The sequence below is a fragment of the Argiope bruennichi genome, chromosome 9 (genome assembly GCF_947563725.1).
Source record: "Argiope bruennichi chromosome 9, qqArgBrue1.1, whole genome shotgun sequence".
Taxonomy (NCBI): Eukaryota; Metazoa; Arthropoda; class Arachnida; order Araneae; family Araneidae; genus Argiope; species Argiope bruennichi.
Genome location: NC_079159.1, coordinates 82,880,994 through 82,953,082, shown reverse-complemented (window position 1 = coordinate 82,953,082; position 72,089 = coordinate 82,880,994). Strand labels below are relative to the sequence as shown.

The 72,089-nt window shown below is 28.7% G+C and overlaps 1 protein-coding gene across 2 annotated transcripts; it reads right to left on the bottom strand.

Annotated features, from left to right (window-relative positions):
- Nucleotides 1–38,291: 38,291 nt before the first annotated feature.
- Nucleotides 38,292–70,710, bottom strand: LOC129984043 (ATP-dependent RNA helicase DHX33-like). 2 transcript variants are annotated; one of them, XM_056093806.1, is made up of 22 exons: nt 70,459–70,710; nt 68,042–68,092; nt 66,531–66,602; nt 65,535–65,588; nt 65,328–65,383; nt 64,577–64,694; nt 62,132–62,230; nt 60,667–60,752; nt 60,139–60,224; nt 59,619–59,701; nt 59,276–59,373; nt 56,766–56,864; nt 56,219–56,293; nt 54,102–54,192; nt 50,200–50,268; nt 49,292–49,380; nt 47,647–47,713; nt 44,574–44,678; nt 43,807–43,937; nt 43,580–43,646; nt 41,795–41,907; nt 38,293–38,619 (listed from the first exon to the last, which is right to left on the bottom strand). In XM_056093806.1, the coding sequence occupies exons 1-22, from the start codon at nt 70,594–70,596 to the stop codon at nt 38,505–38,507; spliced, it is 1,962 nt and encodes a 653-aa protein (XP_055949781.1). In that variant the 5' UTR covers nt 70,597–70,710; the 3' UTR covers nt 38,293–38,504. The 2 variants fall into 2 exon arrangements, with proteins under 2 accessions (XP_055949782.1, XP_055949781.1); XM_056093807.1 differs by lacking the exons at nt 68,042–68,092; nt 70,459–70,710 and having other exon boundaries at nt 38,292–38,619; nt 65,328–65,373; nt 66,531–66,606.
- Between the last annotated feature and the right edge of the window lie 1,379 nt (nt 70,711–72,089).

Sequence of the window (72,089 nt, the reverse complement as noted above, 5' to 3'; positions counted from 1 at the left end):
CATTTAAGAGAAAACGATCTTTAACCTGTATATAAACCTATGAAATAAGTGTGAATGACGTTCACCATCCCAAAAAGAATTAAATATTGATCTGAAATAGAACCTACAGACAAGAAAAGATAGTATCAATTAGCTTGCTATCTTAAATGGATAAATGATAGATTTTATATTAGTCTTTTCATATAAACTATCCCTTTTAAATGACCAGCTGTTTTATAGACTTAATTTAGTAATATCAGTCAACTTTGATGAACTGCTTCTTAGCACAACAAAAGCAGGTAATGTTTTAAAATTAAACTTACTCAATAAATGCAGAACATTCTGCTTGTGTAGCTATACTTACAAAGTGGCAAGATTAATTGGTGAATAAATTAATTGTCAAAGATTTATTTTATAATATCCTCCTGCCGCGGTGGTCTTTTGGTAAGGTCTTGGCGGCGGAACCAGAGGGCTTCAGGTTCGAGACCCAAATGCAACGAAGAAGCGTCGTGTGAGCGGGTTTGGTGCACTTTAAATCCAGCTGAGTCAACGTACCCGAGCTGGTGTGACGTGGAAGATGTGAGAGGGCTGTGCCAGCTCAGATGTCATCCTCGTTGTCTGACCACGGTTCAAAATTACAAGGTCCGTCCCAAGATAGTCCTAATGTTGCTTTAAGATGAAACGTCAATATAACTAAATTTCTCGAAAAAACATGGTATTGGGAAATATTGATGGGTGAAGATATATTTAGGAAACAAAACTTTGTGAAAAAAATTGGCGAAATGGGTGAAGTATTTGCGTTATGGAACGCTGTCGAAGCTTTTCTCCGTCGAAAAGATTCAGTGAAGGGACGTTTTTGAGATTTCTCTAGAAAATAGAAGGTAGAGTCATGTTAATTTAATTGTTGATGATTTAACAAGGTTTGAAAAATGAATGATTAAATGTTGATTTTCAAGAATGATTGATTGAATAAACATTGATTTGATTGATTGATTGAACATTGATTTGATTGATTGATTGAACATTGATTTGATTGATTGATTGAACGTTGATTTGATTGATGGATTGAACGTTGATTTGATTGATTGATTGAACATTGATTTGATTGATTGATTGATTGAACATTGATTTGATTGATTGATTGAACATTGATTTGATTGATTGAATGAATTGACAAGAAATTGATGATGATTTAACGATGTTTCATGAAGTTTTATGTGAAGTAGAAATTAGCAAAATCGATATGATAGGGATTGGGTCATTTTCCACTATAAAAAACATTCAATAAGGTAATGTTTTGGGGAATTTTGTTGAAAAGAGGAAATTAGTGGGGATGGATCGACTACTGATGACGTAACTAAAAATCATAAAGTTTCATATGAAATCAATGTCAAACTCAATATTTTTTTATATTTCTCCTTTCAAAAAACTCTCTCCTAAATGTATTTTTAAAATCTTGTTTCGGACAATTTGAGAAAAAGTAATTGAAATGGGCCATACCTCAAAAAGTTTATAAATACATCAAATCATTCATATGAAATTAAAATTATATGAATCGAAGCAGTGGTGGGTCTCAGGAATTTATATTTTAATTTATCATATACATAGTATATAGAAAGTATTTTAATCGTCAAAAAAACTTGAACTTAAGATTTTGACGAATCTCCACGTTTTAGAAGCCTCTGAGTTCAAAAAAACACATTTCTGAAAAATATCTGAATGTCTGTCTATCCGCGATAAAAATAACAGAAAAATGGTTTGAGCTAGATGATTGAAATTTGGTATGCAGTCTTTACAACAAATCTGTATATTTCTATCAAATTTTGATTAAAATCTGCTAAAAGGAAATCCGTCTGTTGGAATATAAGTTAACACGATAATGATAAAACAAAGAAAGCTAGATATATAAGATTCAATACTCAGATTTAATATATATTGTAGACATATGTCAAAGTTCCAAATCGAACTGCAGATTGACTGTCTGTCGGTCTGTATTTTCAGAAACATGTAAATGCGATAATTCAAAAACCGAGTAACAAATATATTAATTTTTTAATGGAATTTTATGACTACAAGTGTAATTTTTTGTCAATTTTTTGTTTCCATCGGTAAAGAAAAACGTGTTCTAAAACATAAATTCGATTCCAGGGGTTAATCGCCAAGAATGACACAAATGACCGGTAGATTCAGTAAAAAGACTAAACTCACTCCGTAATTATTATACACCAGTATCAGGCGTTCTCTGGCGTGACAAGTTTATTAGAGAGTATGCGAGAAAGTTTTAAGGAGACACTCCCACTGATTTAAATATGGATATAGGATCATAAATTATAAAAGCAGTGCTCAACTGCATATAGTTTTTATAATCTTATATAATTTTCACCACGAGTTTTAATCAATGCTACCTTGCTCATTACGGTAATATAAACAAAGAAGCAATTTTTGAAAGGCTGAAATAATGAAAGATCGGAACGATTATAAAAGAAAATAAAGAATTCGTCTCAAATATGTGACAGAACATGCTTTAACCTATTCCAACCATTTTAGAAGTTCCCACGTAATATTTATTCTAAACTTTTAAATATTTCAAAATTGCTAACATTGCAGTAAATATAATAGAAAAGAATTTGTACATCTTTCACGAGAATGAATAGATTGCATTTTCCTTAATTCAACGTACAGCATTATAGCAAACCCAACTTTAATCTGATTAAAACACTGCAGCTTTAACCAACCAATGCGAATTCCTGCGATTATAATAAAATACAGCTCGCCCGAACGGTATCCGTAACCTTTCGATTAAACTCACTAATTAAATTATCTACTTTTAAATTTGAGAAAACGTCGTCTTCAGCATCAAAATCCTCTCTTCGCCAGCGGGAAAATATTAATTACCCGCAAAAGAGTGTTCAGTGTTAGCACGAATTTTAAACTATGTAAAGGGAGAGGAGGGTAGTTGTTAGGGAATGTTTGGGGAGGGCAGATAATCGTTTTGCAGGGGTGGAAAACGATTCAATTAAGCGATCACCAGCATTAGAATCGGAGACCGATCCGAAATTAATGGAGAAAAATCAGAACTTATCAAGCGCGGATTTGTAAGTGCAGAATCGTAATTATCCTGTGCTAATTACTCTGCAGAAAGAAGTGTGATGTCTTGTCCGATAACACGGCCCGTGTAACGATGCGGTTACGGGTTTGGGATGTTTTGACCCAGATTTGTGGTTGGAAAGGGGTATTTTTTTCCCTCTCTCTGAGGCTATGCCGTTCGAATTTCGTGGCTTGTCGGTTTTAAGGGAGATCGTTTGATGCGATAGAATGTCGCTTAACTGAAATTTAGATGTCATTTGTTTGGGGGTAATGTTATTTAAGGAGAGAAGGGAATGGATGATTTAGATGGGGTGATAGTCCAACAGTGAATAATGATATCTATGGCTATTAAACCAAAAAAAAAGTTATTTTTTTATTTTATTCTTTCATTTTTTAGCATAGTAAGCATGTTTAACACTCGGTCGTGATTATTTTTTAGACATTTAGACAATGTAATAACATATAAAAAAAGATTTAGGAAAAATTCATTTGGTTTCAGTAAAATTGCATCGTATAAAATTAATGTAAATGTTTCCTCTTACATTTCTAGTATACGCAGGCAACGTGCCTATTGTACTTTCTCATATACGTGGTACACAGAAAGTCAAGTAATCGTCAAAAAATTCGAATACGGGACTTTGACGAATCTCCACATTTTAGAAGTCTCTAAGTTTAAAAAAGCATTTTTGGAAAATGTCCGTCTGTCTGTCTTTCTGTGACAAAGATAACTCAAAAACGCTTTCAGCTAGATGATTAAAATTTGGTTACTATTTTTATGCCAAATTTCAATCAAATTTTGAGTTAAATGTGTTCAGAGGAAATCTGTCTGTCCGGCTGTTCGAATATAAGTTAACACGATAATTACAAAAAGTTACATTTTATTTAAAAGTTACAGTTAATTACAGTAAGTTACACGATAATTACACGACCAGTCAAAGTTTGTGCCAAATCCAACTACGGGTTGACTGTCTGTCTGTCTGTACTTTCAGAAACATGTAAATGTGATAATTCAAAAACGCAATGAATTAAATATATTAAATTTGACTACAAGTGCAGTTTTGTGTCAAATTTTTATTGCAATTCGATTGAGAAAAACATGTCTGTAACACAAATTGTATTTTTGGACACTATTAACCGCATGCTAGGGATTAATCACCAAATAACTCGCCAAGAATGATACGACAGATCCAATAAAAAGGCTAAACCCACGCCAAAGAAGAATATTTTTTTAACTATTGCACGCCGATGCATAAAATAGTTCCGAAAGCATAAGGCGTTATATTGGTGTTACGAGCGCCTTTGGCTAAAAAACTAATTTTAACTTTAATCATACTAGAGTTATAACTTGCTTTTACAACTCTAAAATCAGAATTAACTGCGCGCGAAACCAATGTATGTTTTTGTATATGGCAACTAAATATATATATAGCATGTAAATAGAATTGTATTTAGATAGATAATAAAATGGAGTCGGATTAATAACGAGTGGATTATTTCACATTACGATCCCACATCTTTGAATCTTATTAGCGGAGAAACGACTGAATGAAATGAAATTCAGGTAGAGTCTCAACATTGTGGTGAACCCGGACGTGATTGCTAAAAATACGGTACGTCTGTTTTTATTTGCAATAAGAATTAAGTAGTGAAATAAAAATGGAGATGTCCGTTAAGAAGCGAATACCTATTAGATCTAACTTTACGAAAACGTATAATGTTTTAATTGAAAGATTAAAGGTCGATGAACCTAAGGAAAAAGAAATTAAATCACTTTTCGGCAATTTGGAACGAATTTATTCGGATTTGGCCAAATTAGATAATGAAATATGTAGTTTTCTTCTGGAAAATTCTGATACCGAAAAGTATGAAGATGAGTATATGAAAATCGAAGAATACAGCACAAAAATGATTGAAGCGAAAGTAAATGTGGACATATATTTGACTAAACTTTCTTACGCTGAAAAGGAAAGCGTTGGTTCTGTTTCTCCTAGAATTAAACGAAAACTTAAGTTACCTAAAATAGAACTCGTTAAATTTAACGGTGAAATTAAGAATTGGCTGGCTTTCTGGAGTCAATTTAAGCGTATTCATGATGATGATAAATTAGAAAATGAAGACAAATTTCAATATTTGATCCAATGTGTAAGTGAAGGAACTAGAGCTCGGGAAATTATAGACAGTTATCCTCCAACAAATGCGAATTATTGCAAGGCAATAGAAAGTTTAAAATCGCGTTTCGGAAAGGATGAGTTGCTTATTGAATACTACGTTCGTGAGCTACTAAAATTAGTTATAATAAATGCTTCAGAAGCTAAAAGGAAATTAAGCACGTCGCAAATTTATGATAAATTAGAAACTTACTTAAGAGCTCTAGAATCAATTGGTTTAACATCAGACAAGTATTCAGCAATGCTTTTCCCCCTGGTGGAATCCTGCATACCTGAAGATATATTCAGGGTATGGCTGCGTAATCCAATTATAATAGCAAATCATGACCCGGAAAGCAATGCTTATTCAGAAAAACTGAAAAACTTATTACTCTTTCTGAAAACAGAAATAGAAGGTGAGGAAAGAATTCGCTTAGCGAAATCAGGATTTGCACCTAAGGTGTATAATAAGAGGAATTCTGATTCTGTGGCTACTGCTACAGATTTGTTCTCAGGAGGTACAGAAAAAAGAAAACATAATACCATATGCGTTTTTTGTGAAAACCCTCACGAAAGCAAAGAATGTTACAATGCCAAAAAATTTGATTTTGAAAAGAAACAAAAGATTTTGAAAAATAAAAAATGCTGCTTCACTTGTTTAAAGCCTGGCCATAGGTCAAGAATTTGCAAGTCAAATGTACAGTGCCTGCTTTGTAATAAGAGGCATTGGACTTTGATGTGTCCAGATCTGCCAACAAACAAACCAAAAGTCAAAACACCTGAGGTGGAAGAGAATCTAAATGTCAATTTATCCAATCAGTGTGCTGCTGAAGAAGTTCTCCTTCAAACATTGCAAGTTAATATTAAAGCAGAAGGAAAAACACGCAGAGTACGAGCTCTTATTGACAGTGGTTCGCAGCGATCATACTTATTAGAGAAAACAATTAAAGAAATGAATCTGAGGCCCATTGAAGTTAAAAATATCATACATTCGGTATTTGGTGGAACTACGTTAGAAAAACAAGATCATGGACTATATGAAATAACCCTTCAGAATTTGAATACGGGATTCACTTACGATATGCAAGTCCTCGATCAACCAATTATATGCGGAAAAATACCTCGGATCCACAAAGGAAATTGGCAAAAGGAGTTGAAGAAAAAGAATATAATACTCTCTGATCAAGGCAAAGATTGTCCGGACATTGAATTGCTGATAGGAGCTGACTTTTGCGGACAGTTATTCTCAGGAAATATATATGCTCTGAAATGTGGATTAGTAGCATATGAAACAAAATTAGGCTGGCTGATCATGGGTAAAGTTTTTGGAGGAAAAGAGGAAAATACTTCCGCTCAACTGGTGACTTCAATGCTAATACAAAATAGCTCTATCTCTGATCTTTGGAAATTAGAAACTTTAGGTATTATGGATCCAGTTGAAACTAAATCTAAAGAAGAAATGAAAAGAAACGCAATGGATCATTTTATGAAAGCAGTGGATAGAGATGAAAATGGCAGATACATAGTTAAGCTACCTTGGATAGAAGCAAAAGAAATTCTACAAGACAATAGATCCACAGCTGAACAACGTTGTATCCGTACTTCACAAAAGTTAAAAGATGAAAAGAAATATGCAGAATATGAGGCTGTTTTTGAAGAATGGCTTGAGGAAAATATAATAGAGAGAGTGCCCAAAATAGAGGAAGGAAATTCAAGTTATTATTTGCCGCACCGAGGTGTTTTTAAGGAAAACTCATCAACCAAAGTACGTCCAGTGTTTGACGCTTCTTGTCGAGTTAAGAAAGTTCCGTCCTTAAATGACTGTCTGGAAAAGGGACCAAATTTAATAGAGCAAATTCCACCCATTTTAAGAAAATTCAGACAAAATAACATTGGGGTAATTTCTGATATTAAAAAAGCCTTTCTTCAAATCTCAATTGCAAAAGAGGATCAAGATGTTTTGCGATTTCTTTGGTGGAAAGATTACGAAACAAGAAAATTTGAGATACTTCGTCACCGCCGTCTTGTTTTTGGCCTCACTTGTAGTCCTTTCCTCTTGGCAGCGGTTTTGATGAATCATCTAGAGGAAAGTAAAGAGTGCTTTCCTGAAACCTCCGAAATATTGAAGAATTCCTTTTATGTAGATAACTGTGTGACATCCGTGCGCAATGAAGATGATCTTACCCGATTCATTCAAGAAGCAAAGCTGTTGCTTTCCAAGGCTTGTTTTGATCTTCGAGGTTGGGAATATACAAGGGACCTAAGTCGGGACGAGCCAACTGTTCCAACCTCAGTACTTGGACTGTTATGGAATACAAATGAAGATTTCTTTTTCTGTGATTTACAAAATACAGAATTTAATTTTGATGTTTGCAGTAAAAGAAATATTCTGTCAACGTCTCAAAAGATATTTGATCCACTTGGATTTTTATGTCCTGTGACAATATGTTTAAAACTCTTAGTGCAAAATATTTGGAAAAGAAACTTAGGGTGGGATGAAATTCTACCAGATGACATTCAGAAAAAATTCAAAACTTTGATTGTTGATTTGAAATTGCTGTCTGAAGTTAAGATCCCTAGGTGTGTAAAGATCAATGGCTGCACAGAAGGACTAAGTCTTCATTCCTTTTGTGATGCCAGCAAAGTTGCATACAGTACTGTCGTATTTTTGAGAAATACCTTGGGAGAGGAAGTCAAAATATATTTTATAGAGGCAAAAAGTAGAGTAGCACCTTTAAAGGTTATTACAATACCTCGTCTAGAATTACTAGCATGCTGCATTGGAGCTAGGTTAACTTCAGATATTAAAAATTCTATGTCTTTGAGAGACGTACCTACTTTTTATTGGACAGATTCTTCTGTTGCTCTTCATTGGATTCAAAAAGAAGATCATTGGGGTACGTTCGTGAATAACAGAGTAGAAGAAATAAGAAGTCTTTCTTCAAAGGATGCTTGGAAGCATCTCCCAGGCACTTGCAATCCTGCTGATCTCCCTTCCCGTGGTTGTTCAATCCAAGGATTTTTGAAATCGAGATGGTGGGAGGGCCCACAGTGGTTGAAACTTCCAGAAGAAGAATGGCCAGCGACAGACTCTGAATACAATTTTGAAGAGGTTTTCCGGGAAAGGAAAAAGAGGGTCGTAACTTTAGTCAACTCTACAGATCTGAATAAATCCTGGTATTTGTACAAGTTCTCAAGATATTCCAAAATTGTGCGAATGATAGCATGGATGCTACGATTTGTACAAAATTGCCGAAATCCAATTAACAAGATGAAAGATCTTTTAACTGTTGCAGAACTAGATGCCGCCGAAAGAAAGGTGATACAAATCGTGCAACAAGAAACCTTTAATAACGAAGATGCAAGATCAAAACTTAAATCACTCTGTGTGTTTAATGATTCTGATGGACTAATTAGATTGAAAACTAAAATTACTAGACGAGATGATGAAGAAAATTTTAGATACCCTCTAGTATTGCCTTGTAAGCACCCATTAGTGGAGAGATTGATTTTCGAACATCATTTGATCTCTTCCCATGCTGGAGTTCAAGTTGTCCTAACAGATATCCGTCAAAAATTTTGGATTCTGCAGGGCCGAAAAACTGTCCAGAAAGTGCTCTCAAGGTGTATAAGATGCAAAAGATATACGAGCAAGAAAATTGAATCAATTCCTGCGCCACTACCGGAAGATCGTGTACGGGAAGCCTTGATATTCGAAGTCACTGGAGTGGATTTAGCAGGGCCGCTTCATTTAAAGGATGGGAAAAAGGCCTGGATCTTGCTTTTTACTTGCGCTGTATATAGGGCCATTCATTTGGAATTAATACAGAGTCTTTCAACTAATGGATTCCTTCTAGGTTTTAGAAGATTCGTCGCAAGACGAGGGCGACCTAGGACTATATACAGCGATAACGGAACAAATTTTACTGGAACAAATAATTTGATGGGTTCTCTTGATTGGGACAAGATTGTCAATGACGCCTCCGTCTTAAGAATTCAGTGGAAATTTAACCCCCCAACAGCTGCTTGGTGGGGCGGATTTTTTGAGAGCATGATTAAGATGGTGAAGAAGCTTTTAAGAAGAGTTTTAGGAAAGGCATCGCTTCATTACGAAGAAATGTTCACTATTCTTTGTGACGTAGAAGCCAACATCAATTCTAGACCTTTGAATTATCTATCGGAAGATCCGAATGATTTAATTCCACTGACTCCCTCAATGTTCATTCAAGAGACTACAAAGGTAGGAGTTCCCGATTTGGATACTTTGGATAAAGTAAATATCTCCAAACGATATCAGTATCAACAAAAATTACGAGAGGACTTGAGGAAAAGATTTCGAAAAGAATATCTAAGCTTGTTAATCCAGAAGAAGCCAAAAGGAAAGGAATCTAGACAAGTGCAAGTGGGAGATATTGTTATAATTGAAAGTGATATCAAAAAGCGACTAGACTGGCCTTTGGGATTGGTAATCGAAGTGTTTCCTGGGAAAGATGGCTGCATCCGAGTAGTGAAGCTAAAAACAGCGAGTGGGGAACTTGTGCGTCCAGTGCAACGTTTATACCCCTTGGAATTAGACCATGACGATCCTGTGGGTGCGAGAAAAAACGAACCGGTTGCTTCGTATGAAGAAATCGAAATCCCGAGCTCGGAAAATAACGACTATGAAACAAAAACTAGAAGTGGAAGAAGAGTGGTTAAACCTTCACGTTTTAACTAACTTTTAAACTTTATTATGTACTTTTCAAATATGTGCATTTCATGTTTTGATTTCTAAATATTTTGAATGCAATATTTTGTTAATTTTGATTTTGTAACCTCCTAATTTAAAAATCAAAAGGTGGGAGGATGTTACGAGCGCCTTTGGCTAAAAAACTAATTTTAACTTTAATCATACTAGAGTTATAACTTGCTTTTACAACTCTAAAATCAGAATTAACTGCGCGCGAAACCAATGTATGTTTTTGTATATGGCAACTAAATATATATATAGCATGTAAATAGAATTGTATTTAGATAGATAATAAAATGGAGTCGGATTAATAACGAGTGGATTATTTCACATTACGATCCCACATCTTTGAATCTTATTAGCGGAGAAACGACTGAATGAAATGAAATTCAGGTAGAGTCTCAACAATTGGCATTAAAGGTTTATTTGAGAGTATACGATAAAGTTTTGTTGATTCCACTCCTGCTGGCTTGTATTTAGCTTCGAAGTATTATGAATATGATCGAATATGTATTTTGAATCTTTTCCTGCTCCCATATAGGATCTAAAACTAGATTCAGATCTTGGCACAGACTTCATTCTATATTTTATACAATTAGCTTATCGGGTGCTCGAGTTATTTACATACACGCGGTCAGACACTGCATTACATTATTGCGTTATGTGACTACATCCGCGTGTTTAGAACCTTCCAATTTGAATGGATGGAAGTGAATTTTATTTAATGAAAAGTCAAAAAAATTGGAAAAAACTTACATTATTGCGTTATGTGACTACATCCGCGTGTTTAGAACCTTCCAATTTGAATGGATGGAAGTGAATTTTATTTAATGAAAAGTCAAAAAAATCGGAAAAAACTTACATTATTGCATTATGTGACTACATCCGCGTGTTTAGAACCTTCCAATTTGAATGGATGGAAGTGAATTTTATTTAATGAAAAGTCAAAAAAAATTGGGAAAAACTTACATTATTGCGTTATGTGACTACATCCGCGTGTTTAGAACCTTCCAATTTGAATGGATGGAAGTGAATTTTATTTAATGAAAAGTCAAAAAAATCGGAAAAAACTTACATTATTGCATTATGTGACTACTTCCGCGTGTTTAGAACCTTCCAATTTGAATGGATGGAAGTGAATTTTATTTAATGAAAAGTCAAAAAAATCGGAAAAAACTTACATTATTGCATTATGTGACTACATCCGCGTGTTTAGAACCTTCCAATTTGAATGGATGGAAGTGAATTTTATTTAATGAAAAGTCAAAAAAATCGGAAAAAACTTACATTATTGCATTATGTGACTACTTCCGCGTGTTTAGAACCTTCCAATTTGAATGGATGGAAGTGAATTTTATTTAATGAAAAGTCAAAAAAATCGGAAAAAACTTACATTATTGCATTATGTGACTACTTCCGCGTGTTTAGAACCTTCCAATTTGAATGGATGGAAGTGAATTTTATTTAATGAAAAGTCAAAAAAATCGGGAAAAACTTACATTATTGCATTATGTGACTACTTCCGCGTGTTTAGAACCTTCCAATTTGAATGGATGGAAGTGAATTTTATTTAATGAAAAGTCAAAAAAATCGGAAAAAACTTACATTATTGCATTATGTGACTACTTCCGCGTGTTTAGAACCTTCCAATTTGAATGGATGGAAGTGAATTTTATTTAATGAAAAGTCAAAAAAATCGGAAAAAACTTACATTATTGCATTATGTGACTACATCCGCGTGTTTAGAACCTTCCAATTTGAATGGATGGAAGTGAATTTTATTTAATGAAAAGTCAAAAAAATTGGGAAAAACTTACATTATTGCATTATGTGACTACATCCGCGTGTTTAGAACCTTCCAATTTGAATGGATGGAAGTGAATTTTATTTAATGAAAAGTCAAAAAAATTGGGAAAAACTTACATTATTGCATTATGTGACTACTTCCGCGTGTTTAGAACCTTCCAATTTGAATGGATGGAAGTGAATTTTATTTAATGAAAAGTCAAAAAAATCGGAAAAAACTTACATTATTGCATTATGTGACTACTTCCGCGTGTTTAGAACCTTCCAATTTGAATGGATGGAAGTGAATTTTATTTAATGAAAAGTCAAAAAAATCGGAAAAAACTTACATTATTGCATTATGTGACTACTTCCGCGTGTTTAGAACCTTCCAATTTGAATGGATGGAAGTGAATTTTATTTAATGAAAAGTCAAAAAAATTGGGAAAAACTTACATTATTGCATTATGTGACTACATCCGCGTGTTTAGAACCTTCCAATTTGAATGGATGGAAGTGAATTTTATTTAATGAAAAGTCAAAAAAATTGGGAAAAACTTACATTATTGCATTATGTGACTACTTCCGCGTGTTTAGAACCTTCCAATTTGAATGGATGGAAGTGAATTTTATTTAATGAAAAGTCAAAAAAATTGGGAAAAACTTACATTATTGCATTATGTGACTACATCCGCGTGTTTAGAACCTTCCAATTTGAATGGATGGAAGTGAATTTTATTTAATGAAAAGTCAAAAAAATCGGAAAAAACTTACATTATTGCATTATGTGACTACTTCCGCGTGTTTAGAACCTTCCAATTTGAATGGATGGAAGTGAATTTTATTTAATGAAAAGTCAAAAAAATTGGGAAAAACTTACATTATTGCATTATGTGACTACATCCGCGTGTTTAGAACCTTCCAATTTGAATGGATGGAAGTGAATTTTATTTAATGAAAAGTCAAAAAAATCGGAAAAAACTTACATTATTGCATTATGTGACTACTTCCGCGTGTTTAGAACCTTCCAATTTGAATGGATGGAAGTGAATTTTATTTAATGAAAAGTCAAAAAAATCGGAAAAAACTTACATTATTGCATTATGTGACTACATCCGCGTGTTTAGAACCTTCCAATTTGAATGGATGGAAGTGAATTTTATTTAATGAAAAGTCAAAAAAATCGGAAAAAACTTACATTATTGCATTATGTGACTACTTCCGCGTGTTTAGAACCTTCCAATTTGAATGGATGGAAGTGAATTTTATTTAATGAAAAGTCAAAAAAATTGGGAAAAACTTACATTATTGCGTTATGTGACTACATCCGCGTGTTTAGAACCTTCCAATTTGAATGGATGGAAGTGAATTTTATTTAATGAAAAGTCAAAAAAATTGGAAAAAACTTACGTTATTGCGTTATGTGACTACATCCGCGTGTTTAGAACCTTCCAATTTGAATGGATGGAAGTGAATTTTATTTAATGAAAAGTCAAAAAAATTGGAAAAAACTTACATTATTGCGTTATGTGACTACATCCGCGTGTTTAGAACCTTCCAATTTGAATGGATGGAAGTGAATTTTATTTAATGAAAAGTCAAAAAAATTGGAAAAAACTTACATTATTGCGTTATGTGACTACATCCGCGTGTTTAGAACCTTCCAATTTGAATGGATGGAAGTGAATTTTATTTAATGAAAAGTAAAAAAAAATTGGAAAAAACTTATCATACCATAGAATGCTTTGCATGGCACTGGCGTACAATAGTTACAAAATAATAACTTTTGGAGTGAATTTAGAAGTTTTACTGAATCTATCGTGTCATCCTTGGCGAGTTATTTGGCGATTAGTCTCTGGCACGCATTAACAATAGGTATCCAAAAATCGAATTTCTGCTTTTGACGCGTTTTTTCTCGATCAATTAAAACAAAAATTTGACATACAATTGCACTTGAAATACCATTTGAAATAAATTTAATAATACCATAAAAAATTTATAAATACCATATAAATTTAAGTCATTATGTGTGTTTTTTAATTATAGATTTACATATTTCTGAAAGCATAAACCGACAGGTAGTCAACTCGAAGTGGATTTGGTTCAGTATTTTTCAGGTGTCTATACTATAGATGTTAAATCTGTGTACCAAATTTTATCTATTTAGCTTTCTTCGTTTAATAATTATCGTACTAATTTATATTCGATCGGCCGGATAAACGAACTTCCTCTGAACAGATTTTACACAAAATTTGATAGAAATCTGTAGATTTCTATTGAAAATCGTATACCAAATTTCAACCGTCTAGCTCAAAGCGTTTTTGAATTAACTTTGTCATAAACAGACATGAACATGTCATGAACATTTTAAATAAATGTGTTATTCGAATTCAGGGAGATCTAAAATGTGGAGATTCCTCGAAATTTGGGGACAACATCTTCGACAATTACTATATCTTCATCTCTTAGTGTATCAATTACTATGCCTTCATCTATCATCAAAATTCATGAAGATTCTAGTATCATGCATTTTGTCGCCTAAGGCGCCAAATTCGTTGACAAACTCGAATCCAACCCGATATCCATTCAGCATCCAAAAACTAGCTGTGCGTAAAACTGTCTTTTATACGATGGAACTAACTGTGCAGAGAAGCAACATTACAGATTCGTAATAGTAAAACTTTTTCTAAAAAACATTATTGGTTTCTTCAAAATCAAATTTTGCGTCCTTGCATAAGACATTTTTACTAATAAATATTTTCTCATTTTTAAAATATTCAAAAAAAAATAATTCATACTTCCACTTTTGAACATCTAAAATGATCGGAAAAGAAAATAAAAGTTTTGAAGAAGAAGAAAAACGAAATTTGAAAACCTTATTGCTTTATCTACAACTAATAGTTGATGATGATGATGTGTCCGCGTTACCACGGAAAGGGGGTGCAGTAGCTTCTGGAGGTAAAGACCCCTGAGCACACGAGGGCAGAAGTCTGACTTCTAGCTCATATGAAGATGAAACTTACGCACTCGCTTGCATAACAACTTTTTACAGGGGGGCACATTCACACACCTCACAGATAGAACACAGATAAAGAACAACCATGTCTGAACCGGGATTCGAACCCGGGACGCCCATATCACGGGGAAGATCAACTAATAGTTAAAACAACTGATAAGGATAATAATAATTAATTGTTAAAACAGTAAGGAATAGTTCACTTAAGAAACATATAAGTTCTCTACTTGTAGCATTTAATTATCAAGCTTGAACTGTAGAGTCTTTGAAAATATCTATTTCATTAATAAATAATACATTTTCAAAGCTTAATTTGTCATAATGGCGAAGTGCTTAATAATGATTTTCCAAGGAAAAGGATATTTCTTAATATTTATATTACAGAAAACAAAGGAATGAAAAAGAAGATTTTTTTTTATCTAACTGTTTTCTTATCCATTCTTATACAAATATTGAGCACGAAGATAATCAAAAAGCAATAGGTAAAACAATAAATTGAAGCTTTTAGGTAAGAGCGGAAGAGATGCATAATTAATAGGAAAAATGGTAGTATCACAGTCGCAAATTAAGGATACATTTGAAATAGCGAGGCAACTAAATAAAATCCTAATGGTCCTAATTACTTTTATCAAAAAGACACGATATGTTGTGTGACAGTGCAATTAAAATTACCGATCTTAGTAAGCTCGGAAGAATGGAACAACATTGAATTAAGTCTGAAAATGAGAAAGAGTTGAACAAATAACTTTTTCGACCTCTCGCTGCTATGAGCGAGTACACGATATTGGCGTATTCGTCATTGGTTCTGTGGGTGCATCAATATGTTAGAAAAAAATTGTTTTTTAAAATATGATTTGATATTCTTTCGAATTTTTTATCGTTTCGAATGTTATTCTGTTACTAAGAGATTAAAAATTTATTAAATTCAATTTTTCTTTCATTTTTAAATTAGCATTACATTTATTTTTTTTAATCATAAAACGGGAGTGTTTCTCTTTATTTTCTCATATATTTTCTGATTGTGGCATATTTTGGGTTTAGCTTCGTCATTTGGTGAAAAGAATCGATACGTAATGAATAGTAGTTTTTCCATTTGGCAGATTTGATTAAAATTAGATCTGAAATATTGCCGTAACACATTGACAAAATCATATACCATATCTCATTTATTTAATTGACTGCGCTTTTTGAAACCGTGTTCACATGCATACGTACAGACAAGCATTCTTCTGATCATTGGATGTGATAATGATTAACAAATACGATGTTCCAAAATTTGTAACTCATTTACAAATTTGGTGTTTATATTTTACGTTAAATTTCACTCAACTGTCTCCTTCAGTTTTTGAATACTGAGGGTACAATTCCAAACGCCTTTTAGGTTCGGTAAGATCTGTAAACGAAGATTAAAATCTCTAGATTCAATTTTTCCAGGGATTCTTCTTGTACTAGCCGCCTTTGACAATCAATTAAGTTCGTCCAGATTATTGACTTTTTAGACTATTAAACGATTAATATGTCACAAAGAACTGCGACGTTAATTTAAATAAACAATAAGATTTATTAAGACGAAGCAACTCATAACAGCACGAGACTGAGAACTTACCCGTCACTGATGGCACTCAGCTTTTATGCACATATAAAATGTTCCCGAACAATCCAATTTGAATATTTAAGGATCTGGAATCTTCCATAGCTTAAATAAATAATAGCTAACATTTTATACAAAAGAAATCCAGTCTTTGGACAAAACATACTGATTGGGATTTGAACCATGAACTAACCAATCAGAAATGATATGCTCTTCCGATTGAGCTACGGCGACAGCTAGCTAAACTGATTTGTGCGGTAATATGGATTGCATTTTTTTTTTATCTTGCCATGCTATTCGATAAGGCAGTAAAAATGTCATACTCACTTTCACAACCCCTTTTTGAAGGGGTTTCTTTCACACGCCTCACAGATAGAACACAGGGGGCGGAACACCCATGCCAGGACTCGAACCCGGGACGCTCAGATCACGGGGAAGAAGCGCTACCTTTATTCCAAATCCTCGACATGAATTTAATTGAAACAATCTAATACAAATTATTGCACTTTCAAATTAAAAAGAATATATACAAAAAAATATTAATGAAAACGAAAAGTCTGCTTGTGTTGAGTTATTGTTCGGAGAAAACTATATTTCTTCTTAATTTTAACATTGGTAAAAGGATGCAATTGAATGTTTTGAATTTCATCTTAAATATAGTTACAGATTGTGTATCACATTAAATTTCAAAAAATTATTGTAAATGAAGGAAGAAAATGTACAGAAATGGAGCTGATATGAAAGGGAAAAGAAAGTTTTTATTTTGAGTTAGTTTTAAGATAATTCAAAAATTATTTTTAGGAGTTAATAGTTTTAAAAGATATGAGTATCAAATCAAAATGATTCTCCATTTGGCGACACTAGTGGCGTTTAATACCAAATTTAATACCAAAATTCACGACTGATATTCGAATCCTTTATCAATTAGAAAAACCTTTTTTATGATATCTTTTAACTAAATTAGACAAAGAATAATCTAGTTATACAGATGGTGCCATATAATTAGATAGAAAGTTTAAATCACAAAAGTAACGCGGTAGATAATGAGTTAAACTTATTTTCGTACTCGAGTAAAACAGCATTTTATATGCAGAGATATTTTATATAAAAAGAAATAGAGCAGTAATTTTAAAATTCAATCAATTTCCATGGGCAAATCAAACTGTTTACCCATCTGGCGACGATAGGCATGTTCAATACCACAATTCATAGCTGATGTCTAATAATTAGAAGAACACTTTTCGATATCTCCTAACTAAAGTTGAGAAGGAATCATCTAATTAGAGCCTTAATATTACTAAATCTAAACCAAAATCTCTAGCTAGTTGTGCATATACATCATTTCCAAAATAACATTGGCAAACTGAAATAATTTACACTTTTCCAATGCATTTCTATTCAGATCAATTATTTCAACAGAATTATTTTTGGACAAATTCCTCATTTCTCCCTTACTAAATTTATAAAATTTTTAATTGGAGTTTCTACGAATTTAATTTTAAAATTATTTTTAAACATACAAAATTATTTGGACAATTACAGAAAGAATAAAATTTATATTTATTTAAAACAATATGCTTTGTTCCATTGCATGGCGTTAATAAGATATTTTTTTTTATATAGTTTTCACTTCGAAATTTGAATCAAATTATTTTTTACTGACATGGTAAAGGACCTGAAAATTTCGAAACTTCAAATTCTTCAATGATATAGGATAAAAAAGATAAAATTAAATATTGAATTTTTGTATTAAATATCGTCTTTCCCACAGACATCTACTTATCTTTTTCTAAACTACACCCAAAACAACATCATGTTGCCATATGATAAAAAAATCATTATTATCATTCCTTAACAGAGTTATAACACACATTACTTAAACATCTTTGAACATTCCTTCACTGTACTTGATATACGCTGGAGAGCTCGTTCCATTTGAGCGAAAAGATGAATACATTGAAGAAAAGAAAAATAAAGTTCGTTCTTTGTTGAAAGTACCGCATAAAATGCGAAAAATAAGACAGCTCCGTGTTACTCGAATCCGGAGTAGGGTCAGCTATATTTCACTGTAAAATCGCTCTCCACACAATAGGAATCCATTTTCACGTAAAACGGAGTTTCCTTCGCTCTTTTCCCGTGGAATGTTTTGTTGCTCCGAAATGGGCGCTTTCATCGTCTCTTCGTCCTAACAAAAGATATCCTTTTTAATGCCCATGTGCTGAAGGAACTCCATATTTTCCCATTATTCATTCCTCCCGAAAATAACCGGTTTCCAATAGTTTTCTTTTTAGAAAAAGAAACTTAATTTTTAGAATAAATCATGCATATGGCAACAATAGGTGAGTCTGAATTAGCCGATGTGGATTTAAAAACAACTTGATTTAATTCGATCTGGATGGATGGAGTTGTTGAAAGTAAAGTGAAAGTATCGGAATAAAAAGAAAAATTTCAAATGCTAAATATCCATTTCTCTCTATCTGTATACAGAGAAAAAGAGAAATACATTTATATACAGAGAGAGAGAATTATGTAATAGATTTCTTAAACAAGTAGAGTTTATATTTTGTTACTTAAGACGAAAGATTTGAAAAATGATATTCTTATTTTTTTTTATATTATATTTACTTATTCTAGGACAGAGGAGTTATTTTTTTCTATAATGCATACTATTCGCCAATTTATCTTAAGGTATCTGTTTACTTTTAAAAGGCAGTTTTTGATCAAAATTCAAGAATTATTTTATTGTTTAATTTTAAAACCCATTTATTTGGGCTCCCAAATCTGTGTTTATTTTTATCCTACGATAAATAGAAACCGAGATATGTGACTTTTTATAAATCACTGTAGCTGAAAATAAAACTAGAAGTACCAACCGGAAGTTGAATATTTTCCAATATTTTATAAAATACACGCCTCTTAGAATTATAATTTTATTATTATTTTATAATATGTTCTATCAGCAAGATACGCATATTAAAAAACGTGTTGAGTAAGTTTTTATGCCGAATTGGCAATTACATCTGCTTTTGGACATTTGGAAAGCCTTTTAGTGCAAGACTAATGAAAACTTTAAATGAATCAACTTGAAATGAATCAAGTTTTTCAAACTTGGATTTCGTAAAAATGTTCATACACAAAACATGATATCTTAAAAATTTAATACATTACTTTGAAATTTTGCATACATGTTACCTTAAGCGTTCCAAAGACAATGAACTAGAGATATAATTTAGAACCGAATAGTTTTTGTTTTAGAGCTGCCTAATGTAATTTTCAACAGCTAATTTTGTGAAATTTTCAATACAGATATACTCGATTGATTATAACTTTTTTAAAAATGCACATATTTCTTAAATTCTTGTTCATTCCCTTCACCATAGCTGTAAATATGTTGTGTTTAAAAATAATTGGAATCTATGCAGTAGAATTTTTTATAGAATATTTGGTTATAGAATATATGGTTTTTGCTGCACATTTCACTATTTTTTACCCAAATTGGCACATTTTTACAGATTCTCAATTGGCACAGAATTTCCTGATCAATATATTTTTCATAATTTTCAATTACACTAATCCAGAAAATGAACTAAAATAGCTCATTACAGGGATTTTTTCAAAAATTTGTCTCCGAAGTTAGACAGACAACTTAAACTCACATGAATGAAAATGCTGCTATCTCCAGCTTGATAAAAGAATATTAAAATAAATTTAAAAAGTACTAAATAAATCTTTTGAAATGAAATTAATAAATAAATCATTTATTAAACAAAATGATGCTTTAGATATATTTAACAAACTTTCGCAATATAAATTCTTCAATAAATAGCCTATGATTGTCAAACATATTTATTTACTTTAGTAAAAAAATGATAAATCGTTTGTAATTAAATTATCAACTTGCATAAAATAAATGAACAAATAAAAATAATTGGAGAATATTAATTTACGATCCTAATACAGGATATTCAGATATTCTAATGAGAAATGCAGAAAAATTAAGAATAAAAATTACCCAAAATAAATTTTTTTTAAATGATATTCTTATTTTCTTATATTTTTACTCGCAAGAGTTAAGACAGATGAATGATTTTTTTTTCCATAATACATACTACTTACCAAATTATCTTACCTTTACATGAATGAAAATGCTACCATCTCTAAGGTCGTAAAATAGTATTAAAATAAATTTTATAAATACTAAATAAATCTTTTGAAATCAAATTAATAAATAAATAATTTACTAAACTAAATGATGCTCTTGTTATATTTAACAAACTTTCACAAGACAAATTCTTCGATAAATAGTCTATTATTGTAAAACACATTTATTTACTTCAGTAATGAAATAAATAAATCGTTTGCAATTAAATTATCAATTTGCATAAAATGAATGAACAAATAAAAATACTTGGAGGATACTAATTTAAGAGAATAATCTATACTTATAATAAAGCTCAATGTGTGTGTGTATGTGTGTGTGTGTGTGTGTGTGTGTGTGTGTGTGTGTGTGTGTGTGTGTGTGTGTGTGTGTGTGTGTGTGTGTGTTGGCGCTCTACAGGCCAGGTCATTTGACATACAGCTATCAAATTTGGTACATGTATACCTTAGAGGTCGGGAATGTGCACCTGGGGTCCCTTTTTTTTTGAAATTTTAATTAGAATTTTAATTATTAATTAAAAACTAACTTTCCTGCCAAAAAAATCTTCATTTTCCCCACCGCCAACTTTTCCGCCAAAAAAATATCTTCCATTTTCCCCTCCGCCAAATGAGTAAGGCTTCAGTTGTTTTTTTCTCCCAACAGTCATGAGGCTAGGGTTAACATTTTCCGACGGATTATTTCAAACGATTCTATTTATTTTCTTAATGTTTTATGCATTTAAAATTAAACATTGTTAATTAATCCATGTTTCAGATTCATTCTGAAGTACTTTTGAATTAAAATAACACAGAATAAAGGAAATAAAAAATGTCTAATCTGCATAGCGTTACCCCAACTGGCGTAGAAAAATTCACGCATTTGCGTTACCGTAAGTGGCGAAGAAAATTCACGCATGCGCTTTATGTTCTGATTGTAACCATGACAACCATTATCAACGGATGATTTAAATTATTTTTAGGTTAGTTGCATGCTTTTGTAAGTAAATTGTATTTATGTTAGTTATATATTTTTTGTATATGCTTATAGTTTTAAGTACATCGTTTTTAAGTAGTTTTTTTAAACCTGTTTTCGACTGATTATTTTAAACGATTCATTTTATTTTCTTAGTGTTTGATGCATTTAAAATTAAACATTGTTAATGAATCGATCTGTTCATGATGAATCTGAGCAAATTTTGTTGACAAATTCTTGAGATATTAGATAAATTAAGAAAGATATTCTTTAGTGCCCATAAAGTTTAAACGCTCAGTGACTCTATTATCAGTAATCATATTATTAAAAAAAAATGCTTTGTTTCAGTTTAAAATATTATTATATTAATTGCAGATTAATCATTTACACTTTAATTTAAAGCCTAAATTCTACGAGGGGTAACAGAAAATGAGAGAGATACATATCACGTTTGAAGTTTTAAAATATTTTGCTGAAGAATCTATTAAAGTTGGAATTGCATAAAATATTTAATGGTACGACCGGAGTTTAACCCCCTGCTAAGCCAAATTTTTAAAAATCGCCAACAACGGCCTTGCGAAATGTTCAAAAGCAAAGGAGCAGATGTTCAATTATAGTGCATAATAAAGATTGCCAGCTTTGGCGCGTTATCGCAACTTGGCGAAGAAGGGGGTTAAACTCCGATTCAACCTATTTAATTATTAAAATTTAAACGAACATTAAGATTGGCGAACCGGCTGGTCGCCAAAGGCGGCTAGTATAAAATATTCATAAAATATTCTAATGACAAATTCAGACAACTGATAGTAGATATTAAGTTGAGCAAAATTCGGGACAGAATATAATGCTACAGACGACATTTAATCGGTCAAAATTGAAAAAAAAATACATATACGGAGCATCTCAGAACTTTAAAAATAGGACAGGAAATTCTAAATTGTTTTTTATAATTATTAAAAAATGATTCGTAAAAATATTTAAAGCCATTCCCTTCGAAATCTATCTATTAGAGCCAAAATTAATACACAGTTGAAAATAAAAGTTTTTAAGCAGATGAAACCTGATTAGAGTGAAATGGTTTATTTTTTCATTTAAATCTGCAATTTTCATCCCAAGCTTTATTTTACAATATCTTTGAGAAATGGAATTCAAAAGACCAAACGGTCCTTGATGGCATATTGATGAGTCTTGAGGTTTCATATAAAATAAAAATTAGTAAAATCGGTACATTAAATAATGATTAACAAATCTGTGATTGACAAACTCTGTCAAGGATTTTCCAAATACAGAATGAGTAATGAAGTAATGTTTGTGAAATGTCTCCCGGTAATAGATAGTGGTTGAGAGAACAGTCTCATTGATTTGATAAGACCATTGATCATTTCTTTCATATGAACATTTATAGCATTAATATGAAATAAAAATTCATGAAATCGGTATAGTACTAGTGGCTAGAGGAATGGTTTTTAGGTTTTGCGAATTATATTATATAAATAGATAGTGGGCGAATAGGTGGTCACCAGGGACAGATAGTATCTGTTTTATTTTATTTTTATTTATTTATTTCAAATCAGAGAAGTGCTGATATTAAAAAATATCATGAAATGCCTTTTTCGATGGGGAAAAAAATCATTATTTTCCTAATTTTTTTAAAGATTTTAAAACAAACCCTCGTGACTAAGGATTGCAATACCGGTATACTGGGATACCGAATACAGGTATTTTGAGCCATTTGTAAAATTTTGTAATACCGGTATTCACAAGTTTAAATACCGTTTTTTCGATATTTACTAGAAATTTTTAAAATTGTGTCCATTGTATGTTCAGGGTTCGCCAACATAGCAAAATAGAATGCATTTATGTTTTTATGTCTCCCTAACGGACGAAATTAATTAGACTGTGAATACAAAGTTGCATCGTACAATCAAGAGAAGTGATAAAATACTGTTTAATAACGGATTGTTTAGTAACGGATTTGCACATGCGTTCGGATGGGTTTAATTCGACAAAACAGGGGTGAGAGGAAAGATGAAAGGAGGAGATGTTTACATTTAACAATGAAGATTCGCGGTTTTATTACAAATAGTTAGTAATACAGAATGTCTTACGGTATTTATATAATTATAATGATTTTAAAAATGAAAATGAAAAAGAAGAAAAGAGACTAACAAATTCAAATCTGATCAAGTTTATAGTAAATTTTCTAAAAATATTTTATCCACATTCAGAAGAATTCGGTACAGTTATCGAAGACACTAATGTCAATAGTGAAAAGGAATTGTCTCTTGAACAAAAATTAGAATTAGCGATAATTAAAAAAATTTCAAGAAATCAAAATACAATGCAAAAATTAGCTATATCCAAAACCATCCGACGAGAAATTGATTTATTTGAAGATGAGGGATTTAGAGGTAAATACTTGTAAAAAGTATATCGCGCATTGCTAACAGTACCACCAACTAGTGTAGATGCGGAAAGAGCGTTTTCGACAGCTGGTCATTTTTGCACAAAATAAGGTTCCATGCTTAATGATAGTACAATTGATGCATTATGTTTTTAAAGATCACTTTTCAAAAATTTGTAATAGCATCACAGACTGAATAGTGATATTTACACTTTTTTCTGATTTAAGTAAATAAGATGTTCCTTTAATTTTTTTCGTGTGATTCTTTATATACTGTTATAATTTATAAATTACAGATTATTTTTTGTGATATATATCTTCTCTAATAAAACTGGCAAATAAAATAACTCAAATAAACTGGCAATAAAACAAAGAAACACCTGTGTTTTCCTTCTTTTTCTAAAATTTCTACTGCCGGTATTAAAACCGGTATCTCGGTATTAAGATCTAAAAAATACCGAATACAGTATTGAACTTTTGGTCCGATAATCCAATCCCTATTCGTGACATAAAAAAAATCCTTCGGAATAATATATCATGTATTTCTACACTCTTTGTTCACAATGAGCATTTCTTTTACTGCTTTAAAAATGGTATCCCAATCACGTAGTGCCATCTATTGTTAAAATAACTCAACATAGAATTTTAAATTGATTATTTACTTTTTGTCAGGTTGAGATAGACTTTATCCTAGTTCCCATTCTAACATTTTAATAGAAAACAATTCATAAATTGCGCCATAATTTTTAATTTTATATCTCACTCCCGTCACTTAGACTTGAAAACACTGGGGAAAAAAAACCTTTAATTATTCTGATATTTTGTGGCGAATATATACGACAAATTCAAAGATCTATTTAAACAGTGAAAGATGTTAAATCTGCAGACAGACTTTTTGCATAAAAATGCAGAAAGACATTAAATTTGCTTCTCTATTTTTTATTGTCAATCTTTAGTAAAGTGGTTGCCAAATGCGCGCCAACTTTCACGTTTGAGTTATGTCATAACATAGAACTAAAATGAAAGGAAGTCTTTTGAAATAAAATTAAAAATAAAATAAAACAAACTTTCATCTTTAGTTAAATGGTTCACAAATGTATTAATTTACCCTTTATGCTGGATGCAAATTTAGTAAAAAGAAATAATATTTACGTAAAATGCGCAAATATTTATATTCATTCACAAAATTTAATAATAATATTCCATACTAGCCATCTTTGGTGACCAGCCGGTTTGTCACTCTTAATGCTCGTTAAAGTTTTCAATTAAATATTTTATGTAACTTGTCTTTCATCAAAATGCTTTTAAGCTACAAATTTTGATAGTCATATAATTCACTCCAACTATTATGAAGGCCTTAAGCCATAATGTGATGTATCTCTCTAATTTTCTATCATCTCCCGTAAAATTTCAACTTTAAATTAAAGCGGAAATAATTAAAATATAATTAATACAAAAAAATTTATTAGAACCAAGCTTTTTTAAAAAATATGGGTACTGAAAACATTTAAATCTTATGTGCGCTATAGAATAATTTTCATAAGTAATATCTCAAAAATTATTCAACAAAAATTTCTCACATTCATCATCAAATTCAGTTTTTAATTTCACTTTCGAAAGGATTTAAATGACATAAATAATAATATTTTATTTTATTTCAGTCTATAAATATACTTCAAAAATTATAATCTATAAATATAATTATGAATTCTTAATTTTACACTGTCCTTTGATCTTAAGGAATGATATTCTGCGAAATATTCTTGATACTTCAACTTTTAAATACAGAAAATGAACGTTTCTATCTTCTGCTAACAAATTTTATCATTTTATGAAGTTTTGAATAGAATAATTTAGAACAATCAACATTTTTATAATCTTAGGCCAATCAGTCATGAGAAACCTTGGGCGTTAATTGGGGTAAATGGATGAAATCGTCCAAAATCGCCGGATTTTATTAAATAGTGATATTAGAATTTTCATAAATTAGTCAGTTTTAGTGACTGATTTAATTAATTCGTCGAACATAGGATCTAGATAAAAGCTAAGGATTCGAAATTCATTAGAGCATTTATTGACTCAAGTTGCATAAAATATACTTCATTTTAACATATGTATTTCTGTTATTAAAGGTATACAAATTCGCTATTTCCTTGAAGTGAAAAGATAACTTAAACCATGTTTACCGCAAATAAAACTGATTTATGGAATTAATAATGTGGATATTGTAAAAGATCATAGAAAACTTTGTCTTGCATTTACGTTTTAGAAAATATTATATTTCTTATTTATTTCATTTCATAGAGACACGTGCTAAAAATTACACTTTTCTACGTTTGCAGTAATAATTTTTTTTTTAGCTTGAGTTTATTTTAATATGATGGCAATTCTTTGATAAAATCTAATTTTTTCCCGTGCACTTGTAACGTGCATGTGCAAGTTAAATGTTATTTTTATTTTCTGCGAAATAAATTGTAAAAAAATATGATTAAATTATTTTTTTTAATTCATTAAAAATAGTAATTTAATATGTTGATTAAAACATTAGTATCATTTAAAAGATAATTTTTTGAACTTCAATATGATTTAAAATCAATTTTCTGCTATAATATTTTCCGTAAATATTACAGCACAAAAACGCTAAAATGTCCATTTAAACGCTAAAATTTCGCTTTACTTTTAATTAATTAAAATTCCACTTAAAAAATTAAAAAAAATAGCTCCGAGTTGAATATTCCCGACCTCCAAGATATTAAATTTGTTAGCTAGGTCGAACGGTCTGGCCTGTAGATCACCAACTTGAGCTTTATTATAGATATATATAGAGATTACATTTCTAAATAAATAAAAGAAATACAAGTAATATATAAAAAAAATTTTAAGTCCATTCCTACTTATTTTCTTATATTATTTATATATATATCTTATATTATTTATGATCGCATGTCGCGTCAGTAATCTCAGAGCTTGGCGACTAACTTGGCGATTATTTGGCGACGTTGGCGACCAAATAGAAATTACTGGACAAATTTAATTAATGAATTAATATTTGAATAAAAACTGTATTAACATCAAGTGTTATCCACTACAAGTTTAAAAAAATGTATTTGAACTTGAGTGGATGAATAAAAAGTATTTTATTAACGATTGAAAATTTGTACAAGATATATATATATATATATAGGTAGAGTGTGAACTAAAAGTAGAATTGAATAAAAAGAGGACTCCTTCGCCTGAATAGTAAAGTTTAAACATAAAAAAAGTATTAAAAATGGTTTAGATTGAGAGAGATCGAGAAAGAAAAAATAAAAGAGTGTCAGCTTGTATTTTACCTGAAGATTAAGAATGAGTTGGAAAGGATAAAGCTCTTAAATATTTTTTTTCTTTTTAAAGTGATGTTTTCAATTCCAAATGAACGATTTTAAGCACAGATCCAAGCTATTTCATACTAGATCTTCAACTCTAGAATAAGTAGTATAGAGAAAATATATTATTCTCCAAAAAAAATTCGAATTTGACGAATCTCCACGTTTTAGACCTCTCTGAGTTAGAAAAACATATTTTAGGAAAATTCCCGTCTTTCAGTCTGTCTGTCTGTGACAAATATGAAAAGAAAACGCTTAGAGCTAGAAAGTTGCAATTTGGTATATTGTCTTTATGCCAAATTTGCAGATTTCTATCAAATTTTGTATAAATTCATCTCAGAGGACGTCCGGCTGATCGAATACAAATTAACACTATAATTTCAAAACGAAGAGAGCTAGATAGATAAGATTTCCTACTCAGATTTAATATCTACAGCTGTTATATTTTGAGACAAATCCAACAAAGAGTTGATTGTATGTCGGTCTGTACTTTCAGAAACATGTAAACGCGATAATTGAAAGTCACAATGACTTAAATATATCAGGTGCGGTATTTTGTGACTAAAAGTGCAGTTTTGTATCCAATATTTGTTTCAAGCGATTGAGGAAAACGGGTCTAAAGTAAAAAATTCCATATTTGGACACTATTAACCGTATACAGGGATTAATAGCCTAAAAAAACTCCCAAGGTCCAGACAATAGATTTATCAAAAATACTAAATTCGCGCCAAAAATTAATATATCGTAACTATTGTACGCCGTTGCCATGCAAGGTATTCTCTGGCATGAAAAACTTACTGGAGAATATGGCAGAAAGTTTTGGGGTGACCGTTCCAGCTGGTTTATTTCTACTATTTATTCCTGCATTTTATTTCTACCATGTTTTTAATTTACAATCATTAGTGAAATATATTGTTACGGATACTCCGTCGGGATTCTTTTGATATTTGTTGGTCGATGAAATAAACAGTCCTTAGTAGCAAATGACGACCTTCATTGAACAAGAAATTAATAAAAGGATAGTAAATATACCACTGAGATGAACACAGGCAACTCATAGCAGCACAGTAGCCCACAAATAGTAATCGACCACAGCACACAAAGCGTCCAGACAGAATTCAACAGAAGGAGGAAATCTACGTAGCTTCACTCTACGGTCTCTACAAACGTCTGCAATTCACCACTGTCTCCTCGCTTTAGCTGCATCCAACTGCCGATTCACTACTACATGACTGGCTACTCCACACACGACTCGATGCTGCTTCCACAATAAACACCAATACTCGACACACAGCTCAATTCAGTAATCACTTCAACAACGTTTGCGCTTCGCCAAACTATCCAACTATTCCGCATTTTCTTTCCACTATTCAATACACGACTCCTTTCACGACAACGACTGACTAGAGACTGCCGGCCTTTTACAGTTCGCGAGATGCAGACAGAGATGTTTCTGGGCCAATTAGGCGTATCTCGGTTCCTATTCGTGCAATTGCTAAAGTTCTGAAAATTTCCAGTAATAACTATTTTGTCGCCAAAGTCGTCAAGTTTGTAGCCAAGCTTTGAGATTACTGACTCGCTATCTTATCAGTACCCAACAGAGCTGATCGTAAAGCAGTCTTTCCAGTGATTGAATTAACCATGCTGGGAAACAACATTACAAATTTGTAACAATATTCACATCATTGGTAGATTTCCGCTTAAACAATAACTTATGGCCATTGGGTTGAAGGGAGTCGCAATCAAATCGATTAAAAAAATCATTAGCCTATTTGTGAAATAAATAAATTTGTAAAAACGACGAATTCTATGAGTTATGAAATATTCGATCTAACCTATTATGCTTGACAAAGTATTGACATTATTTGTTTCATGAAGTATATTTGGCTTTATTGTATTTTCAAACTTTGAGTGTCTGCTTAAATAATGGAATGTGCAAACGTGCACAAAGCGTTATCATTTAACATTATGCTCATAAAAACAGTAAGCAAAAAATATGCTTTTTTTGAAGTTACTGAAATACAAATCATTGGCAGTGGTCTCTTCAAAACATTCTCACATACTCTCTAATAAATGTGTTAGCGCAGAGAACGCCTTGCATGGCATTGGCGCGAAATATTAACCTTTGGCTTGAAAGTAGCATTTTTACTAAATCTATTGTGTGATCCTTGGCGAGTAGTACATATCAACATACTGTCAATCCTGTGCTGGAATTGGCTCAAAATTTGATAGGTGCCTAAACTATAGATGTTATTTCTTTGTATTTAATTGTAACTATCTAGTTCTCTTCATTTCGAAGATATGGTGTTAAATTACATTCGAACTGTCAAACAGACAGATTTTCTCTGATTAGATTTTGCTCACAATTTGATAGAAACATACAAAATGTTGGATAAGGACATTATACTAAATTTCACCGGATAATTCAAAGCACTTTTAATTTATCTTTGTCACAGACAGAAGAACATTTTTTCAAAAATGAGTTTTTCTAATTGAGGGAAGTTTAAAACGTAAAGATTTGAATCTCGAGTTCGAATTTTTTTGTCGATTTCTATACTTTTTCTATACTACGTAATACGAGAAAGTAAAAAAATAATAATAATAAAATTAAATCTAAAATAAATCATTATCATTATGTTAAATTAAAAATGCGCGCTGCGAAATATGAAATTAAATTATCCAATTTGTTAAAAGTGTAGCCTCATATTGTACATTGCCTAGAGCGAGCCGCAAAATACATAAATCCGTCACTGATTCACAAGGAATAAAATAAATAAATAAGACAAACTTAGGGTTGGGATAGGTTTGGATAATACTGAAGCACGGGCAATAAACTCTGGTCTCTAAATTTCTTCTCATAAACTATTAAGTTCCCGTTTCCGGCAGCCACTTATGTCTTAAGGTACTTAGACACCGCTGTCATCTATTAATCTCTAATCATCAGGAAGCTGCGTGGCCAGAGTGCAATGTCGATATCCGACACACCTTTTTATGCCGACGACAGCATCGCCAGCTACAAACGCAGCCACCAGAAACCGCAATCTCCTGATTCAGCGCTTCTTCGGCTACCTTATTTTTTTTTTCTCTCTCTCTTTTTCTCCCACTGCACTCTCCCTTCTTTCACTGTCTTCCCTTTTCATTGGCTCCCAGGAGACCACCCGGGTATCGAATACGACTCCGAATAAAATACACACCGCGAAAAGATTATTATATTGTGGTGTAAACGTTTGTATTCCTTCTCCAAAAAGGTACCGAATAAGCAAGTAGGTAGCTTCCTTTTTTTAACGTGAGAACAAGGTATAGGTAAGCATTTCATGGCACCGCATAAAATCTTTTTTATCAAAACGTGGTTTTGAATGTGCGAAATGGTATCGAAAGTTGATTTTAACCCATCCAATTGTTGTAATATTTACAGCTTGTTTAAGAAAGATCATTCTGTTTTCGCTTTTGATTGAAAAGTATTTTTTAATGCATCTTTTGTTTTAGACACCAATCGCCAACACTTCAATCGGCCACGCTGACTTATTGGTAATGTCTGGGCTTCGGAACCATAGGGTTTCAGAGTCGACTCCAGAGTCTAGGGTTCAGACTCGATTCCACCGAAAAACCATTGTGTTTAACCGGTCTTTTGCATAGTAAATCCGTCGAGCCCAAACTTCCTTCCGCTGGTATGGTGCAGAAGTTTGGAGAGTCGGATGCCAGCTCAGGTGCCACCCTCGTCATGTGACTGCGGTTTAAACTGTGAGGCCCGTCCCAAAATAGCCCTAGTGTTGCTTTAAAGCGTGATGTTAATATAAGTGAACTGAACCAACGCTTCATTTCATAACACGTTATATAACTCACGTTTAAAACTACATCTTTAATTCACCGAAAAGTGCATGAGAAATTTGTATTGAACTCTCCTAATTTATAAAAGTTTATCTTGCATGTAACAAATAATTTTATTGAAAACGATCGTCCACTACAATACAATATTAGTAGCCAGTAAAAGTAAAACAGATGAGCAACAGGTTTTGATGGAAATTTCTTTTTTCTGCAGGACAACTACCCCAAACACACGGCCGTAACGTCAAAATGTGATGTTTTTTTTCGTTCTAAACAGAAATTACACATACCACCACAGTCACCGGACATCAATGTCACTGAAAATATGTGGGCCACACTTGAAACAGCAGTCCAGAAACAAAACACATTTAAAACAAGTGTTGCAAAAAGAATAGGGTAAAATGTCTTCAGACACCACCTAAAAGTGGTCGAATCGATACCACGACGTTTAGAGGCCATTACAAAATCCAAAAGACATGTAACTAAATACTGACACTTTCTTTCTGTGCGTGATATTTCAAAAATTTCATTGGTGTATTCTCAATTTTTTGAGACAAAATTCTGCGAATGTTTATTTAAAATGCTTCTGGAACTTTTCAATTTAGAAATTTTTCGTTGATTTTTCTTTATTTTTACTCTAAATTAAACCATTTGTTATGTGTAAAAATAAAAACATATTTGCACTCCCCAGTAATGTGTTATTTATATTGAAAGTCGGATTTATCAAGTAAAAGTAAGGTGTACTCTCAATTGTGTGAGTCACTGTATATATTATAAAAAAATGTATAAACATATTATTTAAAGTACCTAAATGATTAATATTGCATTCGAAATACCTCTACCTGAATATAAAGAAATGGAAAATGAAAAGAATTATTTAGAATTGTAGTGAGTTTTTTAATAAATTCTCTTGTTCTGTGGTCTGATTGAAACACTTTTTAATTCAAATGACTGAATCAGTTGAAGCAGACGATTTTTAAAAACAGTTAAGAACTAATTTTCGCTCTAGATAATTATTTGTGTCCAATTATAACTATTTCAAATTTTACTCAAAAATACTGAAGTATAAGAGAAGTTTAATGATGATTTTGAGACGATTAATTAAATAGTTAATTCCTTGTTAAAATAAGAAAATAAAAATGAGTTCCTTTTGATATAAATTTTAAATTATCTAAATGTTTCTTTTAACATTCTTCAAAAATTCTACCATTGGTTCTGGCTACAGTTCAAACTCTTGTTCTTCACCAATAAAAAAATATTGTTAAAATTGTGTAAAAAAAATAATTTTAAAAATCTCATTAAACCGATAAAAACACATTAAATAAAAATGAAATTTGCGTTGCTGCGAAATTGAATTTTCGATCTTAATTATAGAGTAAAAAAATTCTCACTATTTAAAGTTCTATATTCTTTTCAGTTACAGTATTACTTATTAATTATTTCGTAGAAGATACAGGTAATTAGAAATGGGAACAGCATTTAAAGATAATTTAATCTAATTAAATAAATTTTAGAATTCCTTTAAAATCATTAAAACAGTAGCTAAAACAAATTTTACAAATAAAATATAACTATTAAAATATTTTTTAAAAATGTGAAATTTTTTAAAGTCATCCCAGTGTTTTGCAATGGAATACTTATAAATATATTTATATCGTCTATCTTTTTTTTTTTTTTGCAACTATTCAATTATTTATTAAATTTTGAAAAATTAATAAAAATTAAAGGATAAGTTGAAAAAATGAAATTGGTATTATTGAGCAGATAAAATAGTTGAAGACAGTATTAAAATATTCAGAATAATTTGTTGGAAAATTACTGCGGAAAATTCTAGTTAATTTCGAATTAAATGGAGATTTAACTCTTGCACTTTGAAACGTTAATAATATTCATTCGCTTATCTTAAATAATAAATGTACAAACTTTGGAGAAGATACGGAACATATCAAGTCACAAGGAATTTTGTTGTTGTTTGGTTGTTGCTTATCCCTCTTGGATTGAACACCAATTCAGTCCAAGTCTAAGAGATCGGGGAGAGAGGGGTGAAGTAGCTACAGAGGGTAAAGACTCTTGAGTACTCGGGGGAAGTCTGACTAGCTCATTTGAAGATGATAATCACACACTCGCTTTCACATGCCTTTTTTACAGGGGGGGGGAAAGAAGCTCTTTCACACACCTCACAAATAAAACACAGGGTAGCGAACAACCCTGCCCGAACAAGGACTCGTACCCGGGACTCCCAGACCACGGGGAAGATGCGCTACTCCAAGGCCAGGACAATGCCACAAGGAATTTTTATTTATATAAAAATAAGTTTTATTATTTTTATTTAGTATATAAATATTTCAATTATTTATTAATCTTGTCTATTCCTTATCATACTTTGTACATCGATCGGCGAGTATCATCGGTGGTTCACAATTTAAAATTTCAGGCAATGCAACAACAATGGGGCTTCTTTTAAGAAACTCAAATTGTTGCGAATTTCAATTTATTAAAAAAAATACCATGGCAATAATTGAAAATCAGATAGCTTCTTAACTTCCATGGGTTTTGTAAGAATGGACGAATGTAAAATCGTAGCAAATGTTGAATGGTAATATTGTCGAATTTGACTTTTGCTAGCTGCGATATTTAGCGTGGCAAATATTCTAAATTATAAATAACTGTATGTAGTCATGTCTTGTGCTGCTGTAACGTGTCAGAAATTTGAAAGTCGTTTTTCTTTGAAATGTATCCGGAGAGATTTAAATAAAATCTAAACTTTTCTAAACAAATCATGTTCTATGATCCGAAAAAAGATCCGCACTGAAGATGTGCAATGTTTTTGTCTCTCACACAGACACACACATTTATTTTATTTTATTTTCCTCTTGTGAATCTCCTCTAGAAAAACAATTCCAAATGCCAAGCCAAATTCAGCGAAGAATGAAGAATAAAAGACGCAAAAAGCGAAGTATTTTTTCGAATCTCATTTAGTAATGTAAATTAATTAAAAGCTCTACAAATTTTTCTTCTAACTGATCCTTTAAGCAAATAATTATAACGCTAACGAAATTTTTATTTGAAAGTCAAAAGCTCATAATAAAGGAGAATATGAGACTATATGTGTTTTTCTGTTGCCACTCTATAGGCCAGACTTTGAATTGCAATTACCAAATTTAGCCTAAATAAGTGTCGAAATTTGGAAGTGGGAACTATGAAGCGAGTTTTATTAATTTTAATTAACAAAAATTCAACAAGATTCCGACATTTTTACGGGAAAACTAAAAATTTTATTGCATAAAAATAATTTTTTTGCTCCGCTTTAAAATTTTAAAAAATTATTAGTTATCATTATCAAATTTAGTTTGGTGCATTTTTTATGGTTTGAGCAGTTTTCAAAAACATCGATTTTCATAATTCCCAACAATATATTTCACTGCTGCAATGAAATTCAAATTATTTTCTTTGTTTCATCAAGTATTTGATCACGTGACTTTCCCCTATTTTAAAGAAGAAAGCTCGTGTTCTCTCTCAACACTGTTTACATCAAAAATCAAAAAGTGAAATTACATTACAGTTAAAGACAATGTGAAATTAGAGAATATATTAGCCGAACAGATATAGATATAGACAGTATGATATCTTGATAAATGGAACCCATTAGTAATGTTATGAATTCGGGGTTCTTTCAATTTGTTAGTCGATTAAGAAACAGTCCTTTAAAAGTCTAAATATTTATTTCAGCAAATTCAGGACTTTGCACGATGGAACAAATACACAGACGAACGCACTCAATACACAGCAGCACACTGCAACAAACAGTAGCCTACAAGTAGTAATCGGTAGTAATAACAACCACAGCACACAAAGCGGTTAGACAGAATTCAGAAGGAGGAGGGAATCTACGTAGCTACACTCTACGGTCTTTCCAAACGCCTGCAATTCTCCACTGTCTCCTCGCTTTAGCCGTGTCCATTTGCCGACTCACCACTACGCGACTGGCTATTCCACACACGACTCGATATTGCTTCTATAATAAATACCAGGATTCAGCACACAGCTGAATTCAGCAATCGCTTGAGCCCACTCAACACCTCCGCTTCGCTGGACTGATCTAACTATCTCGCTCTAAACTTTTCGGCGGATCTTTAAACGAGCACTTCAGCTTAAACTGTTGGTCTTTTATAGTTCCCAAAACCAGGCAGAGAAGGTTCTGCTACAATCAGACATATCTCCGTTCCTATTGGCTCTATCGCCAAAATTCGGAAAAAATTCCAATATTATCCATTTTGTCACCAAATTCGTCGCCAAGCCCTGAGATCACTGATTCGGCGTCCGATCAGCATTCAACAGAGCTGATCGTAAAACGGCCTTTCAAGTGATTGAACTTACCATGCTGGGAAGCAACATTTCAGATTTGTAACAATAATAAAAAAGAAATTGTAAGATTCTTAAAATAACATAATTTGAATGTCTATTGTAATTTGAAGTTTAAAAATACTTTGTTGAGACAATCATGCACAATTAGTTATGCATAAGATCTTTAACTAAAATTAAACGTTATCAGTGAGCCCAATGAACCAGCTATTGCCAAAGGCGGCTAGTAATATATCAAAAGGATGTTCGTGTCTGTTTAAAGAAGATGTAGACGGACAGGAACGCAAATCGTTTGACTAAGAGCAATGACAATTGGAGAGAGAAAAATATGATATCGGGTCAAATTTCTGGAATTTTAATTTCAGTTAATTAAAAATTAAGCAAAATCATAACAATTGTTTAGTTTTTTTTTTTTTTTTTTTTTTTGCTGCTCATTTGATAATACAAAATAATTATAATCAAAAATCGAACTTACTATATTTAGAGCTTTCCACAACTGACACTGATTAATGAATTGATACTAAAATTGGTAGGATCAGGAAAGGTGATTTGGAGAAAGAAATAATTAAGAACGGTGATCACAGTACACATAGATGAAGCTTTAGTGAGCTAAGAAAGCATATGTCTTCTTTAAGGTACTTTAGAGGAATACGAATAACATTTGCCCGCATTTTTCAGTGTTATTTTCTAAGATATATTCACTTTGGTTGCAACTGTGATAAAATAAATAAATTAAAAAATTAATCTTAAAGATTATTTATTATTCTTTCCCAGCATCGAGTATTTTCAGGGCAAATTGCGAAATTATGCATTTTTGAATTTGCCCGATACAGTAGTTATGAATAAGATCCAATTTTCATCTTCGGATTTTCTTCTGAGAAACAGGATAGTGTTCTCAGTTATTGACGACAAAGAAAACAATGGCAATATATTTCCGATATATCGCCATACTAGCGAAAGGAGGTTGAAATCTGATAGATAAAAAATACCGCCAAATTTGTCATGTTTATTGTAACTAGAGCTTAATCGCAAAAAAAAAAAAAAAAAAAAAAAAAAAAAAAAAATGATCAAAATGCCATATCAGTCATAGCTAAAGTTTGACTATGTTCGCTAATGATATGCGGTTAAGGATAAAATTCGTCGAAGGCAAGCGGTCAACATAAAAATACTAAAAATTAAATACAGACGAAAATTTATTTTATGTTTGCTTGTAAGTAAATATCCTGTGCAACTAGGCATTTTTGCTTTCGTTCGTACAAAAATGCAAATGTAGATTAAAAACCTTCTTTTATCACTTCGCCCAATACCTATGTCTGTATTTCTTCGGAACTTGAGAATCGTTGCTTCCAAAGAAAATTAGATCTAATGAAAAAAACCCAGTGACAGATATCAAAGGAATAATTTAAGATATCGGAATGCGATATTTTGAAATCAGAAAGGACCTGTGCGTTAGCACCTTATTGTGATGTTGTTTCTTATGGCACTTGTTACAGACAAGCTCGCTGACGAAGTCAGCGATTTTAAGCCGAGAGAGCGTCTTTTGTTTCAGTAGCGCCATCTAGGGCAAAGAGTACGACTTAGCTACTCATGCGTCACAACCCTTTTTACGAGGCGGACTTCATTCATGCATTTCATTCACTCATCCACAGATCATAATTTAAACCTGAATCAGAGAACGATCACCTCTGAACCAGTACCCCCAGTGATATTGTCTCGACATGGAGGGCTTTGAAGGGCTCTCAACCCAAGGGATGCGAATCCAATGCCCTACCAACCAGGCTATCAAGGCGTTCTTATCGTGAGGAAGCATCCCCGATTTGGTCTTTGGCGCCACGAGAAACTTTGATGGCCTGCAATAACATTCTATATACTTTCAAACTATATGAAACTTATTCTACCTATTCATCTCACGATACGTTTTGCTTGTTCAATAGAAAATGGCTTTATCCATTCTGGAGATTAATCTATTATGTTCAAAAAATTCCAGAACTTTTTTGACGAAGATGGTAATAAACATTGCAGAATTTTTTAATTCTAATTAAATTTGAAGTGAAATCTATACCCAGAAAAAAAAATGAAATGGAAACTCTAACATTCAGCCAATTAGTCAGTAGTCAATAGTCATCAAGGAAGGAATGCCATGATAACAGTAAACAATAAAGTGGCACAGAATTTTTAAAAAAGCATTGCATGTGACTTACACATGATCTTGTTAGTCATAACGAAAGTTTACTTAGATACAATCTAAATACTCATAAAGTTTCTTTCTTTAGTTCCTCTAGTTAAAAAAAATGAAAAAAAAAAAAAAAAACACAGAAACCATACAAATTATTTACATACCTGATTTAAAAATAAAATATCTATTCAAATTGATTGTCTGGGATTTCAATGTGGCATATCCATTTTAAAATTAAAAGCTAAAGGGATAATTCTTTGAATATTTTGGAATTTCGATTTATTCATTCTATGGAGTTGAAAAGAAAATTATTTATTTACAATATTTGTACAAAATACATGTGAGCTATTTACCTTCTTAAACTAAATGAATTAATTTAAAAGTGGATAAATATAAAAAAAGACAATTTAACAAATATTTGTATAAAAGTTTTTATTCAAAAATAAATTGATGGTTCACAATCAATATAATGATATAACAATATAATGAGAATATCATCAACAATTCTCACAAAAAGTTATAATGTATAATATTTACAAATATTTTACAAGTAAAAATATTTACAAATTTTAAATAAAAATGGGCGATTTCAGTTTAAAGAATAATAAAAACTTAACAATTATTAAGCACATTTAAATGATTTAAATATTTCACAACTTCTGAATCAAAGTTGTGACAAAATATTAATTATTTCCTCAATTTTAAAGCAAATTGCTGCATTAAAAAGTAAAGCCAGAAATATTAAAATGCTTTTAAAATATCTGTTGTAGAATACATGATTTTCAAAAATACATCTATTAAAATATCTCTTAAATGAAAAAAAAAATTATATCATTTAATTTCAAAACAAGAAGGATTAACAGTTCAATTTTCATTTGATTCCATCTAGAGTATCAACATTGTCGGTAATTAAAAAATTAACAATGATTTAATGATTATTGGCAAAAATTTGAGGTTTTGTTGTAGACAAACGACAAGGTTTTTCTTTGAAATACTTTTGATTAACAGATACCAGCATTTCTTCAGGTATATATGTTACATATCTGAAATTAAAAATTAAAAAAAAAGAAAGATTAGACACATAGATCAAATAAAATGAATATATACAAAATCTTCAGGATTAAATATAAATGCCTGTGACGTTGGCAACAGGAGCTCAAATTGTTCACTCAAATGCATTCTACTTGTGTTAGCAACAGCAGCTAAAATATATGATTATTATTTAAAATAACTGACTGATGCAACATTTGATTTTGCTGCAGTTCAAACTTTGAATTTAGTTTATCATTGATGTGCATTGCATATTTTTTCATCAAGTATTTAAAGTGCTTTAAGAATTATTAATTAAATTTATGATTTTCTTTATGGATGAAGTTGTGTGTTTATTCTCAATCGTCAAATGCCATACTCAAAAACAATTGAATTATACTTGTAGCTTGATTCGATTTAATTATTAAATACAGATTCATTACTATATGTGATTAATAAAAAACAAAATTTAATATATCACAAATATAATTTCAATTCATTTCTAATACACAAATTAACAAACAAAAATCAATGTAATATTCAAAAAACTTCGGCAACAAGATTTTGATGAATTTCTACATTTCATACCTCCACATGTTCAAAAATCATATTTTTGGAATTATTTCTTCTATCAGTGAGCACAATAATTCGAAAAAGCATTGAGCTAAAAATTTTGCATGCATTTCTGAACTAAAATTTGTAGATTCCTATCAAAGACATCAATCTCTTATTTGTATGCATGTGAATAGGATAACTCAAAAACATAAAGAACTAATATGGATGAAATTTAGAATATAGATTTATTATCCAGATTGCAAATACGTGCTAAATTTTGGACCAAATCTATAAGGTGAATCATTTGTTTGTCTATATATTCACAGGTATGCGAACCACTTAATTAAAAAATGCAACATCTTAGATAAGTAAATTTTGGAATAAGGTCTTCTGATCAAAATTGTAAATCTCTGTCAAATTTCAAATCCAATGCGTGGAAAATAAGATATTCAAAATGAATACTCCATTTCCTTGATTAGATTATCTAGCGAAATACTTGTACTGTGTCACTACATGCAAAGATCAGATGGAAGCACTTGCAAACTACCAAAATCTTCATAAGTAAGGTAATTTATGATTCAAAATTTATCATCCAAACTACGAAATTGAAATACTGTTATTTAAATCCATGATGGCTTCTTTAGCAATAGATTCATCGCCTATAATATCTTACAAATGAAGCAGCATATTTTTATAAAATATGCATCATTACAGTTACATTAAAATTGTTGCATCAAATTCTGCTGAAAGACAGTGGAAGGGAAAAAAAAGGAAGTTAAAAAAAAACTTTTATTACTTAAACATTCATAAGGACTGAGGCTATAAAGAATTCTAAAACTTTTTTAAACAAAGAAACTATCTAAATAAAACTCAGAACATCATAAACATCGATAAATAGAATAGAAAATGTGAACTATTTAAATGCAATGTTGGAAAAGTAAATCAATAGCTTTTAAAATCATATCATATTGAATTGGCAACTAAGTAATTACAGATTTTAAATAAGAAAACTTTTTACTTGAATATATAATTTTATTAAATTAGGTATTGTCTATTTATGTCAATGGCCTTTTGACATCATTCCTTCATATATCTCATATTTTTTATCAGCAAAAAACAGAATTAAATAAGATTTTATATCAACAGCATCATTAAAAATGTTAACTTTTAAGGAGTTCTGTATTGAAAGAAATGAATAGAAATATGAAGGCCCAAGGTCAGGGCTGTATGGTGAATGGGACACATATCAACCTAGCTCCAATAACTTTTGGTGAGTAATCAAAGATGTGTGGATATTTACTTTATCTTTTCGTATCTTTTTGCCTTACCTTTTCGTGTTGGAAAACAGTACCCTTATGACTTTGGCAATTCTGCACGCTTTTTTAAAAAAATGTGCTACTCAATTTGGTGAGTTGTTGAACATAGACGTTTCAATTAACCATTTGGGTTCTCAATGAAAGTTGAAACTGCAGAATTCATTTATAATCTCAAATTAACAGCATAATCTAATTTTTGGTGAATTACAGCATTTGATGTTATCAATTTTCCAGATGTTTTACAATTAATTTTCTTATAAAACTTAAGTTTTTTATAAAATTAAGCTATAAAACTAAGTAATCAAATCATTTCAGAAAAGGATAAATTTCATTGCGTTTCATAACAGATTCATAGATAGTAATATGCAGCGTCAAATTAACTTTCTTAAGTTGATGGGGGAGCCATAAACCGATTTTCTTAACATAACCAAGATGTTTATTTGATTGATGATTGATCGATTGATTGAGTGAATGCATGTATCCACAATCTCTGCAATCTCATGTATTGTATTATGCTGATTTGAATCGATGATGGCCCTGGTATTGGTCTTATCAACTTTAACTGAACTATCAGATTGTTGTGCATTTTTCAGCAAAAAAATCTCCAAAACTAAATTTGAAAACTTAAAAAAAAAAAAAAAAAAAAAAAAAAATTCAAGGCTTCATTTCCATGCATAGCAAATAACTTTTTATATACTCGCAATGCAAATCTGCCTTTTCGGAAGTAGCGCAATAAAATATTCCTGAAATGCGGATTTTATTCTTCCAGTTTTAACCGAGATAAAAACAAAACTAAATAATTAAAGGATATAAAATTCTTACTAATTAGTGGAAGTCCAAACAAAAAAGAAAGCAATATAAATTAGGTGCTTTGAATATGTTTATAAAAAAGAATGTGCTAAAGTCTGCAGAAAAAAATCTACAAAACAAATCATAAATGCAATTTTTTTTTTTTTTCAAAATTTTTATTTGAAAATAAATATTTGATAAAACATAAAACTATCAAGACTAACATTTTTAGATAGTACAATAGTATTTAGATTTGAATATATTTCCTAAAAAGTAATCAAACAAAAATGCAGGGACATTGCTCAAGGATAATGAAGCATTTAAACTGCATAATGCATGCAAACCTATTATAATTAAATACGACTACAACAAGATTTTATATCATCCCCAATTCAAATATTAAAAAGAATTTAATAAACAATTGCCGATTCAGTTTAATGGACTTTATAACTAAAATTAACAAAATATTAAGTTACTTAAAAGATACTTTTTGTTAAATGTATACAATATTTATTTTGATATTACATACCTCATATAGACACTTGATGTTAATACTAATTCAGTATATATAACACAGGAAAGGTTGGTTTTTTTAAATAAGCAAGATGATGGGTGGATTTTAACTTCTTGGTTACCTTCTACCTAGTTGATTTAAAAGGAGAGAAAAGATAAAATTTAATTCCATTGGGAAGATCAATAATATAAATATAAAGATAATAAGAAGATAAAATAAGGGATAGAGAAATTCATTACAGTTATTAAAGTTATTATGTATATTGAAAGTCAATATGGAAAAAAAAAGATGAGAATTTTCATATTTAAAATTTTTAATTTCTAATTGCAGATATATATTAAGCAAAACCAGTTCCAAAATACATGTACAACACATTTCCAAGTATTCGGTTTGTGAATATCCAGCTTCCATACTATCCGGCCTGGCTTTCTTTACTGTAATAAATTAAGGATGGCAAGCCATTGCATTAGAAACATTGCAAAGGCTTTGGAAACAGACATCTGCTACGATTCTCCTATGTGTCATATGTAAAATAAAAGTTGTGACAGGAAAAGAACAGTGTTCTGCTCCTTGTTCATTGCTTCATCAGTCCGTAACAGACTTTGATTGTTGTCATTGTTCCTAATTATAACTGCACAGTAAGTATAGATTTGTAAATTGTTCTTGGGGTGTGCTTAGTATTTTTTTTATGTATACCACGCTGAAGCATACCAAATTCATGTTAAAATGTAAACAGATTAAATCCTATAAATTACTTTTTCTCTAATAAATTCTTGCAGTGTAGTGTATAAACATATATAAACTACCAGCACAGTGCCTTCTATTTTAACTCGGCATGTTACCGGCAAGTGCTTCTGTGTTTCACCGGACTTCAGCCGAGTTCACATTCTACATGGCTTGAGATAAATACGAAGTTTAGCACTCAATAAAAAGTGAGAAAATAAGTATTATAACAGTGAGTTTTGGTATAAAAACATTGTCTCCTGGTATTGGTGGGTAATGAAATGAGTTCATAGAACACTGGCCTATTTGGCATTTTTGTTATCCAGCCTACCCTTCTGCCACATTAGGCCATATACTCAGGAGTTTGCTATACTAAGATAAAGATGCTTTTTGCAAAATTAATTAATAAATACTAAGCTTTTGTGCAGTTATCAGAATTTATAAAATGCAAGCTAATTCCCAATTGTTTAACAGCATCTATTTGTATTTGTGCGTGTGCATGTGTTTACTAAATATTTATAAATTACAAATATCAGTTTAATCAATGAGGAAGAATTATTGCAATTTTTTTAATAATCAAACTACAGTTAAATATTAGATAGTATGAAAGAAATCATTTATTACAAAATTCATGCTTTATAAACATGCATGTATATGCATCTATGTAATTTTATTATAGGCATTTTTAAGAAAGTGACAATCACCCCAAAAACTCTTATTTTTAATTTTGAAATATTCCTTAAAATCAATGAAGTTATAAATGACTTTTAAAAGACATTTTAGATTATTCCATTCAATGACCATTTTTAAAATATGTATTGAAACTGGTGTGGTTCATCTAATGTCAAATCATTTAAAGAACACACTAAAATAAGCAATTAAGGAAAGGAAACATTTTTCTTTGAAATGGGGAATGGTTAAAATAAGTTGTACAGTTTAACAGGCAATCAATAATCTAGTATTTCTGAGAAGTGTGTGCATGTATGTATGTAAGAGGGACAGAGTTAATAAAAAGATGCAAAGCTATTAAAGAATTTTTAAATTCAACTGATTTTCTAAATAGTATAACAGACTTACTGTTTTATATGTATTCTTTTCATGCAAAAGAGCTGCATTCATGAAAAGACCAGATGCCAAACATTTTCTAAAATAAAAATATATATATATTTTTTTTAAATTTATATTTAAAAACTGGCATAAATGAACAAAAAAAAATTGAGAAAATTCTTATAACTTATTAACTATCGCTTAACACTAAACACATAAAAAAATGGGGGGAAAAGAGAGAGAGAGAGAAGCCATACCTGATCTTCATAGTGCATAAATTTGAACATAAAGGTATGCCAGCAGGTGCACACAATCTTTTTAATTGTTCTCTAATGTGCATTGCTTTTCTCATATTCCGAGTATTAATGTAATTTTCTTCACACCAACCCTTTAAGAAAAGCATATAAATAAAAATTAAAAGAAATAAAATTTTATTAAAGCAAAATTTTTATTAAACTATTTCTGATTAAAATTAAGGTCAAATACATTTCATGCAAAATGAAAAATTAATTTTACTGTCAGAATATACAACAAAAAATTATAACAGGTAATATAGGGAAAAAAGTAAAAACATGTTTGGAAATTTTAAAAATGTAACTAATTAATACAGTTTTTTTTTTAAAAACACTTTTATGTAATTAAAAAATTAATTTTTTTATAATTATTGTCTTTAAATTAATTTTTATAAAAGTAATTAAAACTTGAAACTGTTTTTTTTTTTCTTAAATTTGTTTATAGGTGGCATCATTTATTAATGAATAAATTGATTAAATTAATTGATAATTAATGCTGGAAACTAAAATAGAACACTATCATCAAGAATACAAAGATGCATAAAATTTTAAAACTCCAGCATATAAGGTTGAATATGAAATGTTTATTATAAAATCCAATCTTTACAAACATGAAACATATTGAATTAAATGAAAGTATGAAAAAAATAGAGTTAAATGAAATTGCATAAAACACAGAATCAAATGACCAGAATCACAGTTGATATAAATGATAACTTAAAAAAACTTACTGGATTTCCTTTAAATTTTTTGAATTGCCTAAAAACATTCAAAAGCATAATATGATCGCCTTCGACAGCTTCAAATTTCTTTTTCACCTCATTAAATGTTTCTCTCTAAATATAAAAAAATAAAAATAAAATCAATATTTTAGGTAGGTATTTAAAAATAATATGCTTTAACGAATCCTATTCATTATTTAATTTAAAACCTCATTTTAAACTTCTATATTTATGAGCCAAATCTGACATACGATTCTTAAATAGATTCAATAACATTCTTGATATTTTATAAAAATCACAGAATATTACAAAATGTCCAGTTAAACATTCAGGAATGAAATTAATTTTCAGTTCTCAAATAATCTTTATTCTTTCACACATGAATAATTAAGCATTAATGAATCTTACAAGTGGAAAGAATAAATATAACAGCGATTCTAAATAATATTTAATGTGAATATTTTGTATTTACACACGTAAACATATTTTAGAAGTTGCATTGCCAAATAAAAGAAACTTTTGAAATTTTAAATTGATTCATTTTGATTTATTTCATAAAAATTAGGAAATTAATATATTATTACACACATATAATCTAATAGATATATCATTACATACATATAATCTAATTGATTTAAATACCCATGGAAATCCTAAGATCATAAGATAGCATCTAAAATTAAAATGCTTTGTTTGACTAATTCAGTTCTTATAATAAAATCATATTTCAAATTAAACTGGTACTAAAAATACAGATATTACAGATTACAGATGCCACAATAGTTATTCTTGAATTTGCAACTCTCCAAATTTTCATATAAACAAGAGGGCTAATATTACTGATTCAATTCTTAAAGCTTCAATAGTTTAATTTAGTTAGATTTAACATCTTACTTTGAAATTACACAAGGAATACTTTTAGAGGGCTTTTCATAACTGAACAAAATTTAGAAGAATGAATATGGAATGCTAATTCCAATATCAAACTTGCATACAGTGTCAGGGTTATACAAATGAAATTTTGAAATTCTTGTATTCACAGGATTTACTTTAAAATTCTTCGAAAACTCAGAGAACTAAAGCAAATCTTAACTAATAATTCATTACTTAAATTTATTTCAGTAGCTAAATTGATAACCCATTTTAAAACAAATTTATTTGATTTCATGTAGATTAAATAGCACAAAACACATAGCATCAAACATAAGGTGAAGTCATTAAAAAAGAGGAGATAATTAGAAGATATTTCCATCCTGAATTGTGACCAAACGACAAAAATAAAATTAGAAGCAATGTTCAAATTTATTATATTACAAGTTGGACTCATAATCAAATTAACAGAGACTTTTAATTATTAGTAAAAGTTTGACTCAGAATCAAATTCCCAAGACACAGAGATTAAATTAAAAATGGAACCCCAAACTTGTTACAAAAAAGCCAAAGCGCTACTACTAGACCAGTAGAAACCACTCTTAAAATTTTAATTTAATTTTCCTGCCATTAGTTCTTGTGGGTCTGTGTTATGATTATAAAAACGAGAAGATTTATACATATTTATCAAGTTCTAATCTCATATTCTAGACATATCTCAAAATCATTCTTCTCCTTCCACTGTACCTTCCCCTCATCTTCCCAATACTGAGCACTGAAAACAATTACTTGGCAAACAACTGTTCTGTCATTTTACTCAGAATGGTTACATTACAATACAAACATGAAAATCACCAAAATTAGTAATGGAAAAAAATAACACAATGCTAATTCTACAAGACCTCTTTATACTGAAAAAATCATACATCTGCTTAGCCTATTTGATTAGTCTAAAAGTTTTTCTTTAGAACTTTTTAAAAAAATTCAAATTGCAATCATCTTGACTGAGAGCATCTGCTTTAAAATGCATATAAAGATTTTACAAGATTCAATGCCTAAAATATAAAAGTGAAGCTTTCTACTTCAAACAAACCTACATGTTATGATCATAGATTTTTATTATTGCAACAGGAAATGTGTAATTTTGAAGTAATATTTTGATAATTATGTTAGCCTAAGGAATAAAACTTTATGTACACAAAATAAAAATGAAATTAATGGAAACATTATTCATCTATTCTAAAGAAAAAATCTGTTTTTAAAAAAATGAAAAACATTAAATTAGAACTTGAAACAAAAATGCATATATCTTATTTACTTTGTATCAATATATGTCTTTTCAATTTGATAACAAATTCTTTTCTATTAAAAAAAAAAAGACATTTTTAAAGCATCAAAATTAGTTCTCAAAATAGTAAACATATAATGGAGTTTGGGTATTTATGATCTCCATTTTAAATGTAGATGCTAGCTTCTTAAAATTTAGTTCAGAATGAAGAATAAACTTGAAACTACAAAAAAAAGAATAAACTTGTTAAAAAAATGGCAATTCCAGCATTTCAACTAAAAAAAATATATTTATTTTATTCCATTATGAAAAACATTGAGCATATAAAAATACCACAGAGGAAAAAAATAAATACAAGTGAACAAGTGAAAATAAATACAAGTAAATACAAGCCATTCTGTATCACAATCACAATCTGATATTTTAGTAGAAATAATAATAATACAGTTAACAATATAAAATTAGAAAAATAAGTTAAACAGTTAATGAATTTAAAAAGTTTTTCAATTTTGTTGCTGCGAATTCGCTACCGTATTTTTGCTTTTGCTTTTTTATTCATAAAAGTGAGAAATTTCACATTAATATGTATTAGCATGTTCCTAGAGAATAATATAAATAGTAAAACAATACTTGAAGCAATTTGAGCAGCCAGAATCAGATATTTGAATCAGTTATTTAGAAATCAGGGAGAAAAAAAGCAATTCAAATTTTCAAATATTTTTAAAATTTTATAAAATTTATTCATTTATTTCACCTAAAATATTAATACAATAATGTGGAATATATGAAATCATTACTAGAATTTCCAAATGTGTAAAGGAAAGTAACAGAATTTCGTTAGAATATTAAAGCATATTTTTTCCTTATTTCAAACTACTAACTAATAGTGAAAATTTTCTTAAGTCAGTAAAATTATAAACTAACCTCTGATGACTTGGAATAAAACAATGATTCAACACAAAGGATGGAGATAATAGTTAAAATTTCAATTCTGAAAAAAAATGATAGTATTTATCAATATTTTATAATAAAAGTAATGAGATTAACTGTATTAACAGCAGTATAAAAATGAAAAAAAGTACATATTTCATAACATTTTCTATACATTAGAGTTTCTGTAAAAAATTGATAATTTTTTTTTCTACAGTTACAAATAGAAGAAAAATTTTCAAATTAATAGAAAATACGAAAATTTCAAATTGAATTATTACTGTTATGATAATATGACTTATTCAGAATTCAACCAAAATAAAGTAAAATATCAGTGCATCTTGTAAATTTAATCACATCAATACAATTAATATAAAATACCATATAAAAAACTCCTTCCAAAAAGCACACAATATATACTAAACATCAGTTTCTCAATAACTTTATTCAACATTAAATATATAGTATCTTTTCACAAATTAATGATAAAAATTACAAAGGATTCCCCACTTCTTTCTTATCTTAGTAAATGCCCTCCAAAAAACCCACAATATATATTAAGCATCAGTTTCTCAATATTCAACTTTTTATTCAACATTAACTTTATAGTTATTTCAAAATTCAACTTTTTATTCAACATTAAATATATAGCTATCTTTTCACAAATTAATGAACAAAATTACAAAGGATCCTCACTCCCACAGCCTTAAGTAAAGATCAAATGTACACAATGAAAATCAAATCTCAATGCTAAATGTGATTTTGACTAAGAATTGCACGAAACATATGTTATGGTCATTTAAAAAAAGAAGAGAAAAAATAAGAACCAATGAAATACATGAATAAAAATTTATAAACTAAATTAGTATTACATTTAAATAGATGAAAAGCATTGTTAGATCAATTGCAATCTTTATTCAATATCATTAAACAAAAAAGTTGTAACACCCAAAATGGGAATTCAATAAAAAAAATTTTAATATATCTATACTTATAATAAATTCAATGTCTGTGTGTTGGCGCTCTACAGCCCAGACCATTCTACAGCTACCATATTTAGTACAAGTATACCTTAGAGACAAGGAATGAGCACCTCAAAGAGATTTTTACTTAGAATTTTAATTAATTAAAAATTAAGCAAAATTTCAGTGTTTTCCTGCTATAACTTCCAAAAATATTACAGCACAAAAGTGATTTTTTTATAAACTTAAAGCTCAAAAAATTATCTTTTTAATGATACCGATGCTTTAACCTATAAATTGAGTTCCTTTTTTTTTTTTTTTTTCATGAATTTAAAAAAAATTGAATTGGAAGTTAAGGTATGTTTGTTACAGTCATTTAAAATATCAGAAACAGAAGAAAAGTCACCTGCCTTAAATCTCTATATTGCAGATGCTGAAGTCAATCGAGTTGCAATTTAACCACCAAAATGTTTGGCAAAATATACCAAAACTATAGTTTTTACAGCTTAAAACATAGTTTGCAAATAATGGTCTAAGAAAAAAACCCGCAGACAGAAATATTTATAAATCCTACAGAATTAGTTAGGAATACTTTAAAAAATGAAACTCTAAACATAATCAATGCATTTTAAATAAAGATTTGTAGATGTTTAACATCATTATGAAATAAAACTTACGTGCACTTGTATTTGGAAGAAGTTATAATCATTTTAGAAAACCTAGGATCCAAAGGAAATGTAACCATCTTTTTCCCATCTTCTGTCAACTAAGAAAAATACAATTAGTATTCAATTGTAATAAAAAAAAAAATAAAGTAAAACCTTAAGAATAGTCAAGTTATAATAATAAGTTACAAATAATAACATTAATACTAATAAATAAAATCATAATTTTTTAGCCCTTCTTTAAATTTTTAATGTAACTTAACAATTTAAAATTTAAAATAAAATTATAATTACAATATTCATTCAAAACAGTTAATTTTTTTCAAATATCATAAAAAACATTCCCTTTTCCAGAAATAAATGTTATATTTTGAACCTAATCAACATGCAAGTTGGAATTTTCCTTCAAAACGTTTAAAGTTTTATATACAACAAATTATTCCAAATATATATAAAATAAATTCAACAATACAATTCCAAAAATACTTCATTCTGTGTAAAGAAAAATTAAGATTATAATTTATTAAAGTAATTATAGTATAAAGATGCACAATATTGTGAAGTTATAAGTATTTTCCTATTCAGAAAAATAATATTTTAGCTTTTCTCTTTAATTTAGAACTTTCAAAGAAGAATACTCCCCCTTCAATTTTGAAAATTTTCTTGTAAAATTAAAAACACTTATTTAGTACAGATGAGCAATAATCAAATTTCAACAATTAAATAATTAATTTAAAAGACATAAGCTATAAAACTCATTAAAGGATCAACTTAATTTGCCTATTAAATTTCAATAAAAAAAATTGCATTGAACTTTGAAAAGTAATATACTTTTAAAAAAAAATACAAACAAAGTGATGGGAGTACCATTTAAAACAAAAGATATTAAAAAAATGAAAGTGGGAAAAATTAATACTAACTTCTAAATTTCCATCTTTATCCACAACAGCATTCAGTTGTTTCAGTAAAAGTATAGATGCCTCAATATTCTATAAATAAAAAAATTATATATTTTATCTCTAAAATACATCTAAAAACAGAGTTTCCACTTTTATTAAAGAAAAAAAAATACAAGAACTATTTTTAAAAAGTTCAAAGACCAAAAAATTACATACTTTTGATACAGAAATGAAAACAAATTTAAATATTTTCACTTCAAATGCATGATTACTTCCATGCTTACAACTTTTAAATACTTAGAGTAAGAATACTAAGCAGATTTATTATGTGCAGTTAATAAACTAAAACCCAGTTCAAAATGGGTTTCAAGATCACATTGTAAGTACATTTACAGCTAGTCAATACAGAAAAAACAATAGATGTTAATTTCACATAAATTATTAAAGAATGATGACTTCACAAATGCATTCATAATTTAGTTAAAAATCAAATTCATTAAAAAGGGTTAATTCCATAAGAATCTCTTTATTTTTGACTAATGCTTGGCAGAATGAAGAAAAAAATGCAAGAATCAAATACAAATTTAAAAAAAACAGTTAAAATTTGTTTATTAACAGTTAAATGAACTGGACAGAAAATGTTATTAAAATATTTTTAAATTACACTGTTAAAAGTACAATTCCTAAATTTTACTATGCACTGTTATGTGATTCTGATATGAATTGAAAATCTTGCCTTTTACAAATAGTTTATTTGCAGACTTTCTCAGTTTAAAAGTCATCGCTTCAATTTTTGTCCTTTTTGAATTAAAATTATTTAGTTTATCTGCAGTATTTTTCATTTTTTATTCTTTTCAATAATTTGAGATTGTATAATTTTTCAAAATATTTAAAAAGGACATCTATTTACATACACAAGTTCTTTTGTGATTTGAAATTTCTATACTTCAATGTGTTTTTGTCAATTTAGCTAAAATTAAATATTTCACAACATATCTCTTTGAAGAATTTTTAATGTCAATAATTTTATTTATAAAAAAAAACTTAACTATGATTTGGTCATAAGAAAATTAAAATTTTATTTGATAATTTCTGATAAGATTCTTGACCTTTTCAATATTTTAAAGAAAACTTGTCATTTGATTTTTTAGATACTAGATTTCCCTGAATTGCAAATCACAACATTAAAGAATTATCCAGTTATATTAAAACAATCATTTTTTTTAAAGCAAGAAAGTTATAGAAGAGATTGTTCGGTCTATTCTTCTCAGATGAGAAGAGTCATATTTTTGACAATAATATAGTTGTGAAGAAAATTATCCAAAATTTTAGGAATGCAGGTACTTACTAAGTTCTGACATTAATGTTTGAAATTTGTTCTGAAAGTTTTATAAACCCCTTTCTGGAGCCATGAGAAGCACACTTCCCACCAAATTTGTCAATCATTGTATGAACTTATGTAAATTAATACAAGTTCTGAGAAATTCTTCAATGAGATAGAAACTTAGATGTTTCACTTCCCTGTCTGACAAAAAATGGTGCATCTTTGTTGCTTAATTATCAATTAACAAAATTAATTTATCTGAAAAGCTAAATGAATAACTTTTCTTAAGCCAATCCCAATCCTAAAAATATTTTTATATACCACTACCAGGAAAGAAAAAAAAAAAAGCTTTTTAAATGGTTAATCAGAAAAACTCCTGATTAAGAAAACTTTTTAGAATTTTATCCCCAAAGAATCCAATACTAAACTTTTCTGATATCAACATATGACACTTAGTTTGAAAAATCAAAGAAATGCTATTTATAATTTCTAGGCCTTCATAAGCATCAATTTTCATGACACTTCAAGTTTTCAAAGAGCAAATGGCCATATTTTTTCATCTCCTGTGTTAAAAAGGGGCAGTCTTTATTTTTAAAAAAATATCGTTGAAAATTGTGGTTAATGATGCAAAAAAAATTATGTTATAAATTGCCCTATTTGACATTCAATACCAAATCATACATCATTTGGACTACTAATTCAACAATAGTTGCATTTTCTAGACATGTGGATTTTTGTTACAATTTTTGTTATTGGTGGTGGTGGTGAACTTTTGGATAAATAATACACATTAGGTAAAAAAAGATTTAAAACCCCCATTTAGGCTACAACTATCCAAAAATATTAATAGAATTAAAAATCCTTTTTAATTTCATTATTCAATAAGTCAAAAAATTCCAATTTATTAATGGATTATATAATAAAATAGATAAAATTGCTCTCATCATTCACCATGGTATGGCCCTTTAAAATTAAAGTCAATATCTAGCTTCTTAAACTTCAAAGACCATTTCAGTTCTAAATTTAAGGCAAAACAGCATTAACTTCAACTGCTAGGCATGTTGAAAATCTTTCTTTGTGTGGTAACTCTGCTTGCCAAATCCTTTTTCAAACTACATACAGAGAAAGTTTGGAGATTGATAACTCTCCCATATAAACATCCCTTTTCAATTTGGTGTAATTCTCAAGGTGAAACCATTAGTCCATTAAATTAAACAAAATTTCCAATCCCAATCAAAATTTTAACTGTTGATAATGCCTTCATTCAGTGGTGGCTAGGTGGTTGGCTGTGCACAAGTCCATTCAAATTGTTATAAAAATATCGAGATGAAAAAAAAAGCAGCTATTTTATTAATTTAAGTTGTTGTGAACTGAAAACAATCCTCTATCTTAACACCCAAATTAGTTATTGGAATAGGGATAAGGAGGTTGGGGTCAGAAACAACTTTTTTCATCTTTAAATAAAAACCTATCAAGCCAAGAAAAAAAATTTTAAAAAATGTTTTAAAACTATAGCTATTAAAAAAGCCTATACAATGAGCAATCAAATGTTAATATAGCTTAATTACATTAGAAATAAATTTTTTTAAAGAATCCATTTGAAAAACTATTTATTTTTCCAATTTGAGTAGACTTTTTGTAATTCCATTTAAAGATGAGTTAAACAGAGGAAAATGCCTAATAAAAATTTTAAATTAATACCTAGTATTTTTTTTAAAAAGTCAACTTGATAAAAAAAAAAAAGATGTTAATGCTTTATGAGCACTATCTGTTTGAATCCTCAGACAGAAAAGAAAAAAAAAAAGTATATTCAAAACACTGTTTTTCTATAATTCCAGATAGTATAAAAATTCCGAAAAATTGATGAAAAAAATTTTAGAAAGAAAAAATTCTTACTTAGTACTGACTAATTTTTGAAAAACATTAAAGCATTTCTGACCACACTGGTTATCAGAAATTTTGTTCGGACTTAATAATTGAGACAAAATGTTAGTTTCAAACATAATAACCCTCTAACATTTTTTTTCTAAAAATTGACTATAATAATGCCATTTGAAATTACAGCTTAACATTTTTAGAATAAGACTTTTTTATCTCCCTTCATAAATTGAAAAAATTAGTTACACATTTCATTAATTTTTCTAAGACCTGATGAAAAAAAAAGCATTTTTCCCATTTCCCGATTACACCAAAGTGAAGTTCAAATTTTCAAGGACAATTAGGAATCTATAAAATACTGAAGAACAATCAAATATATGTCACTAAATTTTTTAATTTATTAGCAACAGAAAGTAACAATCGGTAAGCAAATAATAATCTAATTCTCCCCAATGTGTTATAATTGTAATCTGTTTATCTCTCATGCATCATAAATAATTAGCATTTAAGGAAAAGGTTCAAGATATTTAACCACTGCTGAAATTTAAGATATATTTGGTATGTTAGACAAAATTGTAACAAAAAATTTTTCTTAAGGGAAAAAAATAATAAGGCAGACCTATTGTGATTTTAGAAAATGAGATAACAAAAACAGCTAAAATTGCAGACTAACATAATACATTAATACTGATATTCTTTAAACATAAAAGTTAAAACTCACATCCTTTGGTGGTTTGTCAATAAAATCAAACTCTGCAATATTTGATATCCCCATTGCTACCATTTGAAGAATTGCACTGGACAAGCAACATCTAGAACAAATAATAAACTGTTTTAATCAAGCACATGAAACATAAAAATCCTTGCATATATGTTTTGAGAATAAATCATTTCTTAAATACTCATCTGAATAAAAAGATACTAATTTAACAAATCAAGTGTTTAGAGCATAATGCATTTTTAGATAGATTAATGTTTCAATTATTTAAAATACATTTATTACGGAAAATGTATCATTAAAATTTATTTCATAATTTTACTTCTGAATCTTTTAAATTTGAAAATTAGTTTTTAAAAGAAATCCTGGTGCAATTCAAGAAAAATTACTAAAATGTTATTATTTTTTCTTAATTATAGTTTAAAATCTATCAGAAATTAACAAAACTTAAGCTTTCATAGCTCAAAGCACTTGTGTACAAATTTTCATTACATTTTTACAAGATTTCTCGATCTTCTAAGAATAATATATTTTTAATAGCCTTCCAAAATATTTTAAATTCATACATTGCACTGACATGACAGATTGATTTCAATGACAGAACTCAGTATGTAATAAAATACATTTAAGATACATTTACATTTCAAAAATGGAGATAAATTTCTACATTGAGAGACAGAAAAGAATAGATTATAAATCAAAAATAATCACAAGATGAAATATAAATAAATTAAATAACTTTTTTTTCATAATTTTAATACAATTATAATTTCAGTACTGAAATATGTTCATGATCAATAGTCCCACATGTCTCAATTTTTGTACAGAATAAGACCTGACCTATCCCCTTTCTCAAAATATTCATATTAAATCAATACAAACTAATTTCCCCACTACCAAACTCAATCTGTATCAGTTAGGACTGTCTTGTACACTGTAAAACTTCAGTTAAAATTCAGACTTGTCAATTTGCTTGCAAGATTCAGATCTGCAATCAAAGATACTGACAATGAAATGCCTGAATCTACATATTTTTCAGAAATTACAAATATTATCTGATAAAATAAAAATGACTGTTTTGCAAATCTAATTTTAAAAATAACTTATTGAAAAATTGAAACATTCTTTATATTCATTCTTCATATTCATTGTTTTCAAGCTGTTATTTGATTTAAATGAAAATTTTGTTTACAACTAATGAAAATATTTGAAGCACTTACTTAATAACACTAAAAATCTGTGAAGAGAGAATGAATTTTACCAACAGTTGTAAACTATGTTTGCAAACCTTTTTAAAATTACTCATGATATCATTTAAATTTTTAAGATTACCAATAAGTGATGTTATTACACTTATGGCCTTTTAACAGTCTCTTACAAAGATTCAAAATTACTGACCCTCATCCTAAGTCAGCATTCAATAATCATTACAGTTACCGAATCTACTCATACAAATTCCATACATAAAAAAGTCCTAAACATTGTCAAATATACTGCAATCAATATTAATTTGAATTTTCTAAATGGGATTTATTTGACCAATGACAGCCATATCAAATCTGCTGTATTTACTAAATATCATTATTATATTAATTTTTTTTTAATGGAAGAATATAAATTTATTTACCGCTGAAATACAAGATTGTTCAAAGATAAGCTTAGATATATTTTCTATTTCTCACAATCTTTTCTTATATATTTAATGAAAGCATATATTTATCAATTAATACATTGAAACTAACAAATAAAAAATACTTTACAGAATTCACTTCAAAATGATCATTGAAAAAGAAAACATTTGTAAAATATCATCAAAACATAAGCAAATAGTTAAGAACAGTTAACTATTTGCTACTAACATGCAAAGAATGTTTTATTTATACACACAAAATTTGTCAGTATTTTAAAGCTTTTAATAAAATTACAAATGGTTGAAACACTGTTTGTTATGCAGTGCATACTTATACAAATACAGCCATTACACTGCTAGGTATTTATAAACATTTAATAACAGATGTGTTATACAGTATATAATAATAATAATCAATACAATAATACAATATATAATATAAGTTATAAAATATATTGCACAAATTCTAAAACAAATAGCAAACATTTACCTTCGAATTTCTGGTTCTGTTTGATCTTTAAATTTCTTATATTGCTCTTTAGTATACAAGCGATAGCAGTAACCACTAAAAAAAGCATAAAATAAAAATAATAAAAACAAAAACAATTCTTATGGAGCTCTATGAGAAAGACTGTAGGACTTAGAACAGCCAGATTTGTTTCAAAAATGCATTAAAAAATGAAAATATACTAAAGTTTCTCAAAACATTAATCTTAATTGAATGCTGAATAAAACCTAGTAACACAGACTATTTTAAAGAAACAATTAATAGAATGAATTAATTAACACTTTGTAGGAAGCAATTTTCAGAATAAGTAATTATAAATCTAAAATGCAATTACCATTTTAGAATAATAATCAATTAAAAATAATTAAATTCTTATATAAAAAAGTTAATGTACAACATACATATATGCAATAAATGTAAATAAATTTATTTTTAAATCAAGTTCTATATACTCTTTCAATTTCCAACAAAAATTAAAACTCATATAATTAATTTGAAAATAAAAAATTTAATTAAAAAAAATTCTTACTCAAATTCTCTTCCAGCTCTACCAGCTCTCTGCTCAGCTTGAGCTTTTGATATTGCTTGTGTTCTCAAAACATCAAATCCACACACAGAGTTGAAAAATCTTAAAAATATCAATCAGAATGCATCAACTTTGTGTGTTGCATTTTCATAAAAAAAATAATATCATGCATTTGTGCAAACAAATTTTTTAACAAGTCTTTTTCTTTACAAAATTGCTCTCAAATTTTAAATACTAATTAATACAATTCGATAATTATTTCAATTATTGGTTATATGAACGAATTTACCTATATTCCAAAGACACAGATGGCCTTCTCTCTAAAGAGGCCTGGGTGCAAAAAACCATTTGGAACCCTGACTTTTTATAAAGAAAAAAAATTACAAACAGAATATATAATACTATTACCTTTTTATTCATTACATGATTTTGTTTTTGCTATTAATTACTTCAGAATTCTTTTTTTTTTTTTTTTTTTTTTATGATTAGTGCATTTTAGTGTTCTGCACACATGCCTGACCAAGAACAACTCTTTGTTAATATTTTAATTTGTTGAAAGAGTGCTCAGCATGTGCTAGGGTAAATGGTGATGTAAAAAGAAGTCTTAATACCGTTAATAGATTTAGAAATAACTCATTATAATTATTTGTATTGCAATTTCTGAAATTGCTTTATTTACAACCCTTTCATTCAAAATCAAATCCCATGGCAAACCAATTTTCTTGATCATGTTTTCATAAACATCCTGTTATAAAACTTTACAACATTTTTCTGTATGACTGTAATATATATGTAAACTGCGTATATTTCCAAATTCATTGATTGTTGAAGTTAAATTTCTTCCTCTCCTCTTTCCATATCACTGTTATTATTCAGGACATTAATTTAGTTCTTCATCATGTTGGGGTCCCCTCAATCGTGTTGCTCCGGTGCACTGCATCCTCTGCCCCCTCCAGATGGCCAGCCTAGACTAATATTCTTGTAATAACATTTTGGAATATCTAACAAATTTTAGAGGATATGTATACAATTTAATGTGCCATTATAAATACAAAAGGTTTTCATGGCTTAATAAAATCTTTTTTTTTTTTTTTTTTTTTTTTTAGAAATGTGCTTCTACCTCTTAATGAAAAAAATGGCTCAGTTATCTCCTTTTCACAAACTCAGAAAGTTATTTCATGGATTTTTTTTTAATGCAAATTTCAAAAATACCACTTCAACCACTGTAAAAGGAAAATACTGCATAACAAGACAAAAGAAAAATTACAGAGATCCTTAATTTTCAATTCCAACTTTTAAGTGGTAGAAAGAAAAAAAAAGTGGCTACAGCTAAGTATAAAAGCACAAAATAAAAATAAGGAAAGCCATTATTATTTGGAAAAAATCCCAGTTAATGCAATCATTTCATAAACTTTAGTGAATATTTTTTATTTTTTTTATTCAAAAACATTTTGCCATAATTCTGGCTTTATTTGGCCAAAATTTTATACCTTAATTGGTATCACTAAAAAGACAATATTTTTTATTTTTAAAATGGTGTAAAAATTATTTTTGGAGCTATGGAATAAAAATACCAAAATTTCTATTAATTTTTAGTTAATCCAATTTTTAAAAAAAATCACTCTGAAGCTCATATTCCTATTATCCAAAATTTATTTGTGAGAAAATTGTTTAAATTATCTGGCCTCTAGAGTACCAACAGAAATATACCCTATATTATATATGTATATATATGAAACTATTCTTCTTTATTATTCTTAGCAGAGACATATTTCCAAAATTTCTTAAACTCTACTAATTTAAACAGCTCTACTCATTAAGGCAAGAATTCATAATGCATTAATGAATATGACTGAATCTGATGCTATGAAATGATATTTATAGTACAGTATGAAATGATATTTCAGTACAGTTACTATTAAGATATCCAGTAAGTTTTTGTAGGAGATAATGTCAAAACAAAAAAAAAGTAATTTCTTTATTTTACTTTTCATTTGTGTTTGAAACTTAAAATTCTCAATGAAATTACCAAATACTTATTAAATTCCAATCATTAAAACATTTATTTTACCAGTTAGGTGTCCTAATTTATTATGAAATGATAAAAATGTGTTTCTTTGATGTGGCACCCGTAGAAGTCCATATCATTTGTAAACGAGTTTCTCAATACTTTTTTCCAAAATTTCTAAGATCGAAGCACAACTCATATTTTCAAATATTACTCAAAAAATAATGCATCCTATAGTAAATTTATTGCTCTAAATAAAGGAGTCTGTAAAAAAAAATTACAGTTTTTATTATTTTTATTTTTTTTCTAATCTAAAAATTGGAATCATCTGATAATAGTGAAATATAAAGCTTCTTAAATTAAATACTTCAGGCATGTCAAAAAGTAAACTGCAAATTAAAATTTTATTCTTAAGGTGAAAACAGCAGTGTAAACACATAAGAAGCAAAATTATTAGATATCATGCCCTTAATAAAAGATACTACAAAATAATACAAATGCTTACTTGGCTTTTACTTTTCCTGTATCAATAACGTATTTTATATTTGGAATTGTTATTGAAGTTTCAGCAATATTTGTTGCATAAATAACTTTCCTTGCACCCTAAAAGTTAATTAGAATAATAAAAATTAAATAGAAACAAAAATGTACTAAAATATTGTTAGAATATTTCAATAATTTCAATCAACATTCTAATATAAGTTTTGAGTAGAGCAAACAGAATTTTACATCTATTTCTCAAACTTAGCATACATAAATAGCACAAAAGATCATTACAAAAATACACATTTACGCACTGATTAAGAAGTAAAATAATAATGAACAATTTCTTCATTCATAACATATACCTTTGGAGCAGGTTTAAATACATCTATTTGTTGATCACTAGGTAGTGCTGCATAAAGACCTAAAGCATGAATCTTTGGTATTCCTGAAAAACACAACCTAGTAAAAAAAAATTTATAATATTTATGCATATTACTTTGATATAAATTTTTCAATATTTTAAGGATATGTTAAGGCAAAGTTTAAAAACACATAATTATTATGAATTCTTAATTTCTTTTATCCATAATTAATATTCCTGACAAAAGGATATCAATAAACAAAGTTTCTTAGCATTTTAGCAATAAATAGATTAATTAATAAATAGATTTTTAATTAATTTATAAAATGAACATTAGTTTTTAATAGTTATAAAATGAACATTAATCTCTATAATAAAAGGGGATATTAAAAAAATAACAATACAAAAATAGTAAAATATTCAGCATTGCTTGTTAAATAAAAATTATAGAAAGAATTCTTTCTTTTATATATTATAATTCAAGAAGAATCAAAAGTTAATAACAATTTTTTAATTATTACCAATTGGCAATTCCATTGCAGCTAGTTTAGTTTCAGAAACTAAGTAATCTATTTCTTCTTGGCCAGTAGCAAAGACTAATATATCTCTGTGAAGGGAAAAAAATGCAATATATAATTAAAAATATGTACATTGTAAAGTCATTTTATTTTCTCTTTGTATCTCACAAAATTTAATTCTATAATCTAATTTATTCTTAAATATTTTAAATTGCTGATACACAAAAGTAAAACCAAAATTGCTAATAATTCAATCAACACGGGTATACAATAAGAATTTTTCCTCATACTCTCTTTCATACCAAATTGAAATTATGCAATTGTATGAAATGAATATGAAAATTAATATGTCATGACAATCTAAATTTCACAAGAATCTTAAATTTAATGCTGCAAATAAAAAAATAAAACACCATTGAAAACATAGCTATTAAAACATTTTGAAAGTTCATTATTTAATATGATTAATACAATGTATCAAATAGGCATTTCTTCAAAATATGAAAAAATAAACTATATATATATAATTACCCATCATCTTCATTCTGATGAATCTGAAATACAGTAATTAATGCAGAATTTATATGATCTTCTTGTGGCTTTGATGGATATAAAATCTGAAAAATAGATAGTTATGTAGCAATATTTGCCTTAAAAACAACTGCAATCCTTTTTAAGTTTAGTATTCATTTTAAGTTCATAAACTAAAAAGTGCTTTTCACTTAATTAAAAAAAATATTTATTGTCTACATAAAAGAAATGACAAAAAATTTTCAAAAAATAATTTATAAAACTAAAATTTTTATTGAATAAATAACTTTTTTTTAAAAAAACATTTAAGGAAAATTGCAAGCTTAAAATATAAAAATGCAAAAACTTTCAAGATATTATATTAATATTAAATAATATCATTTAAATGATTTTTTTTTGTACAGGAATTTTTTTTAATGTCAAATTTAAAAAATCAAATACTATGATGGTTTAAATGCAATATAACCTTGCACCAAGGCTAAGTATTTATGCTAAAAATAAATATTTTTTTTTAATTTTAAAATAAACATTAAATATTTTTTTATATAAAATTGTTTTATTTACATATAGAATTCATTACAAGAAAATACTGATAACAAGATATTGTCTTAAGCATCAATAGTACTAAGATTTTTTTTTAAAAAAAATCATCTGCTCAACCCAGAAAATCAGATTGAAAGTTCCTAGGTTCCAATCACAAAGACAAGAATATCACAAATTCCTATTTAATAATCTTAATTCTTCCAGGTGTTTAACCTTCCCAGTACTAAAGCAGCCATGCAAGTTTTATATTAATAGGCCAGTTTTGTTTTTCAAAGTAGGAATTCAGGATGTAATGTGAGGACATCTTTGGTTATAACTTACTTTGCAACCTGCAGCCCTTATTTGGAACAGACACCAACTCCAAAACAACTTATTAGTATAGAAATTTAATAATTAGGTTGGATTGGTTTTATAATGAAAGGGTTACGGCTGTGTACATTTATTTTAGCAAGTTCTCATTTTAGTAATCAAGTGAATTGGTGATAGTCTTAATAAAGTGAATAAGAAAATTATATTATGTCTTCAATTCTATGTTACCATAATATCAATATCACAATATAATTATAAAATAAAATCAATCCATTATCTCTTAATTACACCCTCATTCAAGTTAACAGAAATACAGCGGAATGGAATTATAAGAATTGGATAACTTATCAGTTTTTTTATTCATTGTTTTTGTTATTAAAATATATTTAAAAAATTAACAAAAAATCAAAAACTTATTAACATAATTATTACTACCATAAAAAATATTTTACAATTATTTTAAGACACGTTATAAGCATTTAATCAATAACAAAAATGAAATAAAAATCCACAAAAAAGAATGGTGTATAATCTACGATAAAATCAGGTCATTCATATTAAAAGTCGTCTTAAATCATCCATATATAAATAAAATTTAAAAATTGACTCTTACTGATATACTATAATCTCTCCCATGTATAGCATACATTGGAGCATTATTAAAATATTTGGCAATATGTTGAGCATCTAAAGTAGCAGACATAACAATTATCTGGAATGAAGAAACAAAATAGATAAGCATGTACTCTGTGTGAAGAAATCATATTAAACAATTTAGCATTAATATTAATGAAACTAAGTAAAAATTGATACATAATTATTAATCAATAATATCTTATCAAAGATTTAAAACTTTTTTAATTAGTTCATTCTTTTAAAGAAAACTGAAAGCTTGATGAAATGAGCAAAAACATGGGACATAATTACACATTCAGAAAACAAGATCAATATCACTTTTTAAAGACAAATACATTTACTAATTCACAAATTATTATTCAAAAATGTATCTTCAATAAATGATATTTAATAACATCAGTTACACAAGCCGGACACTGAATTTCATTGCAATTCATCTTTGAAATTATGATTACATATTGGTAATCAGTTCAAATGAAGGTAACTAAAAAGATTTCAGAGATAAATAAAAACCATGTTTAGTTCTTCTGGAGAGAGAAAGTAAGGGTTTAGACATTTCTTTAAGGTCCATTATGAACTTCCAAAGGACTTTTTTAATGTCAACTTACAATGAATCTTAATTTATGTAATTTAAATAATTATTTGGTCAGCTAAAATCAATCCTGAAAGTGGACAGTTGTCAATTTTAAGGTTTTTATTTGTCAGACATATTAACACAAAATATCTAACAAAACTGTTACAACCTTTAGAAGATATGTGAAGATTTACAAAGAGGGATTGTCAATTAGGCAGAACAAGTAGCTATCTAGGGTCACTAAATTGAAGAGAGCCATAGGCAAGTCATTTTAAAAAATATTATTAACCTATTAGCCACATAAATAAATTTGTAAAAAAATTTATGAATCATAAACTATTAATATAATATTTAGGGATGTGTTTACTAAAAGGCAAAAAGAGAGGAAATCCAAAAAGAAACATGTGTAAAAAGTATGAATTAAAAAGTCAATATGCAGAAAAAATTATCAAAACTATAGCTCAATTAGCTTTTATATCTATTTCAAAATATTTATAAAAATAAGAAGTTAATAAATATTATTTTCCCAAAGATAACTTAAGAAGTATATTTTTCAAGACAAACTTAATTGTATACAGGACCAGAAAAATGTGAAGAAAATAAATAATTTATGGTAAGCATACTACTAGCATATTTTAGCAACATTTCTTTAATGATTAATGAATCTTTGTGGTATATCACAAATGCATTACAGCTTTTTTTTCCCTTCTTTTCATTTTTTTTTTCTAGTCTTTTATTGGTGTGACTTAATAGGCTTTTCATAATTTGCTTTCAAGCATCAGTCACAATGGTACAATAAGCAGCTTCATTTTGTGTACAAGATTCAGATGTAGAAGAAATTATTGAGTACTAGGACGTCATTTTTTAAAAGATGAATATTTTTCTACAATTTGACAACTTTTTCACGTATTTTTCTATGCAGTTTCCTTTGACACTAGCCATTCCATTAAACTTCATTGTTTATTACATTTTTTCTTTGATAAGGACTTATGATCTGTAGTTCCTTGCTGCTGAAGTCATGTTTTACAGAAATTTCAATCCATTTTATCTTTAAGATAGTCCTTTTTATGCAATTCAATTGCAAATTCCTTAAAAAGCAAAAAAAGACAAAAAATCCAAAAAAAGTGGAAAACAGCAGAAGAGTCACAATTCCTGAATGTTACACTTCAACTATAATTGGCCATGTTCCCAGCTGTGCAATTATATTCACTTGATTACAATATTTATAAACACCAAGTATATGCTACTTAATATTGTGTACAAATATAAATATGATATAGTTATAAGTCATAGAAAATACATAAATAAAGTTGTATATATTTTCATAAAATTAGTAAAATAAAAAGTTTAAAATACGTAATTAAAATGTTTTGAAATGTGAAATTAATTGACCAGTTTACTAAACAAATTGTTTCATTATGTACACTATCTATGCAAAATGCTTAAATTTGTCATTGAGTAATTAGAGTATTGAACAGCATTAAAGAGATATTGTACAATATCTTATGTTAATAGAGTGTTTAAAATTTATTTTATTAGATAAAATATTAATATATAACTAACAATATATGATTAGAAATTCCATGTATATAATACACTAAAGTGTACTTTACATTATCAATAACACATCCATGGTAAATTAAAATTTAAATTAGTATCTAAATCTAATTCAATACATAGATTTTCTATCAAAATTCTGGCTTAATTGTGTTTTAAAACCTTCTATAATAAAGAAATTCTTCTTTAAGAGCATTTAGCAGTAAAATTTACTTAAATGTCTAATATTTAATTATGTCTTTAAAAATTGAGCGTAAACTATTTTAAATTATCACAAGACCAAAGACTTACCCTTAATGGCATCATGCTCTGCTCTTGTCTTACTTTCTGGGCTTTCTTAGAAATTCCTAAAAGTAAGTCATTGTTCAATGTCCTTTCATGTGCTTCATCTAAGATAACAACACTATACCTAAAGAGAAAAAAATTCATTATTTAGTTAATTTTCTTATTTTTTGTTCCACATTGAGATCAGTCACTAAAGTCATACTAATATTTTGCTATATCCCTATTTAACAATTCTAAATTGTATATGCAGATAGAGGAATATAAAATTATAACCTGGCTGTACATTTTCAAAGCTGCATTTGCACACATTTTCTGAGAACTATTTTAAACTTGTTTTTTCCCTCCTTGTAGTAAATTATTCAGATTTTCAATCTTACAAAAGTTAATATACATCACAAAAAAAAAAAAAAAAAAAAAAAACTTTAATAATGTGCGATGAACAGAAATTAACTGTATAAAGAAAGAGCTTTAATTACATTTTATACTTTTATATTGCAAAAACAGTTCATTGGATTTAATTTTCAATGGCATTTCTATTATGTCTTCATCACTAGGATAGATTATTGGCTCATTCTGCTACTTTTTTAATTACATAAAAAGCTTTTTTTTAATTTAATTATGAACAAAACTAATCAAAGTGTCATAAATATATTGCTTTAATAGTAAAAATTTTAGAATTATGTTATATTTATAAATGCGCAGGAATATATATATATTTAAATATTCTTAAAGGATTCTAGAACAGATTATGACTTACTCTAGTAAAAGAGGTTCCTCAACAGATTCTCTCAAAAGCATACCATCTGTAAGAAACTGAAATTTAAAAAATATTTATATATAATATAGAATTTTAAATTATATATAATATTCTGATACATTTACAACATATTATAATTTTTAATATCTTTTTTTTAAATTTTCAATAATAAAATAAACATTAATAATAACTGAAGAAATAATTTACTTTTATTTTTGTTGCTGGTGAAGTAACATTTTCAAATCGAATGCTATACCCAACCTATAACAATTAAGAATATCAGTGATGGATCAAATTTTTCAACATTTAATGAATAATTGATAAAAGTGGAAAATAATGTGTATCTACTTTCATTCCTAAAAATAAAATAAATAAATAAATAAAAACTATTTTATTTAGGTATTCTATTATTGTTTGAAATGCAATACCAAAAAAGTCAAAAACTACTAGAAAAATTATGCCCCAAATAAAATTAGTCACATTAAACAAATTTAAAATTAAAACATCACCAAAATTATGTGGAAGAAAAATTTCATGCGATAGTAATTCTAATGAAATAAAGATCAATTATCTTAAAAACATAAAAAAATTAATAGCTATATAGTTTGAATGTAATATGAATAACTAATTAAAACTACATTAGAAATAAAATAATTTTAAAAAGTAAATCTCACTAAAGAAAAATCTAAATTTAAGTTGCATGTATTACTTTATGTATTTCCCTCCATTCTATTCTTCTACTTAAAAAAAACATTTATCTCTTTACATTACAAATTTACAATTTTCAATGATATTTAATAATATTGAACTTATTTCATTATTTGCAGTGGAAAGCATTTAAAATTCAAAAAATATAAACAACTTGAAATATATAAGAAATCACTTAACAACCAATACTTTGAAAACATTTGCATATTTTCAATTATTTAATAAAAAAACAAGCAAATTTCTAAGAATTATTTCAAAATTTATTATGTAGAAGCCACTTTAAGAAAATGTAACATTGCTATAACTGGGCTATTCCTATGTAAAATATAAGGTATATATTAGCCATATATTTTAATATTCTTAAGTATGTTAATTACAAATTTTAAAAGAAAGGTTTGCAAAGATAATAATTAAAATATTTTTGTCTTTCAATTCCTTTTGCTATATACAAGAATTAAATTCTTCTCATAAACTAAAGAGAAACTGTTCACATACCTTACTCCCGAGCTCTGTTTGTACTTCCTGAGCTACTCGAGTTGCAATGGTGACAGCAGCTACTCTCCTAGGCTGAATAATATGTTTCCAAATAATTATAATCATAAAAAAATAATTTGAGACAAAAAAAAGTGGGTAGCTTCAAGAAGCAAGAATTTAAAATACGGCAGTTCTAATCCATAAAATTGAATAATCCAATGAGAATAAAAATGAAGAAAAATCAATGAACTTCTTAAAAACCATCTGTAAGTGTGCATACTAAAAAGTATTATAGGACACATACAGAAAAAAAAATAATATATATAAATAAGAATGCATAAAATAATACACATAAATAATAATATTATAAATTAATCATTTTCTTTTCTTTATCAAATTTTTAGCACAAAAATATAGTAAAAAATCTGAATTGCTAAAATTTCAATTTGAGAATTTATCTAATTTTGCAGAAACTCCATGTTTTAATGTTCTCAGTGTTCGCATTCCTCCTATTCCCAACTAAAAATATAAGAAATTATGTCCATTTATATGTGTATAATAATGATAATTTAAAAACTGAAGCAGCCAGAAAAATAAAATTCGATACAGTCTTAACACCAAAATTATGGATCTGCATCAAATTTTGAACAAAAACCATGACTCTATGACTATCCATTTATCTTGATGTGATTTGACATTCATATGAGCATTAAAGAAAAGGCTATAGACCTTTTTTTTACTTGAAATAAAGCCTGAAAAGGTTTTACTTTAAGCAGCTTTATTAATACCAGTAAAAAAAATTTAATTCACATCTTTATTTCAATTTAAACTTTCAATGATTTTTTTTCAATGCTTATTATAATCGACTAAATCTTTATAAACAAGAGTAAGGGGTAGTCAAGTCAACCTTCTAACTCTCCGACCCGCCCTAAGGCACACGGATTTAAACCATAAAACTGAATGACCGGACCGCCGCAACAGCAATTGGCGGGAACTGTGGTTGAGTCCTAAGGGCCGTCACCGGCCACGGTACAACCCTCCCCGAAGGAAGTACGTCCCGTCATCGATGGGGGGAGCCAGATCCCCCACCTATTAGTGTACCCTCCAGGGTGGCGAGATCCAACCACCATGCCGGAAGCATCTCATCCTCATTTCGAGGTGCCCCCCCCCGAGGGTCAGAGTAAGGGGTATAACAAAAAATAGATAGAAATCATTTTAAATTCCTAATAAAATTAATTTTTTTAAAAACTAAATTTTCTAACCGAAATCTTTTTCTCAAAAATAATCAAAGAAATATAATAAATATTTACTAATTAATTACTGAACTATTCAAATTTAATTAAAAAGGGCTTAATTTAAGTAAAGCAGAAATCATCATTCTATCAGTTCCCACACGTATTCTCCATGCCAAAATATTCCCACAAGTATTTTACACAAATTCATTATTATGTCTGTATAAAACAATTATTTTTGCAAACAACACTCAAATAAAGAAAACATGTATAATCAATCAGATTATCACTAGCATTTACCTGAGTAACAGCAATACATTTGTGTTTTGCAAATCCAGCTTCAAGCAGGTACTGAAAAATATAAAGTTACGAAATGTAAGCATAATTCAGTAATTAAAAAAAAATGAACAAAATACTTCATAAATAGTTTCATCATAAATAATTTCCGATAAGGCAATGAATATAAAAGACTACAAACAAAAAAAATCAAATTAATATTTACAAAACTATATTATAAACTAATCTTTTTTTAGAGTCAACAACTTTTAAAAGGCAGGAACATTGTGTTTACAGCACATCTAAAACACCAATGAAATTAATCAAATTAGCAAAATATAAAGTCTAAATTATAAAAAAAAATGAAAGAAAAAAAAAATCTGGACAGAAGCCTTTATCAAGGGTAAATAAACAAAACAGTAGTGTAAGTAACTTTTTATCCATGAAAGTCCTAAGCACAAGACTATTTATAGTGACACTTGATAAAGTGCATGATGGGCCATGCAATTTGATAAATTCTTTAATAGACTTTTCTATAATTTTGCGTAAGAAAAAAAAAAACATTTTAATCTCAACCCAGAACCATCAAATCCAATCCAAAAAAATACAATGAATATAAACTTATTTATATTCATTACGCATCTCCTCACACAAAAATATTTTATTTAACGCCACATGGCTAACAAAAGTATCGTTACCTCAGTATTTTTAAGCCATTGGTTTTTTTAAAGGATTTAAATACTTCATAAACTAATATTATTTAATCAAAAGCTATACTACTCTTTATATCTTTTAGTAATCAGCCCTATGAGCCTGAATAAGTGAAAACAAAAAAAGTTTATAATTTGCATATAACTATCTGTTAAAGAGCTCTGACAAATCGAAAAAAGCTTCAATTGTTTAATTATATAATAAACTTATCAATAAATTTTTTCCTATTTCAATAAATTCTAAAATGAATTTTTAAAAAATGAGAAAAAATAATTTATATTTAAAATTGCAAATTATACAAGGGAAAATAGAAAAAAATTCAACCAACTGTCCTTAAAATGAAAGAAGATAAAACCAAAACTTATGAAAATACCATAATTCTGCAGATATTGGTATTGTATTATTAAAGACAGCATGATTATTTTCTAGAAAAATGAAAGCTACTATATTCTTCTTTGAAATTATAGTAGAAATGTATAATGAATTCTATGGAATAAAATTGAACTAAATAGATACTGAAAATAAAATCAGTATCTGTATGTACATTTAAGGCACAAACCAATGAGAGTAATTTTGAAAATTCGGATAGCTGAAAATGTGTCAACCAAGTTCATGCAAGTTCAGCAAATTTAATGCAAATTCAGTTTTTTGGCTTTTATCATTCAATTTTCTATTCTTCTGACAACAGTTGGAATGACCATTTGAGAGATTTTAAACATTAAAAATAGATATCTAGAAAGAAGAAGATATAACATAATCACAGTAATTTCAGTTCTTGCTCTCATCAAATTTTAATGTTGGTTGAAGAAAGAAGGTAAGGCTATGCCAGTTTGGAAATCAAATTTTTATTTTAAAATTAAGTTAAAATTCTGATAACTTTGAAACTGGCAATAAAATTTGAATATAAATCAAGAATCCTTTACAGAATTTCTCTTTTGTCAATATATATGTCATACATAATTGAATTTGCTATATAAGTATTATACTTAACCAAGTTTGCTTCAAAACTATTCATTGCCACATTGTATAAGCAATAAAATGAAATAAAATTTTAAAAATAGTATTTTTAATAATGATCATTGCATCTGAATTTTTACAAATATAAGAATAACAAACAGATTTTTTTTTCAAAGTTTTGGTCCTTTTATTGTAGCTTTACAATAATTAAAATAGGCAACAAATACATTAGATAATTTTGGGCCAAAAAATATGAGATAGCTTGCAAACTTTCAGGCATATGATGATGTATTTTTGACATTAATATACATTTTTATGACAACCTAGGTCCTATCATCTAAACATTTATATTCAGTCATAAGTATTGACAAGCTAACAGAAAATTACCAGACTTCTGCACCATTTTGTTTAAATTATGTATATTTTTTCATAAATAACATCATGTTTTTACATATTTAGAGACATAAGATAATACATATAGTATAAGTATAGATATTGAAACATAATATCTATACTTATATACTAACTTCAAAGATACGTTTGTTATTTTCAAGTAGATCAAAATTATTATCTTAGAGCTAATGTACAGCAATATTATTTCGCATTTTGAATTGTTGTGCTAAAACACAAGCGTCACGGAGCAAAATAAAGCTTAATTTGAAGCAGAATGAGTGTTAAAACCGTAAGAATGGCAATAAGTACCTGTTCAATTCAGCGTCTTGAATCTGCAAAGGAATTTTGAGGAAAAAAATAAAATACTTCATAGCTGTTACCTGCGGGATTTGAGTAGTTTTACCACAACCTGTCTCTCCAACAAATATTGTCGTTTTACTCTTTTGAACAGCTTCTATAATTTCCGCTTTAGCCTTAAATATGGGTAAACGTTCCCTGGCTTCTTGAATAGATTCCATTTAGCAGTGATTTTTTGAAATGATAATTTATAAATCAATGACTAGTTAATAAAATTTTATGTACTATCTCCATGTAACTTTAAAAATACCTCCAATGGAAGATTGATTGTTTGCTTATTTGAAAGGCCATGTGGTATTCAAAGGCGCGGTTAGCAGTCATTCTAGTACTCTAGTTTATTATTTAGAAATATTTTAGGTGAAAATATAAATTATTAGAGATGCATAATCCAGGATTTTTTGATATTGTTATTTTTAAATATTTGTTCCATATATCTGTTATTTCAATAACACTGTTAATTAAAAATTATTAATTAGCATTAAATATAAAATTTATTAATTATAATTAATACTTAATTTGCTAATTTAAATACCCAGTGATTGACTTAAATTATCTATTTCAACTTATGTCTAAATTTTGATTTTTTTCAAATCTATTTATTTCATTTATTTATTGGAATAAAGCATTTTCTGAAAAAATTGAATTAAAAAAAAAGTAATTTCTTTAAAATTTTCACTTTAGGTTTATATTCTACCAATAGATGGCGCCTGCGGAATGGATCCATTAGAAGCACGACCTTCGTAAACGAATTCGTATAACGAAGGTCGTATTAGAAGGTCATGTCACAGGCAATTAGAAATAATCTTTACGCAACAGAGCATTGTCAAGTCACTTCACATTTACGAGCATTTTCTTGTGAATACTTCTATTTCAATGATATGCGATTTCCAACTCATTCACAGATTTCTGCTTTTCTCTTTATGGCTTCAGTGAAGGGGATAAGGCACTCCCTGAGGACACAAGAGAAGAATGTTTTGTGTTTCTTGTTATTTTCTTTCCTCCCCCAGGAGGGTCGGGGGTCAACCGACACCCATTCTTCTTTTTCAGAGGTGTCGGCTGAGTCCGCGTGATGTCAATACGGGGAGTTGTTTCTTTGCGGTTTTAGGTTGAAGGAAATTCGCGACTCTTTTTATTCCTTTTTCCACTTACAACATATTTGCCTTTTGCAGACTTTAAGATTTTACATTAATATTGTACATAAAATTGAAATCGGCTATTCCTTCGATATCTTTTTGGTATACTCACCTAAGAATGATTGATCGCATATTAATTTTTAAGCATTATGAATAAAATAATTTTTTTCAATACATTTTTTCAATATTTCAAGGTAAAAATATCAATACTGAGGAAACTTGAGATTCATTTTACTTGCATTTGTACTTACAGTTTTTTGATAATTCCATCTCATTTCTGCTGCTTCTGATACCGAAGCATTGTCTAATGTTTATCATGAGGTTTTCTGGTACAATTAACTAGAGAATCATCAATTTTATATTAATAAAAAGAAAATTTCTTTTTTTTTAAGTTGATTATTTTTTACAAAAAGGTCTTGTATTCTTTTTTATTAAATATATATTGAACAAAATATTATAGTGCAACTATTTCTCATACAAAATACATACTTTTATAGATGTGATTTCAGAGATCATTTTAA

Excerpts from the sequence above, each read along its gene's own strand:
- LOC129984043 (XM_056093806.1), bottom strand. The coding sequence starts at position 70,596 with ATGGAATCTATTCAAGAAGCCAGGGAACGTTTACCCATATTTAAGGCT. Across the intron at positions 62,231-64,576 it reads AGAGCATGATGCCATTAAGG|ATAATTGTTATGTCTGCTAC; the intron begins GTAAGTCTTTGG and ends TCTTCATTCCAG. Across the intron at positions 56,294-56,765 it reads AGAGCTGGAAGAGAATTTGA|TGGTTACTGCTATCGCTTGT; the intron begins GTAAGAATTTTT and ends TGCTTTTTTTAG.